General features: G+C 44.8%; 1 protein-coding gene across 1 annotated transcript; it reads right to left on the bottom strand.

The window, feature by feature from the left end:
- Positions 1-31,444: 31,444 nt before the first annotated feature.
- Positions 31,445-46,792, bottom strand: LOC123127207 (putative multidrug resistance protein). The gene is made up of 6 exons (XM_044546785.1): positions 46,405-46,792; positions 46,242-46,296; positions 45,524-46,160; positions 44,877-45,417; positions 33,188-34,075; positions 31,445-33,102 (listed from the first exon to the last, which is right to left on the bottom strand). The coding sequence occupies exons 1-6, from the start codon at positions 46,627-46,629 to the stop codon at positions 31,732-31,734; spliced, it is 3,717 nt and encodes a 1,238-aa protein (XP_044402720.1). The 5' UTR covers positions 46,630-46,792; the 3' UTR covers positions 31,445-31,731.
- Between the last annotated feature and the right edge of the window lie 25,297 nt (positions 46,793-72,089).

The raw sequence follows: 72,089 nt of genomic DNA, 5'->3' as shown, positions 1-72,089 counted from the left end.
GGATGAAGAGAACCATTTTCCTACTCGCAAGGCAAGGCGGACCAATAGGCAAAGTTCTCGTGCATCGGTGGTTACCGAAAAGTCACCAACAATAGTAACAGGGTTATAATGACGATGTTGTACATCGAGGTATTTACATAAGCAGGAGAGTATTACTGCTTAGATCATATAGATCACAAGAAAGGTTAAACCAAACAATGTAAAGAAAAAAATTATCAGATTAAACAAAACAATGGAAAGGAAAATGTGTTTAAACACATATTTCCGGGGCACATCCTTTCCAAGGACAAGCAGAGCATTATATCCATGACAGGATAGAAAGTAGAAAACCATTTAGGTAAGGGGAGAGGAATTTCATGATGTTACCCATACAATGGTCTTTGGATAAGTCATCAAGAAACAGTTAGCATTGCGCCTCCATTGTTCTTAATGATGTTCGGAGTAACAAAGTCATGCTTTTGGGTAGCGTTGACATGGTCATCAGGGAAAGGTTGGACCTTGGGAACACAAAGGATCCATCGGGAATTTTTAGAACATCTCTTGCAATTTTATCAGGGAAAAGATGAGGAGGTGGCCGATGGGTTCAGCAGCAATCTATCAACATGTCAAAAAGGATGTATTTCCAAAAGTTATATGAACAAGTTTTGTGTTTGAGGGGGTGACAAGAATGTTGTCAATGATAACACAAATCATCAAGGGGCAAGGTTGGTATTTCTCATCATGAATCCGATTGATATCCTAGAACAGCTTAGAATGTTGATGATGATCACGACACATTTGTTGAGAGATTTCATGAAGATGTAATTGATCGGCGATGACATCAAGTCAAAGGAATGATGAAGCGAAAGGTTATTGGAACCACGAGTACAACACAAACTCTAAATCAAGCTTGTTGTTCAAGGTGAAAAATGATAAGACGATGAAGATCGATGTAAGCTTAGCTCATTGTCGAAAATTATGCTCCGGGAAGAAGGACCAGGTAGCACAGTTAAAATTTGGCACGATAATGATATTGTCGATCAGTCTAGGGATGACTAGAAGGATTATTAAACTCGTAAGCAACAAAAAATACTTAAGACTTATTGAATCGGTGTGTGGAATCAATTCACCTATCAGTGTTCTCGGTTGACAAACAACCCAGAACCCATGAAGTGACTAAGAAAGGGTAAGATTGTACTTCATCAAAAGTTCATAAGATGTAGTGCAATGCATAATATCCTCGAGATACTAGAGGGTAATACTCGAAGATAGGGCATAATAGAGTTTGGACATGTGTATTCATCTCTAGAAGACCAGTACTTTAACTTGTCCAAGAAATGAGATCAAAGAAGAACTATATGGTCGGAACCACATTTGCGAAAGACCAAATCCCATATATAATAACTTATACCAAGGGGACAATTAATTTTAGGAGAACCTTCCATGATAAGATCTACATCGTTTCCATGGGCATGAACATAAAGTTCAAGGTCGACTCCCACTTCTCCAATACATAACCTTTCATTCACTTCTCACTTTGAAATTGGCATTGGTGTTGAAAGTTTTACCTGGTGAAATATCAGATGAGTATGACTCGTGAAATCTTTCGGTTTCACACAAATGGCAAAAGAATAGATTCAACCCATAGGGGCATCTTGGGAATATATGACATAAACTCCAAGAGTAAATGACACAAGCTCGGAAGGTAGAGCATGGTTGACAAAAACAGAGGATACAAATTGTCAAAGACATTATGTACCATGGGAATAACTCACAAGAATTTTGAAAGTGAAGAATACTATCGGATAATAACTCAGCAATGGCCCTGGTGGTCCACAATGGAGCAAATGTGAGTATCGATACTCAATCAGAGGAAGAAAGAATGCAAGGGCATCAGATTGTAGAACATCTGAATAATTTAATGCTTAGATAACAAAGGAATTATGATTTACAAAATGAAGGATCAGAAGCAGACGCCCTTATCAAGGATGGATAAGTTGAATAGACCTAGGGGTACAACTGAGGACAAATAGATTGGTTGAGAACCGGCTCATGTTCAAAATGACGTCTGAGCCGGAAAGATATTTTAAAAGGATCGACTGATGATTGCGTGCATGCGCACAACTGTTGAATCAATAGGATCAAAATGGGAATCACAAAGGATTTTAAGGAATATTGCTAGACATATGGAATTAACCATAATGCAAGCAGGCAAGAATTTCAAGAGCGGTACGCTACTAAGGATTTCAGAAGATCGAATAGTATTTCAAAGAATTTTATGAAACACATGAAAAATGGGGATGAGCGTATACTCGGTAAGTGCGAGGAATTATCCGTAGAGGTATTCATGTGACAAAGAACTGCAAGGCAGTAGGCACAAAGTATTCTTAGAACAAAAGAGAGAACTTTGGGGTATCTTGTGATAATAAGATCAACGGGGAATGACGGTATGAATGACAAATGTATGTGGTCATCCATAGGGGTTTATCGATGAGAGGGAATTGCAAAAGCGATGACACAAAGTCTTGAGAGAACATCGTAGAGTATCTTTGAAATCTTCTGGTGCAGTAGGCGATCATCTGTAATAAGGGGTTCTCCAGGTGGATGTGACCACGAGATCCTAATGTTAGAGTCAGTAAAACCTTTAACCCTAGGAGAAGAGAGATCAGAACCCCAGAGTAAGACAAGGAATAAAAGATCCTAATACCAACCAATCATGACGTGGGCCCGTAAGACACACAACCATGTTAGTAAAAGTTTTTCAGTGACTAGACTCAATTTCGGCCAAGGAGTTGGAAAGGGGGCTACCTACAGGCAGTCAGCTCTAATACCAACTTGTGAGACCCTTGATTCAATCATACACTAATCATACACGAAAATGTGTACGATCAAGATCAAGGACTCACGGGAAGATATCACAACACAACTCTAGAAACAAATTAAAATAATACAAGCTTTATATTACAAGCCAGGGGCCTCGAGGGCTCGAATACATAAGCTTGAAAACACAAGAGTCAGCGGAAGCAACAATATTTGAGTACAGACATAAGTTAGACAAGTTTGCCTTAAGAAGGCTAGCACAAAAGCATCTACGATCCAAAAGGTAAGGCCTCCTGCCTGGGAGCCTCCTAACTACTCTTGGTCGTCGGCGGTCTCCACATAGTAGTAAGCACCTCGTGGTAGTAGTAGTCGTCATCGAAGGTGGCATCTGGATCCTGGGCTCCACCATCTGGTTGCGACATCCGAGAAGAATGGAAAAGGGAAAAAAATGGGAGCAAAGCAACCGTTAGTACTCATCCAAAGTACTCGCAAGCAAGGATCTACACTACATTTGCATCGGTGTCAAAGGGGTAGTATCTGTGGACTGAACTGTAGAATGCTAGAAGGGAAGGGGAAAGCCAAGTCCTATCTAAGACTAGCATCTTCAGCGGTCTTGCACCATTAGAAGAGTGCAGACTAGCATAAAGTAAAGTAGTAGTAGTAGTGTCATCAACCTCACCCAGAGATCCTTCCTCGACCTCCTGCGAGAAAGCAATCCCAGAGCCATACTATCCATTTCTCATCTCAAGTATCCAGTTCTAGTTGTATCGATCGGAATACAACTCCAAGTGTTCGTTACCGTAGGACAGGCTATCGATAGATGTTTTCTTCCCTGTAGGGGTGCACCAAATTACCCACCATGTTCGCTTAACTCTGGCCATACACACTTTACTAGGTCATGCCCGGCCTCGGCCAAACTATACGCCGCAACCCGACCTAGGCTTAATAGAGAGGTCAGCACGACGGACTAAACCTATGCCCCCAGGGGTCTTGGGCCATCACCCCGGGAACTCCTACACATTGGGTGGGCAGCCGGTCAGCAGACCAACCCGGCGCGCGCCGCTCAGTCGCATGACGTCTATTTAAGCTTCAGCTGATGCATACGACGCAGAAGGCCTAAACTATGCCCACGTGATGGTTAGTGCTATCAGGCCAGAGGCCCCTCGGATCAAATATCCAAATCATAGTGGATTAGGAGCACGCGGTAACGAGCAGAGACTCACGATCGATGTGACCCCGTCGCCCTGTCTCGAGGACTTGCGGCAAGGGCTAAGAATGCCCGGCCACGCCTCGTAATTATCTCGCGGGCACCTTCCAGGTCAACCCGACTCCACATCACTCGCAATTAAGCTCGCGCGGGTACCCCTCAGGGCCAACCCGTCTTTAGTAACCTGGTTCAGGGTACCAAGTCATAGTAACCATAGTAATCGTGTGTCTAACACCAAGGGGAACCCTGAGGAACCACCCTCGATGGATTCCACTCGATGTAATCATCAAGGTGAACGTAAGAGGAACCACCCTCGAGGTTCACACTTGAGGGGTTGCACGACAGAGTTGTATCGGAAGTGGTTAAGGAGGAAATCACCCTTGATGACCACAACCAAATAGCTACACTACAAATATCTCATCAGGAGTGATGTATGAGGTTCCACCCTCGGCACTCGATGGTAACTCTGTGGAGTCGAGCAACAAAAGGAGCATGATGTGATGTGAGGTGTCAGGCTCTGGTCTCTTCACACACGAACACGTCACCGTGTACCTCCAACGCCGACGGTGATGCACCGCAGCTCACGTTGAAGGAGACCCATCCGGAAGCGCGGTACGCAAGCAATCCGGCGGGTGCTTTTCAGGACCCGAAACTCCACACGCCCGAGAGGGAACCCGTCTGGACGTGCGGTGGCTATGGGCTGCCCTAGGTCGGTTCGCCCGCCCCTAGAGCCTCGAGGATCGCTGCCCTTCAACACGAAGAACGAACGAAGAACGAGAGAGAAAGAACAAGGGAGGGATGTAAAACTAGGATAAAAGTAGATGTGTTTTGCGATTGTGTGTTGTTTCAATCGGCCGTCACCCCCAACATATATAAGAGACGACTGGACTTCCCGCTCAAGCAAAGGATTTATCTAGGCTTTCCTTACAAGAAAATTACATCAATTCCCGTCCAAAACCCTAGTCAAATTCGGACTGATTTTATCGGAACTTTCCAAAACTGTTCGGTTTAAACTGGCTGTACTTTGAGAGTCCTTTTTGTGGTGACAAACAACCTCGGATGGAAACGAGCCCAAAAGCAATTTTGACCGTTTCGATGAGACGAACAACTTTCATGTTGAACGTTTTTTCATCAGAGGTCATCTCGAGGGTCAAATCGCTCGTGCAAGACAGCTAATTATTCATGCAGCACATCAAACATACCCACATATGTGTCTGGTTCCGGGTGTCATATTTTTGCTCACTGGAGGGTCGCGCTGTGCGGGCTCTAACTTTTGCATATGACCTCGGATTGAGACGATCTTTATATCAAAATCGATCGTTTCGACGAGACGAAGACAACTCATGCAGATCAGTTTTCAATATGGGGCAGTCTTGGGGGTGTAATCAGCTGAATAGTGTTCTGAATACAAAATCTAAGTACTTCGAACACAACTTCGGCCTTAGAGATGAGACCGGATGACTATGGCCCAAATATCAAAGTTTTTCCTTTTGACGATGCAGAACTTTCTCACTTTTAGCACTTCTCCATTTGAGGCCATCTTAATTAAGTTCTTCGTCGTGCCAAAATCTGGTGTCAACACATGACCCTCTGTTTTTTGGCAAACTTGTGTGCCGAAAAATAACTTACACGATGATTTTCCTAAGGACAATGTCAACACTCCATCGGCTATTTTATGTGCTTCGGACGATAAGTATATATCGGCCATTTGGATTAGCAACAAAAAACATATGATGATTTGGTAATACCCTTTCATGATGTAAGAAATTATATTGCATCCATGGTTTAAAATAAGCCCATTGAGGGTAACCAATCATACCTGATGAGAAATTCCATGGCATAGGCATCAACGATATCGCTGAAGAAAATGGATAATGTGTGGACCGAAGATGTTGAAACCTTCGGCTTGGTCCTTCATAGTTTTCACTTTTTCCCTTCTTCACATTTGCCGCACTCCTTGTAAAGGAAGCTTGCACATAATTCTTATTTTGAATACTTCCTTTGGGAACCCATGCCATATTCCTTTATTCAAGTTCTTGTGCACTAAGTTTTTGTAATTTCTTATTTTGCCAATATGATAAGCCGAGTGGGCACCCTGGCTGTGATTTTGTTTGAAGCAATGGAAATTCTTGTTTTACCATGTGCACTCTCAACTTCTTCTCTTCGGATTTGGTACTTCATTGACTTGCCTCATCTCCATTAGTAGCCAATTTCAATAATTTAATTGGCTCCTTCTCATTTGAGATCAAATCTGAAGTAGCACTCTTATGACCATCTTTTTTAACACGATAAATTTGTTTGACCACCTCTTTCTTGTTCCTTGAGCTCTGGACCGATTCCTTATGATTGAAACGGTCTTTGACATGTGATTGTTCAAATGTTAGTCTTTTTGGAGCTGCATAATGTTTGTGAGATGGTCTAAAATAAGATGAAGAATGCGCCCTTGTATCATACTTGTCCCACGATGGATATGGATTTACATGATCATAGTAAGGTATCCATGGCATTGACATTGGCGGCACAAAATATGGATATGAATATACCGCATTAGAATTCTCATTTTGCCAATACCAATCCTCGGGTTTGCGCCTAGGGGGTGATCTTGATGCTTTTCCATTAGTTGGCCGATAAGCACTTTTCTCTTCACTCTTCTTTTGATATTTATCTAATAATTGTGCAAAAGTGACCTTGGATTTCTTGCACTTGTGCTTATTGCGGCCTTTATCTCCTTTGTCTTGACTTGCATCGATCTTTGGATTTTCTTGTTGCCCCCCAGTCCTTGGCGTCTTCATTGTATCTTCGATAGAACTCATGCCTTCAAGAATATTTTCATTGTGCTCTTGAACAACTTTTTTACTTGAAAGCTTGATACCATCACCTGTAGTTTTTACCTTCTCATCTTTAAAGGAATCATCTTGAAGCAGCCGATTCAAAAACCTTTTTCCATTAGGACCAATCAGAATAGACTGGTCATCCCTTGGTGTTTCAACAAATTTTAATCGTCCTTTATAAATGGCCGATTTAACTATTTGACGAAACATGTTGCAATCCTCAAAATTATGCTTGGACGAATCATGCAACTTGCAATACATTCGTCCTTGGATTGATGGCTTCACATGGTGATCAAGAACTTTAATGTAATTATTTTTTAGCAACAAATCAAATATTTGATCACACATGCTTGAATTGAAGGTATACTTCTTATTTTATAGCCGATCTTGGTGTGCAAACGGCTTTGGAGATGAGCAAATGAATGGTTCAGATTTGTAATCTCCCCATTTGGCTATGCATTGTGTTTTACACCCTATCTCCAATGTATTTGGATAAGATATTATATTAGCATCGGATTTTTCAAAAGAATTTGACCTTGGCTTTAAATTTCTGAAACGAAAATAGTTAGAATACACATGTCTCTATTGAGACCAATTGCAAGCCAAGTAAGAAACAAGCACAGCTACCCAATTAGATATGAAATTTTGATAAAGCAATGGGGAAAACTTTGGCTACAATAATAGGTCACTATCGGTCTTTATAAATGGCACAATAGACTGGCCGATATGTTCTATAACAGTTTTATTGCTAACAAGTAAATTTCCCTTCGTCATTGATCTTTCAAAATTACTTATGAGAATTTCTCTTATAGAAGCATCAACAATAAAGCTGCGACCAAATCGGAAGATAGGTAAATCACTTGCTAGATATACCTTTTCAAACACGTTGGGAGAGCATGATGGTTGCGTTACTTGAACGATAGCTTGTTCCTCTTTCAAATAGCTCCCCAACACCTTGTCATCCTGTTTTTCTAGAATAGATTTGCCATACGTAATATTTGATTCGGTCTTTTCAATAGCTGAATTAACTTTATTATCTGAATCACCATCTTTTTTGATAATTCTATCCACACCCAATGCTTTCTCTTTTTGGCATAATCTAGCTTGGATTGCAGTAGAATTAATAGGCTTTCCCTCTTTTATTAATTCATGTAGAACAACATTGCATTCATCCCAAAAAGACGTAAGATTTTTCTTAATGACCCAATCTGGATAGAATTGCCCCCGACACTTTTAGACTCTTTGGGTAATGATATGTCACCGAAATTCTGTAATTGTGTTGGGGGGACATGATATGCCACGGTAGTAGGTGAAGGCATTTGTGCTCCTGTAGAAGTTTCACTTATTCGGCCATGACCATGAAGGTGGGGAGCTGAATTATGGACATCAATAGTTGCGTATGGTGCCAGAAAATTAGTAGCATGAGGTGTAGCATATGATGTTTGAGGGTAATTGGCCGAATAACTAGTAGTAGCATGGCCAATTCCCTATCCACCGTCACGTTTGGATTAACAAACTGCAAGTTATTTGCCGATGAATAAAAAGTTGAAACACTTTGTTGCATCCTATTGGAAGTTCCTACATGGGGTATCTCAACTTGATTAACCGAACTCGTCATGTTGTTCATCGGCATATAGATTTGTGGGGTTGCCGATGCATGGGAGTTGGGATACATATGTTGCATGTTGCTGAAATTATATGAAGTTGAAGCATGAAGATTATTCTGAATCGGTTGTTGCACATAATTAGATACATTATTGATAAAACTAGGGCTAACTGATACATTATGCTCATTAGACGATCTAGCAACAACATATGCATTATTTACATCTACATAAGTGAAGTGGGTATTCATATTACCTTTGTAGATGTCAAACCCTAGATGACGATCTCTTCGTAGCAAGAACGGGCCGGAGACCGTTCAACGCTTCGTCCCCAGCGGAGTCACCAAAAAGTGTGTTCGCACATGAAAACGTCACCGTGTACCCTCGACGCCAGGGGTGATGCACCGCAGCTCACGTCGAAGGAGACCCGCCGGAAGCGCGGTACTCAAGACAATCCGGCGGGCGCTTTTGTACACCCGAAACCCCACACGCCCGGGAGGGACCCCGTCAGGGCGCGCGGCGGCTATGGGCTGCCCTAGGCCGGTTCGCCCGCCCCTAGAGCCTCGAGGATCGCTGCCCTTCAACATGAAGAACGAACGAAGAACGAGAGAGAAAGAACAAGGGAGGGATGTAAAACTAGGGTAAAAAGTAGATGTGTTTTGCGTTTGTGTGTTTTTGCAATCGGCCGTCACCCCCAACATATATAAGAGGCGGCTGGACTTCCCGTACAAGCAAAGGATTTGTCTAGGCTTTCCTTACAAGAAAATTATATCAATTCACGTCCAAAACCCTAGTCAAATTCAGACTGGTTTTATCCGAACTTTCCAAAACTGTTCGGTTTAAACTGGCTGTACTTTGAGGGTCCTTTTGTGGTGACAAATGATCTCAGATGGAAACGAGCCCAAAAGCAATCTTGACCGTTTCAATGAGACGAACAACTTTCATGCTGAACGTTTTTTCATCAGAGGTCATCTCGAGGGTCAAATCGCTCGTGCAAGACAGCTAATTATTCACGCAACACATCAGACATACCCACATATGTGTCTGGTTCCGGGCGTCATATTTTTGCTCACTGGAGAGTCGCGCTGTGCAGGCTCTAACTTTTGCATATGACCTCAGATTGAGACGATCTTTATATAAAAATTGATCGTTTCGACGAGACGAAGACAATTCATGTAGATCAGTTTTCAATATGGGGCAGTCTTGGGGGCGTAATCAGCCGAATAGTGTTCTGAATACAAAATCTAAGTACTTCGAACACAACTTCGGCCTTAGAGATGAGACCGGATGACTCTGGCCCAAATATCAAAGTCTTTCCTTTTGACGATACGGAACTTTCTCACTTTGAGCACTTCTCCATTTGAGGCCATCTTAATTAAGTTCTTCGCCGTGCCAAAATCTGGTGTCAACATGGTCATCGATCACGTTGATCGAGCCGTCGATGATGAAGCCGGGGCAACAAGGACCAGGTGGGTGTCACTGATAGATCACTAACCAACCTATACTAAGCAGTTTAGGATATGCAGGTAAGGTACAATGAGCAGGTTACAAAAGCAGGCTATGCATCAGAATAGGAGGAAACAATAACAGTGGCAAAATCTAATGCAAGCATGAGAGAATGGAATGTGCGATATCGGGATGATCAAAGTGGGGCTTGCCTGGAAGCTCTGCTGTAAAGGAAGAAGGGTCATCGGAGACGTAGTCGATCACAGGGGTAACATCGATCTCGAGGTCTACCGGAGAGAAAGGGGGGAAGAAACAATAAATATAAAGTAAACAAAGCATCACAAAGCATAACATGGCAATATGTTGTGCCGGGTGTGACCTAACGTATGGCTACACGATATAGGTGAAGGGAGAATTCAATCGGGAATTTTTTTCTCGGTGTTAGGCATTTACAGACAAACGAACCGGAGTGGGAAAGTTGCAGGTTTGATATGCTAGGGATGTGTGGCGGAGAAACGAGCTACGTATCTGAATATGTCTCGTCGTTCTGAGCAACTTTTATGTAGAAAACATTTACATTTGAGTTACGGATTAATTTCTATGATTTTTCAAAGTTTTAAACATATTCTGAAATGATTTTAATAACAGAAAAAAGAGTTATTGCGTCAGTATGACACCATCAATGCGTCAGCATTCGGCTGACCTGCTGACTGGTCAAACTTACAGGTGGGGCCCACCTGTCAGCCTCTCTGGGTTAAACAGTGGGTTAAAGTAATCTAACAGATTAATTAGAGGGGTGGGCCCCAAGTGTCAGTGAATAACTAACTACTAATTAAATAACAGATTTTGACTAATAGTTTTTTTATTTATAAAAACGTTTAAGCTAGTGGGGCCCGCATGTTAGTGGGTCAGAGTGCCCAGTCAGCAGTTGACCCAGTCAACAGGGTTAACTTGGGCCCATGGGGCCCAGCGGCAGTGTCACAGGGGGCCCACTTGTGAGGCCACGTCGGCGACGACCGGAGACGCGACGCTGGCGACCAAAACAGCGGCGGGGCTCGTAGACTTTGCTGGAAATCACGCACAGGGGGGTCTTTTGGCGCGGGACTTGGCGCGTTCGAACGAGCGCATGAAGTCGCGTCGACTGGGGGCGGTGGCATCGCCGGAGTTGGCCAGAGCGGCGCCGAAGAGCGGCGAGGGCGACGATCGCGCTTGGGCGATGATGAGGATGGTGCTACGGGCACGTCATGGAATGTGGTCCATGGCGCTGGGTTGCGGGGAGCGAGCTGAGCACAAGGCCGTGTTCGGCTGAGCTCGTCGGTGGGTGTGGCCACGGCGACTATGAAGCAGGGCGGCGACGAGCTACGGCGACGTTGCATGCTAGCAGAAGGGGGGCCGAGACGCGCTAGGAGAAGCAATGGAAGGAGGGAGGCGAAGCTCACCTCGGGGGCACACAGGGGCCCGATGAAAGATTAGGAGCAGCAGGCGACGACGGGGTCGGAAGAGACGGCGGGGCTCGTCGGGGCAGCTGTCGAAGACGACAGGTAGGGGTCGATGTCGGGGCCCTCGACTTGGTCTGGTCGGCGATGATGAAGCAAGGGACGGCGGCGGTCCTCCTGGGCACGGAGGAAGGGCGCGGGGAGGCCGGTGATCATGGCAGGGCGAGGTGGCCGACGATGGCGGAGCGCGGCCGTGCGAGGAGGGCGAGGGGAGAGAGAAGGTGGATCTGGGGGTGGGTGGAGGTAGGTGGGGGGAGGACTTGAGGAGCCGGAGGGGCGCTCTTATCCCCTCCCTTGTCGTCGACGGTGAGGTGGTTCGGTGGCGACCGACGAGCGCGGTCGCTGGGTCGGGTGAACAGAGAGGAGGGAGGCGACCGGGGGAGGTGGGCTGCTGGGTTGGGCCGCCCAGATGACTAAGGCCCAGGGGGTCAGGGTTTTTTTTCTCCTTTCTTTGATTTCTGTTTTTTTTATATAAACAAAGGTGGGTAAGAAAATATTGGGCATGTTATTTACTTAGAAAAAAATATGGGAAGCACCCCTTTTTATTCCCTGGTGATCTTAGACAGTGCCACAATTATTTTGGAGACCAGAAGAATTCATTTGGTAATTTTCATAAATAGGATAGCATTTAAAAATGCTAAATTGGTGCTGTTATAATTGCTAATGCTCGTCTTTGCACAAAAGTGATGTTGTGTTCCTTAACAAATAGTTGTTATGGAATTTTTGACAAATGATGAACATTTTTCCAGCAACTTTTGAACAACTTCAAACTTCACTTGAATTTGAATTGACTGGAATTTCAAGTGGGATATTGAACAAAGGTGATTAAGCACTGTTTGGAAAAATGATTAGTTTAATCACAGAGGGTTACTGTAGCATGACACTCGGGGTGTTACACTGGGCCAACTCTTGGTTGATGAACGAGGTGGAGCTCCCGCTATCCACCATCAACAGGACCTCGCACCCTTGAATGGATGCCAGCAGCTAGAAAGCCTTTGGTGAAACAGTGACGTCGAGAGTCGACCGGGATATGGCCATCACCGTGTCGCTCGGCGCCATGCCACCGCTCGATGGTGATGAAGAGTCGATGCCGAACATCTCGAGCATCTCCTTGACGACGTGCAGCTGAACCAATGCGGGGCAGATGTGGTCATGGCCCCATCGCTCACAACACTTGAAGCACAGCCCGTGAGCGTGCCGGTAGTCGCATAGCGCCTTGACCTTGCTGTTGTCGGTGTGCGCGGCGTCAGTACCGTGACGATCTGTTGCTGTCGAGGAAGAGGGTGTCGCCTCCGCCCGCGTCGGTGGTGGTGGTAGTGGTAGCGCCACTCCCGCTCGCACAGGAGGGTCGTGTGTGTGCAGCGGGTGGTGGATCCCGCGCCATCGGCCACCTCTTCTTGCAGGAGTGCCAGGGCACATGATGTGTCCAGGTTCGGCGGTCTCTGAACCAGGACCACGACGCGGATGTCCTTCCGGAGTCCCTCGACAAAACGAGTGAGAAAATAGAAGGAATGAATTGTGTCAGAATAAGAACTAAGATGGTTAATAATGGACTCGAATTGCTCAATGTAATCTGCGACCGTTGTTGTTTGCCGTACAGTATAAAACTGACGGATCAATGTTTGGTGGCGATCGCGGCCAAATCGCGTACACAACAGAGCAGTAAAGGATTCCCAATCGAATTCTGCGAGCCGTTTTTGGATGGGCTGTAACTAGATGGATGAGAAATCCGAAAATTTTAACGCGGCCATGGGTACCCAGAATGAAGGAAGAATTCCAACCATGGTAAAGTACTGCTCGCAGAGGGTTTTCCACAGCTTGGGGTTGTCGCCCGTGGACTGCAGAAACTGGATGGATGGGTGCGCCTGACCCAGGCCACTGAGCAGTTGGCTCGCGTGGGCGAACGGAGAGAGAGCGGGGGGTGACGAGGGGGCGTCGGACTGACCATTTGCCCGGAGCGGCGGCGGCGTCTGGAACGACGCCGCAGGCGGCCCCCTTGGGATGTTGAAGACGCCGTGGCCAACGGGCCCTTGGAGAGGTGATGCCGCGCCGGACACAGTCCCGATGTGGGCACCGGTCGTCGCATGTAGGGAGGTGCTCGGAGGGAGCGCCTAGTTCGTCGTGGCCTCTGATCGTGGTGGTGGAGGAGCGATCTGCAGAGCCGCCACCGCATCGGACAGATCGGCGACGCGTCGCTCGAGATCGTGGCACCATGCCACTAGGTCGTCGATCTTGGAGGTGGAGGCGTGGATCGCGACAGTGTGCTCCTTGAGGGTCGTCTCTAGCCGCTCTAGGAAGGACTGGACGGATGGATCCATGGCCGTGAGTTGAGCTCGTCCTTGGCGTAGGGATCGGGTCTCAATGAACTGGGCCAGATCGACGTTGTGGAAGGAGGTGGGGATGGTCTCCGATACCATATGTAAGGAGCTTGATATGGATTGCTCACAATCGCGGTGGCTACAAGTGTTGATCGAGGGGAATTGTCTCTATTACATGAACTAGGGTTACAAGAATGGGAAATCGGGAGTAGGTAGCCGCCGGTTCCGTTTCTGCCTGATCCACTAGATGCTTCTCTTGCTGCCGAGACTGCCTTAAGTAGCTGATGGGACGGGCTGGAGTCACCGCGTTGGTTGGGTCGCTCGCTTGGTGGCGAGCTAGTCGAGCCACCTGTGTCTGGGCCCATTGGCGGATCCAGGATTGGAGCAAGCCCCGGGCCCAAATTTTTTTTGTCGCGAGAGAAAAACTTAAAATCCATCAAGCTACATCTACCTCAAAAGAATACCTCAAATATGGCTCAATTGCACCAAAAATTTAGAATTTAAACTCAATGCTTAAAGATACAACAAAATAGATAAAAAGATGACAAGAACTACGAACAGTACACGCAGTAAATAGAGTACCAAATCAATTGTTTGCTTCATCAGTGTCTTCCATAACTTGATCAACGGTGGAAGAAGAGCCAACACCTTAGAGAAATCAGAAGCAAGATTTCATGAGAGAAGACATAAAGATTAAGTGAAACAATTAACATTGTACAAAGTTGAAAACTTACTACTACGATGAGATAAAGTTCCTTTGCTAAATCTATAGCCTTGAAAGCGATATATAATAGCATCATCATCAACCTTTGCAAATATCTCGCTCAATATTGCACACCATGGAATAATTCAACCAATCATCACCCATCTTATTCCTCAACTCAGTCTTGATAATACTCATAGTTGAGAAAGCTCTTTCCACGGTTGCAACAGGCAAAATCAATGCCAACTCAATAAGACGATATACCAAAGGAAAGACTATGTGTCTATCAGTTTGAACCATCTTCACAGCAAGACTACCAAGGTCATTACAACTAACAAAACTTGAATCAGCCCTCACATCAGCAATGAAGTTTTCAAGTTGGTTTCTAAGTACAAAAGAAACCACACATATGGAGAAGTCATCAGCACACATCTGAGCAAGTTGAACAAGTTTGTCTTCATCAAAATTAGCAAATGAGTTCCTTGGATCAAGACAAGCAATGCATCTCAACAATTGAGTAGATCTTTTAGCAAAGCGGTTATTTAACTTATAATTATTTGGTCAAGCAGAACATTCAATATTTCATATCTGAAGCGTTGATAGAAAGTTACCATTTGACCACCACGCCCCCTTGAACGACCCCGAGCGGGTATTGTATCATCCATGTTAGGCAATATAATGTTATGTTTGACACAAAAGTCAGTTGTGTCCTTCAAGAGTTGATCCCATCCATTATCTCTTATATTTTGAAGTTTCCGCAATGTGATCGCAATCAAACTCACTGCTAGAACTATGTTTTGATCTTTCCTTTGCAACATTGTGACAACTCATTAATCTTGCCCAATAGTTTGATCATAACATGCAATATGAAAACAAATTCTTAAGTTTCCATCTGAGATATCAAGCCACCTGTTGTGGTTCTTTGTGTTAAATTTTTTGCATCATCATGGATGTTCTCTAATACATGCAAAACAGATGTCCACATCTCAATAAACCGACACAAAGTTTTATGATGTGTGCCCCACCGTGTATCCCCAGGTCTTACAAGGTTGGTTGCTTGGTTTTTCCCTCTTCCAGAAAAAATTTCCCCAGACTCCAATTGACTCACAATATTATCATGTTGTTCTTGGGCTAGTTCATCATGTCTCTTACGAGAAGCATTGACGGTGTTGACAATCAAAGTTATGTGGTTAAAGAAATCCAATACAGAGGAACAATACTTGGCAATTGCAACAACCACTAACTGCAACTGATGGGCAAAGCAATGAATATAAAATGCATCAGGATTTTCATCTAGTATCAACCTTTGCAACCCACGAAATTGTCCTCTCATGTTAGAAGCTCCATCGTACCCTTGCCCTCTCAATTTAGACATAGACAAGCCATGTTCAAGAAACATACCATCCAAAGCTGCTTTCAGAGAAGCTGCCCTTGTGTCACCAACATGCTTAATCCCAATGAACCTCTCAATCGCATACCCATGTTTATCAACATACCTACATAACACAAAGAAGCACGAGAAACCAACAATTAGATACTACAATACTACTATTAGTAAGGAACAAAACAACAACTAACATAAAAGATACAAAGTTACTGACCTTAAAACCATAGCCATTTGCTCCTTTATTGATGCATCTCTGGACTCATCAACAAGTAAAGAAAAATTTCTATCTCCAATATCATCAATAGTTGCTTTGGTGGTCTCTTCTGCATAAGCTTGACACAGTTGCAATTGTATCCCATGTGAAGTCATCAAATGGTTCCCGCCCGCACTATCAAGCAAAGTCTTAGCATTTGAATCCTTCTCCCTGTACCAACTCATCATCTCCAAAAAATTCCCCCTATTCTTTGAGCTCGAGCTCTCATCATGACCACGAAAAGCAAGAGCTTGTAATAGAAGAAATCTGATAACACCCAAAATAATGACAAGACGAGCTCTATATTCTTCCTCGCTCTTTTTGGTGCCACGATCGAGCACATTTACCATGGATTGCCTTTGATTTTTGAATGCCACATATTGTTGTCTAGCTTTATTGTGAGCACTATCATGTTTACCAACAAGTGTATCAATAATACTAAGTCCATCCTTCCAATTTTTAAATCCTACTGTTGTGGATGCCTCAAGAAACAAAAGGCCACCTCCTTAGCAACATTATATTCCAACCAATCAGAATGCTTCCCGAACCATTTAGCTTGAAAGGATCTCTTTTTCAAAGATGTTCCTCTAGTTTCTTTTTTAAATTTATGTCCAGTTGGTTGGCATGGACCCATATTTACATACATCCTTCTAGCGACATCTCTAATGTCCGGATATAAGCTTTCAATAGGTTTCCTAAGACCAGGATCAGGTTGAATATCACCTTCCCTCAGTTGACCACGAGCAAAATCTGGAATATTACTTTCTCGAGTTGAGATTGAAGGCGGGTTGTTTGAAGTCAAAGGTGGTGGTCCCATTTCTGCATTGGTTCCATTTTCTAGAGTTGCTTCAGTCCTCTCAGCCCCTTCATTGCCTCCAGCTAAAACCCCGGGTGTAGACACTTCTGTTGCTGCCACGGATGAAAAATATCTCTTCATCTTTTATTCTATAAAATGAAATGAAATTGATATTCAATTAATATTAACAGTAACAACAGCAACATTCACAAAGAACTGGCTATGAAATTGATATTAACAGTAGCAACACCATCATTCACATTCAAATACAGCAGGCAGCAGATAAAAAATGTTCAATCTTTAAAATTTCTATCAACATTCAACAACAGTCAACTGTCAACAGGCATCAGCCATTACCAATCCAGCAGACGGAGAAAAGGAGTCAGGAGAGGCCGGAGCAGAGCGGGCGAGCCGACGAGCAGCGAAGCAGCAGGGCCAACAAGGCAGCAAGGGGACGGCGGCGGCGCGAGCCGGCGAGCACCGGAGGCACGGAGCAGCAAGCCGCCAGCGGCTACCGAGCAAGGGACGGGCGAGCGGTGGAGGTCGGAGGGCGGAGGGCGCGGGCGAGTGGCGGAGCCACGGAGGGACCTGGGATGACCGGGGCCAGGGAGGCGCCGGAGCGGAGAGGAGTCACGGGCGGGCGGCGGCTCCTTGCTCAGCGTGGCTAGGTCTGGGGCTCTGGCCTTTGTGCGTCGGACGAGCTAGGGTGTGAAATTGGGCTGGGCCCTGGCTGTGTGTTGGGCTAAGGCGCTAAGCCCCGAGCCCGATTCAAAAATATGCCTAGGTAATAACTAAAAAAGCACGCCCCGGGCCTGGGCCCAAATCCGTCCTTGTCTGGGCCCTCCTTGACAGCGCGCGTGTTGGACGCTACTAGTGTAGGGGCGCTGACAGATTGGATGCTTTGTTTCCTGCAAAAGTACAGGCATACCAAACTTCCCGAATGATTGAAAAGCAGCGATTCCCCGAACGCAGCTACAGTGAGAAAACCTGCAGGAAGCAATCTCTTTGAGCTTTCTTTGCTTTTCCGGTGAAGCGAATGGGCCCTTAGCACAAGACTACATGACCGGGGCCAGGGAGGCGCCGGAGCGGAGCGGAGTCACGGGCGGCGGCGGCTCCTTGCTCAGCGTGGCTAGGTCTGGGGCTCTGGCCTCTGTGCGTCGGACGAGCTGGGGTGTGAAATTGGGCTGGGCCCTGGCTGTGTGTTGGGCTAAGGTGCTAAGCCCCGGGCCGATTCAAAAATATGCCTAGGTAATAACTAAAAAAAAGCACGCCCCGGGCCTGGGCCCAAATCCGTCCCTGTTTGGGCCCTCCTTGACAGCGCGCATGTTGGACGCTACTAGTGTAGGGGCGCTGACAGATTGGATGCTTTGTTTCCTGCAAAAGTACAGGCACACCAAACTTTCCGAATGATTGAAAAGCAGCGATTCCCCGAACGCAGCTATAGTGAGAAAACCTGCAGGAAGCAATCTCTTTGAGGTTTCTTTGCTTTTCCGGTGAAGCGAATGGGCGCTTAGCACAAGACTACATGACCAGGGCCGGGAGGCGCCGGAGCGGAGAGGAGTCACGGGCGGCGGCGACTCCTTGCTCAGCGTGGCTAGGTCTGGGGCTCTGGCCTCTGTGCGTCGGACGAGCTAGGATGTGAAATTGGGCTGGGCCCTGGCTGTGTGTTGGGCTAAGGCGCTAAGCCCCGGGCCCGATTCAAAAATATGCCTACGTAATAACTAAAAAAAGCACGCCCCGGGCCTGGGCCCAAATCCGTCCCCGTCTGGGCCGTCCTTGATAGCGCGCGTGTTGGACGCTGCTAGTGTAAAGGCGCTGACAGATTGGATGCTTTGTTTCCTGCAAAAATACAAGCATACCAAACTTTCCGAATGATTGAAAAGCAGCGATTCCCCAAACACAGCTACAGTGAGAAAACCTGCAGGAAGCAATCTCTTTAAGGTTTTTTTGCTTTTCCCGTGAAGCGAATGGACCCTTAGTACAAGACTACAAGAGCCAGTTGGCCACAGCGGCTAGCATAGCATTGCTTTTTGGGGGGTTTTGTCATCTCGGGAAAGCCATATGGGCCAGCCCAGGTTTGCCACGCCTGTGGGAAATGTCGACACTTCGACGCAATTACTCCCTTTGCATTACTTTTTTTAGAATTACCTTTGCATTACTGGGGTAGCCACCAGACGCCGAAATTATTAATTAAGGAGTAGTTGTTGCAAAGAACACTCCACTTTTTTAGGTCGTGACAAGTGACACACATGCAGCGCGTCACTTGTCGCAATCTGGGAGTTTTCCCTTTTTTCGTAGATTCCTTTATTCAAAACGTTTTATCTTTTAAACCGTGCGTCCAAATTTTGAACCGTTTTCATCATTGGATTCCTCGCATCGAGATTTTTAAAACTAGATCCCATCTTGATAGGTTTTGACGAACTTTTTTTTACGAAAAAACCGATCGAAAAAACAGAACCGGAAGCACGGTTTTTTTCCCTTTCCAAAGGAGGCACGCCCATGCCTCTCATGGAAGCAAAACCGTGACTCTCGTGAAAGGAAAAAGAAAACAAAGAATGTGTTTTTTTCATTTCCAAGAGGCACGGCCGTGACTCTCGCAAAAGTACAACCGTGCCTCTCGCGAAAGCAAAACCGTGACTCTCGTGAAAAAAAAATAGAAACACGTATTTTTTCCCTTTCCGAGAGGCACGGCCGTGACTTTCGCGTAAGCACAACTGTGCCTCTCGCGGAAGCAAAACCGTGACTCTCACGAAAGAAAAAAAACAAAAAACGCGTTTTGTTTTTCCCTTTCCGAGAGGCACGGCCGTGACTCTCGTGAAAGCACAACCGTGCCTCTCGCGGAAGCAAAACCGTGATTCGCGAAATAAAAAAAAAAAGAAAACGCGTTTTTTTTCGTTTTCGAAAGGCACGGCCGTGACTCTCGATAAAGCACAGCCATGCCTCTCGCGAAAGAAAAACCGTAACTTTCGCCAAAGGAAAAAAACACGTTTTTTCGCACAAAATATTTTTTTTTGAATTTTTTTTATCAAAAAGCTAAGAAAGACCGGGAGAAAACTAAAACGTCGAAAAAACCCGTTTAAAAAGCCAAAAACGCGTGCGGAAAAATTTAAAAAATAAAATCCGAAGGAAGCGTTCAGAACGCGACACGTGGCGAATGGCTGAGAGCGCACCAAGTGACGCTAATCGTTGCGAGGCTCGCGAAGGAGCGCTCGTTAACTAGTTGCTCCCACGAGACGCTCTGCGGTAACATCGCGGGTGCGCATTACTACAGGCCCAAACCAAGTTTGATGGAAATTGACCCCCTGCACCATCTCCTAAACAAGGCTACATCTCAAGGGCACCTCCATCCTCTCTGTGGTAGGACAACGATCATTCGTGCCTCTCTTTATGCTGATGATGCAGCTATCTTTGTCAAGCCCATCAAGGAGGACATCCAGTATTTTGCTTCTGTCCTGGCTTCCTTTGGAGAGGTTACCGGTTTAGTCACTAACTGTGCTAAAAGCCTTGTCGCCCCGATTCGTTGTGAAAGTGTCGATCTTCAAGACATTCTTCATGCTTTTCCGGCTGTTCGCACGTCCTTTCCAATGAGATATCTTGGACTACCATTATCAGTCAAGCGCCTCAAGAGGATCCACTTTCAGCACCTTGAGGATAAGGTGGCTGGCAAACTCCCTCCGTGGCAAGGAAGACATGTCGCTACCGCCGGTCGGGCCATCCTTGTCAAAGCTATTCTCACTGCCATTGCCATTTACCACCTCACGCCGCTCAACATCCCAGCTAAGGTCCTCAGAAAGATTGATTCTATTCGTCGCGCCTATCTTTGGGCGGCCATCGACAAGGTTTCTGGTGGGAAATGCAAAGTCAATTGGGACCTTGTTTGCAAGCCTAAGAAGCACGGTGCCTTAGGTGTGCTCAACTTGGACAAGTTTGCTAAGGCTCTTAGGCTTCGATGTCTCTGGTTCGAGTGGCAAGAGCCCACAAGACCGTGGATTGGTATGGGTACGCCATGCACTGATGAAGACAGGGACTTTTTTGCAGCTGCCACTTCCGTCACGGTTGGCAATGGGCATGTGGCTAAGTTCTGGAACTCCTCCTGGCTTGATGGCATGCGCCCACAGGACCTAGCGCCTGGCATTTTTGACCTCTCCCGAAGGAAAAACTGCTCGGTCAAACAGGCTTTAACAAACAACACTTGGATCTCTCATATTGACTTCTCCGACGGTCTCACAGTAGACCATGTCCACCAGTTCGTCGCACTCTGGGAGAAGATTGACTCGGTCACTCTGGATGAGGACGTGGAGGATTCCATTATTTGGAAGTTCACCAAGGACGGATCGTACTCAGCTTCCTCGGCTTACAAGGCGCAGTTTGAGGGCCTAACTACGTCAACCATGGTCCTATCGGTGTGGAAGGTGTGGGCTCCTCCGCGGTGCAAATTTTTCGCATGGCTTGTACTTCAAGATAGAATCTGGACATCGGACCGCCTTGCTCGACGTGGGTGGCCCAACTGCGGGCTATGCCCGCTTTGCAAGCAAAGCCCAGAGACGGCAGCCCACTTACTGTTCCAATGTCGCTACACCCTTCGTGTGTGGAACGATATTCTTCGTTGGCTTGGCATGGATCACACTCAGGCTACTACTTGGTCAGCGAGGGGCTCGGTGTGGGAATGGTGGAATGGAAACGTATATCTTCGTTCTGAATCCCCCAAGACGCTCGCCTCACTAATGATGCTAATCTCCTGAGAAATTTGGACGGAGCGCAATGCTAGAGTTTTCCGCAACACCGCCGCACCTACGACGGTCGTCATTAGTAAGATAAAAGAGGGGTTGTCGCTTTGGGCGTTGGCGGGCGCCAAGCATTTGAGTGTTGTAATGCCGCGAGAGTAGATTTTATTTCTTGCCACTTCGTGGCCTGTCTAAACCTTCTTCTTAATCAATGAAATGGCAAATCTTTTGCCTTGTTTCAAAAAAAAAAAAGTTTGATGAAAGGCCTCTGGACCTGGAGCCCTGGACACATTAGCCTGGCAGCTCCTATCTGCCGCTTACTGCAGCAGACAGTCGAGCAAACGCACAGGTGGCCCCGACTGGGCCGGCCCACTACTGAGAATGAGCGATGCGACCGGAACTGTAGCAACTGTAAGTTCGCGAGAAAAAGGAGCATTACAGAGGATCGAACTCAAGACCTCCAGCAAACTAGATTTTCAGGCTAGCCACTGTACATAGCTAGTAAGCTTGTACGTGCAACACACGACAATACAATATAAAAAAAATCTCATCCATCTAGTTAGACTTATGAACCAACAAGAAAAACATCCTACATAAATTCCCAGACGCAAGATTTAACCGAATAATTGCAGAGAAAATATTTTGATAAGATGTCCGAACCTCTGTAGTTGCAAATTCAATGCACAGATAAACATTTTTTGTTGTAATAAGTGCTTGGTCATCCAAAAAATCTAATACACTTTGGATCCTTGTTAATCATCTCAAGCATCAGATAAAGTTATATTCATGTGAAGCAAATTGATTATATAAGAATGTTTTGTTTCGTCGCACAAAAGTACAATATTCCATTCAAGAAATCCTTAAATATGCACGTGCGAGCGCGCACACACACACAAAAAATCAAGTATATCCATATTACATCACAAAAACAAGTATTTTTGTATTGCATCTTAAAGAAAGTACACTCATATTCCAAACAAGCATATTATTTTTGAAAAGTTGACATGAGCAATGTCGTACCTATTGGTAGGATTAGATAGTTTTACAATCGGATCCATACAGCCAAGCTCCCCAAACCGTTTTAGCATAAAGGATGAGAAACATGGGACATACCTTATTTCTTACTAAAATATCCATAGAAATAGTAACGGCCAAATTTACATCCCAGAGACGTGTCCATTGCTAAAACTAAAACATGTGGTACTTTGGAACAGATGTAGCAAGTACAACTACAACTAAGACGAAATTTGCACACACCTGTGTGTGTATGCATGGTACAATTCATAACTGATTTGCAAACCAAAAAATGATAAATCGCTACCGGAAAGCACTATCCGAAACTATTACAGCAATATACTACAGGATGTACAAACCACTTATAAGCTGCATTAAACTGAGACTGGAGAAAATTTTGTAGTGGAAATGGCACTACACTATTCAGTTAACTCAAAAGAAAATCACAATGAGGATGTGTGCACCTAGAACATTGCTCATCAACCAATTGAGCAGACTCTATGTGGCTTTTAGTGGAAATCCCACCTTTTTTCTTCAGAAAACACATACCCAAAGAAGAGAAGAATTCAACAGGTTTGTCGTATGAAAGCAATCATCTATTCATCCACAAATGTTTTCTTGGAATGGCCCGCCATCACGGCTGCATTTGCCAATACATGTCAGAGGTGCATGCTTATTGATAGCCAATCAAAGCAATTCCAGAGCAGAGCTCGAACTTACAGTAAGCAGAGGTCGATGATTATAGGCTGAGTTCAACAGTTGTATTGTTCTGATAAAAAATAATACTGTAACAGGGAGGCCCGTGAGGAAGAATGTCCAAAAAAACTGTTAAAAATGATTCTGAGTCTGAATAGTACATGAACATATGCCCAAAATGTATTCACCTCTTTGTAATGGTTACAGGAGAAATAAAGCTCAGTAGTTTTTCTTCTTGACCTCCAGTTCCTATGGATCAAGCAAGTAAATGAACGCCACTTAACAAAGCGTATGCGCTCGTCTTCATTCTCACTGAAAAGTAAAAAAGGAAAAGTGAGATAGTACTTAGTGTGGCGGCAGGTGTCCAGAAAAGAGCAATCTCCTAGATTTGTATTAGTATGTGGAGCAATAATAAGGCGAAAGTGAACCTGCTCCAAATGAAAGAAAAAGTTGGACCTAATTATCATTAATAGCTAAAAAATATCTACTGAAACCAGTACTGTTTCAAGCATAGTATGAAGAAAATTTATATAAAGACCTAAAATAGAAAAAAAACTAAACTGGTATTATATTTGCATCTCTGAACTGAATAAACATTTAACAACTATATTATTTTTCAGTTCAAAGCATGTGTTGAATAATGTCCATCAGTAGTCAGAACAGGTCACTGAGAACACCTCAGTTTTGCATCATCGAGAAGAGTAGGGAGATCTTCTTGTTCAGGAAGCTCGTCCTCGTGCACCATCATTTCCTCACTGGACAGAACAAATTAATCCAGCAAGTTAGTGATCCTAAAAGATTAACACCACAATCTTTGAGGCAATAACACAAGCACCTGGTGCAGCGAAGAGTGGTGTGCGCGTGGGTCGCCTGCTCGTGGAGGTGTCGAAAAGCCAACGGGGAGCGCGCCGGTGCTGTGTGGTGGCAACGGGGAGGTCCGGCGAGGGGAGCAGGGAGGAAAGCGATGAGGCCCGGCGATGTCGGCATCTATGAGGCTGTTGGCGATGTTGGTTGGGAAGGGACACGACGTGCGGGCAGCAATGGGGTGCCGGACGGCTGTTGGAGGTGGATGGCGAGGCTCCGGCCGCCGTCCTTCGGGGACCCTTGGTCGGCCAGCGACGGATCTGGCAGCCTGGTCTCCCGCATCCATGGAGGCCACCAAGCAGAGGAGGACGGCATCGATGGGCCACTCACTAGACCTCTAGGCGCCCGAAGCAGCCGTCGGCATGGGAGTGGCGGCGCCCTGAGCAGCCGTCGGCATGGGAGTGGCGGCGCCCGGCGAGGGAGGGGAGGCGTGCGTCCGGCGCGGGAGGAAGGAGGAGCGGAGAGGTCCTGCGGGCGTGGGCGTAATGCGCAGCAGGTTTTTTTTCTGAAAGGGTGGGTGGGTTAACGATCGTGGCTTACGCGTAAAACACGGAGATATTTTAGACCCTTGGATTCAGTAAATAGACGGTCCGTGTTATTTGAATTTGCCCCTCTCTTCCTTCTATCTACTACTCCTATAAAAGCACGAAAGAGCGGAGAACCAAATTATCTCAACCATCAAACTATGTTGATCCGATGGTCCAAATCGTCTTATAGATCAAATGTGTTTGACATTGTAATTACCCACCACTGACATTGGTCATAAACTCATAACCATGTTTAGCACCTACGAGAGAAAAAAGGCCTGCAGAACATCTCCCCCACCGTCACGACTGCCCACGATCTCCCGTTCCTCTCCCACCAGCCCCTTCCGGCACCTTCTCTTCCGCTTGTGTGCTCTTGCCCCGCCCAAATCTTCCACATGGTCTTCATGGCCGCCGCGGCCAGATCTTCGGCTCCATCCCCTTGCATCACTGCCTTGGTTGACGGCTTTCGCGACACCCTCAATCACACAACCCTCTCCCCAACGGCCCCCGTGCCACCCTCACATGAGGCGCTCCCCCTGCCGCCATCATGACGCACTCATCGGCGCGCTCTTCGCCGGAGCGGCGTGCGCTGGATGCCGGAGCCGGGAAGGAGTGTGGCCATCAGTGGGGGAGAAAACAAGGGGAGGCATGGTCGTGCTCTCTCTGGTCGTCGGAGGGAAAGAGCAAGGGAAGAGGCGGTCTACGAGATGTAGTGTCTGGCCGGATAGGACGCGCGGCAGGGAAGGCAGCGGCCAGATCACGGTGGGGTGAGGCCTGGTTGCCATGCAGGGCCCATGGCGGTTACATCCGGGCCACGCTGGGAGCAGTTCTTTTCCTTTCGCTGACATGCTTCTGCCAAATGATGATTGTTTCAGGTGCTTGATCGAAAGAACATACGGGTGCATTATGCAAATAGTGGAGCGATGCGCTGATGTTTCTGCTGCTTCTCCTGCTGCTATAGACGTGTAAGGCACTTATTCGGAATATGTAATGTTAGATGTAGGCATGGAGCCCTGAACATGTACTCTGTATACCTGCAGAGAGATTTATGGTTTGCAGACATATAAAAACCCCTTGATACAATTTCGTTCTGTGTGCCATCTGCGAGTTCCTGTAACAATAGAGTAATTTATTTGGAAGCAATTGTTATTGAGGTAGAGTCTTTCTGGGTAGTTTGCCGCAAGTATTTTTTTTGCGGGTGAGTTTGCCGCAAGTATTAAACTTATTATTTCAGTTTGAGATACAACTGGAAATCTGAAATCAATACTTCTTCTCAGACAATCTAGATGGTTTATAAAATTTATTTCGCAAAGCTTGTACAGAAGCTTAACAATATGCCTTTTACTTTGAGATATTGTGGTGTTAAATGACCGCTTCATAAATCATAATCTGTGGTGGTGTTTGTTCAACCAAAGGTGAAGAATATTACTACAAAAAACTATGCGAGCAAGCAAATTCACTTCATATCAAAACTTGATAAGGCACGTGGCGACACTAGGAGGTGTTGTACTGCTCGGTAGCCTGCCACAGTCGAGAGGCATAGAGCCAAAGTTGTGAGTGGGCAGTCTTTGGTCTAAGGTTTTTTAAATGCATCAAAATTTATGTTTGATTTTAACCTGAATCTTGCAGATGGTTTCTGGGCTGTAGCTACAATTTATTTTGCATCATACGACGGTCACAGAATGAGGTTCAGTTGTGCGTTCATAGTAATTTAAAAAAATGTACATATGTACCGACTGCGTCAGTTGTTTTGCTTCTCCTATTCCCTTGAAAGGATTGCTTGATGGAAAGATGTTTTTGCTTTTGCAGCCTTATTTCTTATGTAATTTTTGCAGTGGTGCTTATGTATAGTTGATTAATGAAAGGTATGACCAAGTAGGCTGATGTCAAAAGCTTTATAGATCACGGCATAATTGATGCTGATTTCATATCTTGAAGTTTTTTATTCCTGTAACGAAAATATTGCTAATATTTCGAGTACCCCCCTGGTTGTAGAGCAAGGGCTCGCTTCCTTATATTTTCAATGCATAGTTTGAATTTTTATCTTTTCCTTTTTGGGTTGCCCTTAATGACCACCGCTAAGTTTGCTTTGCATTTTGTGGAAGCACATGGAAATGCAGGTTCTGCTTGATGAATTGGTTGACTTAGCACCCATGGACTCGAGCTGAAAGGAAGTAGCCTTGTAAGGACCGAAGCCATGCAAGATACAAATAATTGCTGCCTTGGCATTATCTCTTTCTTCATGGTGTTTAGATTGTAGTGATATGATAGATGATAGTGAAATCCAGAATTTTGAGAGCTCATGTGTGTGTGTAAGACCAGTAAGGGGTGGATTGCCTTTGATGTTGATCTTGTATCCACCTATGAGCATATGAAATTAAATAGGTATGCATTGACTCATCAGGAAAGAAATTTACGTCAATGGGTTTAATTTCAATATAAGCTTTAGGCAAGTTCGCAATTTGCGAAGTCTGGATCTTACCTTGATTTAAACTGGCATAATATATGCAAGGAATTTAAATTAGATATATGTGGATTGAAGTTTAAACATGTTCATATTCAAATTTTAAACTCGAAAAAGACATGCATTGCACGTGCAAGCTTACTAGTAGGGGTAGTAGATGAGAACTAGTGATTACTTGCCAGCGCAAAGACTATAAGAACAATAAAACGTAGATCCAGAAATTCTTCCTTTTCTATTTTTGTTTTTTGACTTTTTTGTTCGAAATTCCAAAAAATGTTCTTGAACCTAAAATTTGTTAAAAAATCCAGAAAAATGGTCTATATTTCGAAAAAGTGCAATTCATTTTTAGAATTTCTGAACATTTTCATAGTCAAGAACATTTTTTTTCATATGTGAACAAAAAATGAGACTGCAGAAAATATTTTTGAAAAACGTGAAGCATTTTTTGAAGTTGTGAACAAAATTTTAAACCACGAACATTTTTTGAATATTTGAACAAATATTTGAAAATGAAACATTTCATGAAATTACGAAAAAAGTTTGAAACTGCAAATTTTTATAAAAAACGTGAAACATCTTCTGAAGTTCTGAACAAATTATGAAATTCCGAACAGATTTTTAAACCACAAACATTTGTTGAATTTTGGAATACATATTTGAAATGGAACATTTCATGAAATTACGAACAAAAATTGAAACGGCTAATATTTTTTGAATTTGTGATTTTTTTGAAAACGGAACTTTAGGAAATATCTAACAAAAATTTGAAAGCACAAACATTTTTTGAAATTCCTGAACACTTTTTCAAACTCAAACATTTTTTAATTTCAGACCAAAATTTGCAACCGCGAACATTTTTTGCAATTCCGGAAGTTTTTTGAAAAAATGAACGTTTTTAAGTTTCTGAACAAAATTTTGAGATACATGAACATTATTTCAAATTCCTATACATTTTTTGGAATTCAATTTTTTTTGAATTTGTGAACATATTTTAAACATTGGAACATATTTTTAAAACCCGAACAAAATTTAAATGGTTGGAACAAAGGAAATATTGACTTGAGAAAGGAAAAAAAGTTGAAAATAAAAAAAAGAAAAAAACAGAAAAATTAAAATAAAAGAAGAAAGAAATAAAAAACAGAAAAACGAAAAACCAAAGAGAAACAGAAAAAACCGTTGCAGGGAACCTTCTAGAAGGTTTCCAAAACCAGAAAACCCGGCTGGGAAGCTCTAGAAGGTTCCCACAACCGGATATGCTGCAACACGTTAAATGGGCCGGCCCAAGTCATTGCTCGATCGGCAGTGTGTGCGAAAGGCCGACAATTTGACACAACGTGCGTCAAATAGGGGTATTCCCATTAGCCTCCGCCGTAATTCTAAAGAAAAAAAAGAGCCTCCGTCGTCCTCGCCGCGCAGCAACACGCCTTGCCGGCGCCCGCTCCCCGCCGGCACCGTCCACTATCACCCCGAGCGGCACGACATTGCAAGCTTCCCAACACCTCCCCCAAGAATTTCTCCAAAAAAAAAAGAACACCTCCCCCAAAACTGTGTGCCGCGCGCCAATCCCGACCCCGCTTGCTCGGCCCCGCCGCCGCAGCGCATCGCCCGCGCTCCGCTCCTTCAGACGGGATGACGCCCGAAGGCCTCTCCGGCGCCACCACGAGAGACCTATCCACCTCGCCCCCACTGCCACAAGGTGAATCAAACCGATGCCACCACCAATTCTACTCGCACCTGCTGATGTTGCCTGGTAGAGTTATCAAATGCTCGTCGTAGGGTTCGGACTGTGGGCTAAAACTGCCTTGATTAGTCATGGCTCAAGAGGGTTTCACTCCTTGGTTTGAATGGCGGATTTAGGATTTTACTTAGTACACAGGGGCCATTTTTCACACGCACATGTTTTTTTGTTTGGAAAACGTTGGCTAGCACAATTCAGCGGGTTTACGGAGTCTGTAAAGTCAAAGGTACATTCTGAGTCGAAGCACCAAATTCAGCCAAGGGACCGTGAATGCCTTTTGCGCTCACAAAATAGTTCAGACGCGTGTTATAAAACTCCGAATAGTTCAGATATGTATGTGTTAAATGATAATGGTTTGAAATAGGTGCCAGTGCTGAAGTGATATCGAAGCCAAATTGTATATGGCTTGACAATTAACATTTTGGAAGTTAACTCTATAATCTCCATAAGTTTAATAGAAAGATCACAAGATTTTTTCTTAAAATTTTGAGCCTATCATCTCTTCTACTCCTATGTCATTAATAATGTTACCTGGTTGGAAACTAATCTTGTTGAATCTGCAATGACATTACTGGTGTGTTGTTTGTTGAGGTGTTGGTGGGCTAGGCTAAATTTGACGTACAATATGCATATGAACCAATGTAAAAAATAGAGTTCTACCAAAAATAGCGTAGCCCTTCTCCAAATGCTATACAAGTTATAGCGTGCTATATTCAAAATAGCGTTTTGAAAATAAAATGTCACATGTATCCCAAAATAGAGAGAAAGCGAGCATGTCTGCTCTAGTTTATTATTTATTCCATCAGCAAAACCTAAGCAGTGGTGAAAGATAGTGGTGGCCGCAGTTTGACCGAACCTTAGCTTAGCTGCTAATAGCTCACTTGTTCGTGAAACTTTGGGCCTGCTTAACTTCAGGGAATTTGCAAGCTTTCCACGAGTTAGACTTTCTAGACGAAACTGCAGATGTTGTGCCCACCCATAACTACTATCCTAGAGCAGACAGAATACAAATACAGAAAGCTACTACTATCTTGGTGACCTAGGCCCTCCATAAAAAAGCCAAGACCCAAAGTTAGCCATTACAAGATGGGAACTGGGGATACTAAATAGCATCAAACCAAAATAACATGGTTGCTCACAAGACCAAATTAGTAATCTTTACTTCTATTTTGATATTTGATATTTCTGCTAAATGGTCTTAGAGCATCTTCTAATTAAGACAAGCAAGACGTAATTTACCTAGATAAAAACCGTCAAACAAACTCATAATACCTTTACTAATCAAAGGCCAATAGTGCTGATAAAACTCTATTGTGAAACCATCTAGGCCAGGAGTCTTATTACGTTTCATTTGAAAAGTAGCATTGTTAACCTCCTCTACAGTAAAAGGTGCATGTAATTTAGCTCTATCACAATCCTCTAGAACATTTTCCAAAGGAACCTGTATAGATATATGCACACTATCTTCTACAAGGCCAAACAATTTTTCAAGAAATTAGTAGCATATCAAAATCTCCTCACCGCCCTGTACAACCACCTCTTCCTGATGCAAAGAAATATACATGTGATGCTCAATTATATAATGCAATGTGATGCTCAATTATATATGCAATCTGATGTTCAGTGATTATATAAGTTTTGGAGGTTTGTAGTAAATCTTGTTTTTCCTTTTCTTACCACTAGCTTTAGAAATAAAATAGGAAGTGAGAGAATCCCCTTTAAGAAACTCAGTCATCTTAGCCCTCTGAAACCACTTGACCCGCTCCTCTTTCCTGATGCACTGTTCACTCAACTGCTTTCTCAGATTAAAATTAGTCAAATCTAGACCATTTACCTCACTGTATCTATGGATACTGTTTTTTTTAAGAAACACTCATAATTAAATTCCAGCCCTTCAAAGTACTCCTCAAAGTTCTTGCTCTATTCTGCCCACCTGTCCAACAATGGTCTTAGAATTGGATGATTGCAATACTTAAAGCAAGATCCAAGAGAAGTAACTGGCTCTAATGTATCTGATATAACCCCAACTAGCTAGGTACAACAGAGTAGCAGATAAACAAGTGTTGATACAAGAAGTGGCAGGGTTATGTTAGTAAAAGTGACATTAATAATCTATTTAAAATTAACAATAGTGTTGTATTTCATCAAGTCAATTGTCCAAATAAAGCTGGTATTTGTGTGCTGTGAAATCGTCAATGACATTAGTGGTTTGTACTCTAAATTTGACATACAACATGTATATGAACTAGTGAGTTTTGCAAATTATTTGGGGGAGGGAGTGGGGATACCTCCCATAGACTACGCACTAGATCTGCTCATGCTCACATCTCATAAAAATTGCTGGTCTTTTAACATTTTGATACTAACATAGAAAAATTGCAACCACATACTTTGTCTCTTATCTGTTCTTATGACTTTGTCGTATTATTACCGCTCTATGGATTGTAGACCTCATTTATTTGTTTCCTTGTGTTCGTTGTCAATCCACATCTGGGTCAAAGATATAAAACTTTAATTAATGTTTGTTCCTACTTTTGAATTGTGAAACTTAGCTCATGCCGTTACAAATCCGTGTTGTGAATAAGTATAGTGGTTTTGAATAATTATTAGGAGACAGAAAAATAAATACAGATACAACCTAGAAACCTACTATACTGCTTATCTAAGATTTCTTGACCTTTGCATCACTGCAATACATATCCAGCAGTTATATGAATAAACTACAAGCTTGGCACACTTCTATATACTGATAGTGCAACAGGAGGAAAAATAGCCCATTGTCGCCGAAAGTTTAAATGATCTGATCGCCATCCTTGCTTACAGTTCTAATTCAAATACGAGTGCTCTATTGTCATGGAAATACTTTAGTTCTGGTTGCCTCCTTGTTGCAAACTAACCAAGCTATAATATGTTCCAGAGGGACCCTTTGACATGAGGGATGAGTGTGTGCCCTTCTCCACAACAATTCCTTTGTCGAGCACAGTGATCAGGTCACAGTTTTGGATTGTGCTGAGCCTGTGTGCCACCACCACACTTGTCCTGCCAACCATCACTCTCTCCAGTGCCTCCTGTACCACCTTTTCGGACTGGCTGTCCAGTGCACTGGTAGCCTCATCTAGTAGCAAGATGGCCGGGTTCTTCAGGATGGCACGGGCAATTGCAATGCGCTGCTTCTGCCCTCCTGACAGCTGAACACCTCTCTCGCCACACCATGTGTCATATCCATCCTTGAGGTTGCTGATGAAGTCATGTGCATTGGCGGACCTTGCTGCATTCTCAATTTCTGCCTCACTTGCTGTTTCTGTGCCATACACAATGTTTTCTCTGATTGTGCCGGCAAATAGCGTTGGCTCCTGGCTGACCAGTCCAATGTGCCGCCGCAGGGCTCGAAGATTATATGTTTTGATGTCTCTGCCATCAATTTTTACCATTCCCCTCACCGGGTCATAGAATCGCTCTATAAGCCCAATGATGGTCGACTTGCCAGAGCCACTTTGCCCAACCAGGGCTGTTGACTTGCCTGATTGGATGCTTAATGAGAATCCTTTGAAGATGATCACATCTGGCCTTGACGGGTATGCAAAGTCGACTCCTCTGATGTCCACTTCGCCTTTGAGCTTCTCTGGCTTGTATCCTTCAGGGTTGTCAGGGTCGATTTCTGTTACCCGGTCGAGAACAGCAAACACCGAGGCGATTGCATCAGCACCCTTAGCTAGGTCTGTTGTCATGCTACCTGCATCAGCAATCACACGCCCTGTGCTTACTAGAATCATGAAGGTCTGGAAGAGTGCCTTGGCAGTAATGTGGTGCTGAGCTATGAGCCGGCCACCAAACCAGAAGTCCAGGGCCCATGTGCATGTCATCAAGCTCATGGAAGTGCCAAGGCCAAGGCCTGCAATCCACGACTGCCGGATGCTTTCCTTCCGTGGGCCGTTCTGTGCTTGGTTGAAGAGGCCTAAGATGCGGTCCTGGGATGAGAAGGCCGTGATGGTACGGAGATTGGAGACAGCCTCAGCAGCTAGCTTGCTACTTTCAGATTGTGCCTGTATTGATTTCTTGGACATGCTCTTGAGTAAGACACGGCGAGCATAGAAGCAGACAATGATGAGAGGCTGCACTGCTATCATGACAAGGGCCAGGCGCCAGGCAATGACCAGACCCATGGTGCAAGCAATAAGCACCGCAGAAACTGTTTGGATCACCAGCGCCATTCGGTCACCCACTAGAGACCTCACCTGTAACAAAACACAAAATCATTATGCAAGGTTAGATGAATTTCCATTGAAGTATCAACATGCTTAATTTCTGTCTAGTACTTACCACGTTAGCGTCCTTGGCAAGCTGTGAGCATATGGCACCGCTGGAGTTCTCATCGCGGTCAAACCATCCGATCTCGAAAGTGAGGATTTTTGTTAGCATCTGTTCCCTGATCCTCTTGGTGAGGTATTCTCCCATGGCACCGAAGTTGTAATGCTGTCCAATGTTGATCAAGAACGAGAGCACTGCAAGGGCAACAAAGATGAGAGCGTAGGTCCTTGTTTTGTCCCTGATCTCGCCGTGATCGGTCAAGAAGTAGACTGAGATCATGCTTCCCATCGCGTATGCATAAGCAGGCTGGATGCCTCCAAACACAATTGCACTGAAGCCTCCCATAAGCGCCTGCCTCCACTCTGGCGCATTGAGCATAAGCAGCCTTCTGAAGGACGGCAGAGGAAGCTTTGGATCCTCAGTGTTGTCGGCATCGCCTGCATCACCCAGTGACCGGGCTGAGCTTGACCTGCTAGCCGCGGAGAATCTCCTGCTCATGCTGTGGCTGCTGGACTGCCCCAGGGCGGAAGTGCTGCCGGCTCCACTGACCTCATCAACCTCATTCGATTCTCTAGTCTGCTGAAGGCGAACTAGAGATGAGTAGAGGCCATTCTCATCGGCGATGAGCTCTTCATGGGAGCCCAGCTCCTTGACCTCGCCGTACTGCATGACAGCAATCATGTCAGCATTGCGGATAGTGGAGAGGCGATGTGCAACGACGATAGTCGTCCGGCCCACGGAGGCCAGGTCGAGTGCCTCCTGTACGACACGCTCTGACTCAGTATCCAGTGCACTGGTGGCTTCATCAAGGAGGAGGATCTTGGGTGACTTCAGGATTGCTCTGGCAATAGCAATCCTCTGCTTCTGCCCTCCAGACATCTGGACACCACGCTCACCCACCTGTTTTTATTTCAAGTGCGGTTAATATCAGACTGTCAGAGTATGAACCACAACTTCAGTTCACAACTTCACATAAGAAGGAAAAATTGGAAAGTATCAATAGCTTAAGATGAACTAGTTTCTTGATGAGCTAACAATTGTAATCCTTAAATGGGTTATCATATTCATCCATATATGTAAATTTACCCTCCCTGCATACCGTGCCCAGAAAATTGAACACATAAGCTGTCAATGGTAGTCAAACGCGTTGCAGGGAATAAAACAGCAACTTTAGTTGATAAATAAATTATAGGCAGGAAATCTTTGTTCTGGAGACCTAGAAACGCTTGGAAGCATCAGCATCAGAGGAATATAGCAGTGTCATTTCAAGTATGAGATCCTGCTTGTTCCATCAATATTTCGGCTCATTATTTAACCGTATGGCGTCAATTCATCATGGACAATGATAGTCCCTGAAAGTTGATCCAAGTATGTGTTTATACAATATCTGATTCATTTTTTCATTCTCAGAACTAATTCATCTTATCCTTCCATGTTAGTTGATCGATCCATTGCCGGAATAGTGGTTCCGAATCAAACTGATAAACACCCTGAAGGCAGTACAGTGGAAAGATTAAGGTGCCTATTATTTTCATAGGACACTTTACTGTGTGTGATCTTTTCATAGTACTTGAACAATGGGAATGGAAGTTCAGTAGGTGGATACGAACTGGCAGATACTCAACAGGGACAGGGAGGGTAGTATTTTTAGTGCCTATCAGGTCATTGTGTTAGCTGGTTCGCCCACATCAAAATCTAGTGCGTCCTAATTTTATGCGCCCCGCGGCAGGTTTGCACACAGTAGAAATGGTAGTGGTGGGGTTTCTGGCCATGAATGAACTTTTGAGGTTTACATGCATGCCACTTGGAGTTCGAATCATCAGGGGATCTCTCATTATTAGCTGGGGGCTGCATCTTGAAGAATACCTATGTTGGAACAGCACAGCGGCTGGAAAAAGACACACCCTTTTCCCTTTAACGCTGAGTGAGAGTTTGCAGTGACCGGCCGCAGCGGACCAGATCAGTGATGCTTTTTCTGAATCGTTTTTGATTTTTTGGTCGATTAAAGTTGCCTTTCGGAACCAGCCATGGCACGACACGTACGCACGCACGGCGCACAGGCACTTCCTTCTGTCAGATCTCTGCCTAACATATTGCTGTCAAAAATATTCAGTGCATGACAGGACCAGGGTGAAAATCCTGTTTGCTGGGAAAGTTGGAACACCATAACTGTTGGCTGGCAAGCCTTTTCTGGTTACTAGATTTGCAAAAAGGCCTCCTAGCTGCTTGCCAGTGCCCACCGACCATGGACATGGAGGCCTCCCTTTTCCACTTGGGTTTCACCACTCTATGATTCCTAGCCCCCGCCATTGGCCATATTCGAAACTGCCAAGCGAGTGCTTTGAATTTCCATGCCATCTCCACTCGAACTGAATTACCGTGAAGTGGTGTTGTAGCAGCCTTAGAAGTAATAGTACCGACACTTTGAGCTAACAGGGAAAAAAAGATGAAATTTATAGGGCAATTTATGCTGGATCCTAATATTTGACCTTAGCTTATAATTAAGCTTATGCTGCCATCTAGAACTCATGCTGCCATGCAGTACGGGTATTTTGGAAGACATCTGGTACAATATTCTTTCGGTAATGAAAACGATGGAGATATCATAATGCACTGATTTGTTGTTGCCCAGAAGTGGACGCATGATGTGTGGCAGGTCAGGTCTGCTGGAGAAGAACTAAGTGGAGAAGAACTGTATGCTGAAGCGAAACTGAACTGGTGGCAAGGGTGGCTGAACTGTATGCTGAAGTTGAACTGGTGACGGATAATGCACTTTACGCCCACGCACCACGAGGCGGCCACTCTCGGCGGCCACTCTCCTTCATCCCAGAGCAATGTGCCGCAGTGTGATGTTTTGTGCTCCCTCCATCCCAAAATAAATGTCGTGGTTTTACTTCAAATTTGTTCGATTTAAACTAAAACAACGACACTGATTTTGGGACGGAGGGAGTAAATCGTTGCTTAGAGCTTTTTGTTTCTGTTTTTGTTTTGTCTGATGATGCACCTTAGTTTGCGGGATTTCTTGTTCATTAGCTTGCAGACTTCCAGCGCCTGACTGTGTCCTCAGGTGTTCATATGTTTATCAGCTTTAATTTTAAATAACTTCAGTATGTAATGAACTCTTTTGTTGCAGGATGATTTGGTGGCTTCCGGTGCCTGACTTGGTGTTAAAATTTTGTGCATATGCGCATGCATCTCCAGTCTTGGGATCCTTGAGGGCGCTCCAAGGGTACACTTGTCACACTGCAAGTCTCCATCCATACACCTACATTTGTACCCAATATTATGGCATCGCTTCCATTCTGCTGACTTGGTTCAACTGAGTCCCCCATTTGGAACTTGGTGCAGGAAGGGCAACATTTATGGAGACTGGATACTGAGAGGATCACTTTCTATGTGATGGCATATAATGATACTTATTGCGCGCTTGCTTATTCTTTAGGCGTCCGAAAAACATTCAGGCGCCAGTGAATCCGCGGAGCTCCGAGGGTGAGACGGGGATGCGGCGCCGAAGAGTAGCGGGAGCCGACAGTTCATCCGGCGTCGAAGGGTGAGTCTACGGGCAGACGCAGGAGGAGGAAGAACATGACTCTGGCCTGTGGGATATTGATCGGACGGTTGAGGGAAATTTGATTGAACTGGTTTCTTTTTCAGACGACTTTAGTGCTCCCTCTGTCTCAAAATGTAAGACGTATCAACGTAAGGGCAGTCTAACATGCCCCCCCCCCCCCCTGTGCGAACCCGCTCCGGCGACCACAGCCACCCACCTGCGTCCGTCCGCTCCGGCGGCCACAGCCACCAAAATCCAGGCAGTGTCGGTCCAGGTGGACCCCGCCTCCACTCCCTCCCTGTGGCGCCCTCTCGGGTTCCCCACGCCCCCTCCCCCTCCACCGCGGGATCCAGCGTGGGATCCAGATCTGTCACCGCGTCGGGTGCTTCGCTCGGGCTCATCGGTCGTCCCGGAGTCGCCTGAGCACGGGGCCGCGGCTATGGGCGGAGCGCGGGGCGTCTCGGGGCCCAAGCGCGTGAGCTTCGAGATCTCCTCCAGCTGCATTGATGCGGGCCGGGGATGTGCAACTGCGCCACCATTCAATGAAGCTTCTGATGCGTATCCGTCTGCTGGGTGCATTCATGCTGCTGATCCTCGGCCAGCTGCGCCCGCGCCTGTGCAGTCATGGGCATCCCTCGCCGGTCGCCCTTCCAACTCCTATTCAGACAACAACGCACACCAGTGGCAGGTGGTGTGCCCGGCGCATTGGTGGCGCCATCAAGGCATCTGTGGTCAGAGGGGGCAGCCGCACCGCGCGGCCGTCTCGTCATCTGGCACCGGGAATCGAGCGACTTCATGGAGAGACAGAAGGGCGGTGAAGCCTCATAAACGCAAGTGCCATCGTTGCAAGCAACGCGGGCATATATCCGTGGACTGCAGGGATCCCATTGTCTGCGACTATTGCAACAGGCAAGGCCACCGGCTCCGAGAGTGTTCCACCAGGCTGCAGCAGCTTCGCGCTCGACGCGCTCCCACTGTGCCCTTTCCACCTCGCCCGCGCCCCCTGGTGCCGGCTGCCATGCCACGACTGGGTGAGTCGGCCTCGCGTCCCGCGGAGGGGGTTTGTCGTCATGGCGTCCACGCCAGACATGGACGCGCAGGCGGCGGCGCTCGCCAACGTTGCTGCTCTGGTCTGGCTCGGCGGCAACCGCCCGCGGATCAACGCGGCCACCATGGAGGAGGCGATCCACCGCTACACCAGGGTGCCAAAGGCGGACATCACGGTCGTCCCCCACCACCCGGAGGATTTTTTCGTCAAGTTCACCTTCCCGCATCACCGGGATTTGCTGACGGCGGCACCAGGCAGGTTCTCTCATGGGGACCTTGACATCCATGCGGCCAACTGGAGGCCGCTGACCAGGGCAGATGCTGCGTCCTTCCACCACCATGTCCACTTGTGCCTTGAGGAGGTGCCGTTGCAGGCATGGTCGGAGGAGGCGGTCGGCAAGATCATCGGCAGCTCGTGCATCCTCCACTACTTCGACATTGCCACACTGCAGAAGGTGGACGCGACCACTTTGGACCTCTGGGCATGGTGCGTCAACCCCTCCACTATCCCTAAGGTCATGTGGGTGACCATCGTCGGCAGCGAGGTCGTTGTGTCTACATCGTCCATGGGCAGGCGCAAAGGGCTCACCTACAGGGTCATAGTCCATCTGGACAGGCTAGAAGACTTCACCCCGTACGAGGACGGGTCCATCCCGTCGAGGCCACGCAGCTCCGACCGCTATGACTAGGTGCACGGGATCGTCGACGGCGAGGCCGCGCTGCGCGACCGGGGGCATCGGCCGCCCAGCAATGGAGGTGGTGGTCGGCGGCGTGATGATGATGGCAGAGACCGCCGCGGCGACGAGGACCGGAGCCGAGAGGAAGATCGCCGCGGGCGCCGAGACGACCGTCCTGCCTCCTGGCGCGGTCGCGGGCTGCGGATAGGCGGGCGGAGGATGGGCGCCACGAGGACCGGCGGGACTACCGCCGCGATGGGCGTCGGCATGAGGAGGGCGGCCGAAGGATCGACCTATCCAAGGTGCAGCTGTTGCCCGAAGGTGCAGTCATCCCTGCCTCGGGACGCCGTCGTCGGGCCATGTCACCAGTCTCCACAAGACGTTGCAGTTCCAGAACCGTGGCGAGGACACCTGACAAGCGCCGCTCACTTGTTGCTGCCCTCGCCTGGCGCCTTAAGAGGGCGGTTGCGGGATGCCTGGGTGTCCACTCCACGGCCGTGGTCACCCCGTCGTCGTATACCGTCGGCGCTCCCGGCTACGCCGTCCAGGACTACTTCGGTTGGGGCACGAGCTGCTGCTGAACCGGAGGTGGCCCAGCTGAGAGCTGCTCACGCGCGAGGCTTCTCTGCAAGGGGGAGCCAGGTGTGCAGCAGCGCTAGAGGCTGCTGCTAGGTCGCCCAGGACGTCGCTGCATGTGCCAAACACTTTTCCAGGCCAGGCCAACTGCTCTACTATGCCTTTTACGGCGAACGAGCCTTCAGAGACATCACCAATCCTTGCCACCCCATTGGGGTCACCGAGCCCTGAAGATGCCATCTCCACACCCTTGTTTGTGCAGAGGGAGGCCCCCTTGCTCCCTACGCCGCAACCCACCAAGACGGCGGACCACGCAGCTAGGCGCAAGACTTTGGCGCTGGGGTTCTCGCTGAGCAGGCGCAGCGCCCGGCTAAAGGCAAAAAACAGAGGAACACCAGTGGCTCAAATGGCTCAAAAGATTCTGTGCCAACGTGTGGGGATCACGCACGAAGGAAACCAGATCACTGAAGAGGCCATCTCCAAGTTCCCTGAGCTGTTTTGAGGACAGCTACCTCCCATTGCTGTCGGGGCACTCCGTGCACTATTTCGTCTGGATTGTGATCTTGCAACAACCGTAGAAGACGCCCTTTCTGGAGCATGGTGGAGCAGAGGGGCTGGACCACGAGGAGGCTGTGCAGCTAGACGACACTGCTACTGTTTGATTGTCCGCCTGGTAGTAGTCATGTTTGAATCCTTTTAGTTCGAGATGTTAGTCCAGTCCAAGTTCTCTTTTCTGTGTGAAGCCAATCCCTGTTCGATGGCTGTTGTTCCTCATGTATGGTTGTGTCCGTTCCTGTACTTGCAACCGGCTGTATGCCTTGATGTAATGAAGTGGTTCTTTGCCACGGTCTCTCTGATGTCAAAATTGTCTAGATGAGTGAACACAACCTAAGCATTATCAGTTGGAATGTGCAAGGACTAAATTGTCCGGATCGCAGAACTACCGTGCATGAGGCCATCTTCGCATCCCGCTGCAACCTGCTGTGCATTCAGGAGTCCAAGTTAGCTGCCCTGGACGCGGCCACATCGGCCTATCTTGGTGGATATAGGCTGAAAGGCTTCGCTTTTTTGCCAGCTTTGGGTACTAGGGGAGGAATAATCTTGCTTTGGAACGAAGATACCATCAGCGCCTCTGACATCGCCGTGGGGGAGTTCTACCTATCGGCCATGATCACGCTCCTCAACTCCGACATCTCTTTCAAGCTGACCAAAGTGTATGGCCCGACGGACAGTAGAAGAAAAGATGATTTTTTCGCGGAGTTGCTAGCCCAGAAACCTGCAACTGGCACCTTATGGCTTGCAAACGGGGATTTCAACCAGATATATAAGGCGTGGGACAAAAACAAGAGGAACGCAAATATCTCACGCATAAATCGCTTCCGCAACGCCCTGAATGCCTGTGAGCTAAAGGAGATACATTTGCAAAATCGTAAATTTACGTGGAGCAACGAGAGGCTTGATCCTACGTTGTGCAAGCTCGATACTTTTTTCTGCAACTCCGACTGGGATATCCAGTTCAGTTCCCACGCCCTCTCCGCCATGGCAACTTCTCTCTCTGATCATTGCCCACTCATCCTAGCTAGCGAATATGGGCCAAAGAAGCTCCAGATTTTCAGATTTGAGAATTTCTGGATTAAGTTGCCGGGCTTTGGTCAGGTTGTTGCGGAGGTGTGGGGAAAGCCTACCAAGCACACTGAGCCTTGCCGAATACTTGCCGAAAAGCTTCGTCGGCTCGGCGTCGCGCTGCGAAGATGGAGCAATAGTTTCTTTTCTAGTGCAAAGCTACAGCTCACGATGGCTTTGGAGGTTATCCTCGGGCTTGACATGGCCATGGATCTAAGGCCTCTTTCTCCGGAGGAATGGGATTTGAGGATGAGGCTCAAGAGGAGAGTCATTGGCTATGCGATTCTGGAGAGGGCAAGGAAGAGGCAAGCCTCGAGGATCAGGAACCTGAAGGAGGGTGACGCCAACACAAAGTTCTTCCACATTAAAGTGAACGCACGGAGGAGGAAGAATTTCATCCGCAGGCTGCGGGTGGGGGCTCTTTGGGCTTGCACGCACAAGGAGAAGGAGAAGGTGGTTCATGACCACTTCTCCACTATGCTGCAAAAGAAGCCTCGACCGCATAGCGACCTTAATTGGAACAACATAAACTTCAATCAGTGTGATATGTCCAGCCTGGATGAACCGTTCAGCGAGCATGAGGCCCTTGACGCCATAGGAGACATGCCCAAGGATAAAGCCCCGGGGCCGGATGGCTTTACGGGGGCCTTTTTCAAGGCTTCTTGGGAGGTCATTAAGGCGGACATCATGGCTGTGGTCAATAGTTTTGCCGACCTACGTTCTGAGCACTTCCAATGGGTGAATACGGCTAACGTAGTTCTCCTTCCCAAGAAAGATGGGGCGGAGAGCATCTCTGACTTCAGACCAATCAGCCTCATCCATGCGGTGGCTAAGATTGTGGCCAAGATGATGGCAACTCGGTTAGCACCATTCATGCACACTCTGATATCCATAGCCAGAGCGCCTTCATCAAGTCCAGAAGCATCCACGATAATTTTATGTATGTGCAACCTTGCTCGGCGGATGCACCGGTTAAAGAAGCCTACCCTCCTCTTCAAGCTAGACATAAAAAAGGCTTTTGATTTTGTCAGATGGGACTACTTGCTCAGCCTTCTCAGTCGGCGTGGTTTCCCGACACGGTTCAGAGATATGCTCACCGCCCTGCTGCAGTCGTCCTCATCCAGAGTCCTTCTCAATGGGATTCCGGGTGAGCCTATGTGGCACGGTGTGGGCCTCTGGCAGGGAGAGCCGCTCTCCCCCCTTCTATTTGTCCTGGCCATTGACCCTATCCAGAGCATTCTCGACACCGCCACAAGACAGGGCAAGCTACACCGGATAGGGGGCAGGGCCACCTGCATGTGCTCCTCGCTATATGCCGATGATGCCGCCATATTTGTGGCGCCTTTCAAGGAGGACATCCAGCAATTAACCTCCATCCTGGCTGGGTTTGGCGAAGTCACCGGTTTCACAACGAACCTCGAAAAGAGCTCGGTGGTTCCTATTAGTTGCAGCGGCATTGACCTGGATGCCGTTCTTGAGTGCTTTCCGGCCAAGCGTGCTACTTTCCCAATGCGCTACCTCGGCCTCCCGCTGTCCATTCACCGGCTCAGGAAAATTGATCTTCAACACTTGGTAGACAAAGCTGCAGGGAGCTTGGTTCCTTGGCAGGGCCGGTTCATCACGGCGGCTAGGCGAACCGAGTTGGTTAGATCGGTGACCACCTCCCAGGCCACTTTCCATGCCACAGCGATTAAACTTCCTGAGAGTACTCTGAGCAATCTTAATAAGCTCGAGAGGGCCTTCCTTTGGGCGGGAGCAGAGACGGTCTCTGGCGGGCAATGCAAGGTCAACTGGAAGGCCGTGTGCAGACCAAAGAGCCTTGGCGGCTTGGGAGTCCTCGACCTTCACTTATATGCGAGAGCTTTGCGCCTAAGATGGCTATGGTACGAATGGAAGGAACCCGATAGACCATGGGTCGGCTTGGGAAACCCATGCGACTCCATGGACAGAGAGCTCTTCTATGTGGCGACTACTATCACCGTGGGGGATGGTCGGATGGCGCATTTCTGGCACTCACCGTGGCTGGAAGGAAAGAAACCCAAGGACATCGCCCCGCTCGTGTTCGCGAGCTCATCCAACAAGAATAAATCTGTAAAGGAGGCCATGCAGGATCAAAATTGGGTGCACTGGATTAAAATGGAGGATGGGCTTTCAGTTGACCATATTGCACAGTTCTGCACACTTTGGGAGAAGCTCAGCCAAGTTGAACTTCGAGATGACCTGGCCGATGACATAAAGTGGAACCTCACGACCAATGGCACATATTCGTCCGCCTCGGCCTACAAGGTGCAATTCGAAGGGGCGGTGGCAACCAACATGAAGAAAGTGATATGAGGAAACTGGGCACCCCCCAAGTGCAAGTTTTTCGCGTGGCTCATCAACAAGAACAGGGTTTGGACGGCAGACCGGCTACAACGGCGAGGGTGGCCAAATTGCAATTTATGCCAACTATGCAAAAGGGAGCCGGAGACGGCGGCACACATTATGTTCCAGTGTAGGTTCTCCATGCGCATTTGGAATGCGGTGAGATGTTGGCTTGACACGCCGGAGCTCGACACCGCCGATTGGGTTGGAATCTCTTCGGTCCATGAGTGGTGGACTAGAACGATCCTTGGCCGCGGACACCGGAGGAAGACGATCTCTTCGCTTGTAATGCTAGTCTCTTGGGAGGTTTGGAAAGAGAGAAACGCGAGGGTGTTCCAAAAGAAATCCTCAATGCCAACCACGGTGCTAGAGGGCATCAAGGTGGAGGCCAGGAATTGGGTTCTGGCCGGGGCTAAACACTTGGGATCCTTGATGCCGTGAGAGTAGTCCGTTTTGTTTTCGCATTTGTTGAGGAGTAATGACCCTCATTGAGACTTTGTTCTATACTCCTTCTTTATTAATGAGATGAGGCAAAGCTTTTGCCTCCGTTTTAAAAAAAATGTAAGACGTTTTTTGATTTTGAGACATAAGAGAGTATTTCCTTTACACTTGGTCAAGATAACTGAGGTGTTTTATTTTGGTGGGATTGGGAACTCGACAGGATGATCAGCTCCCCCGAATCCCAGATTGCGTAAGGGCTTTTCTTCTTCTTCTTTTTTTTTGCGGGGGCGTAAGGGCTTTTCTTCAGAGGCAATTAAGGGCCATGTTCTCTGCCCGCGGCTGGAGTTCTTAAAAAAGGTGACCACACTAGAAACAAAGGGTGCTTCTTCCATACGCTCAAAAAAAAAAGGGTGCTTCTTCCAGAAAACAATCAATAAATGCCTTATTAAGAACCCCCCCTATAAAAGGAAGGCACAACTCGCAACGCACAAAGGGAGGAGTTGGGATTCCAGGGCCACACGCCGCGGCTGCCTACCAGTACTAGTCCTGTTCAATTAAACAAGGAGGAGAATTTCGCTGTGGCATGTTTAGTTATTCTGTTGGTTAGTTTGGGCCAGTTTGAGCAAAATATCAAGGTGAATATGGTTCCACACGCACCATTGGGATCTTACTATTCATCAAGCAATGTATTTTTTTCTGGATTATCATGGATGTCATTTCTTAGCGAAACTTCACAATCGACTATCTATGTTACAACAAAATTCAGTACTACTATTTTGTAAAACTTTTTTTACTGTTCATGGGTGCACGTGGAGCCATGCTCCAAAAATTCCCGCCCCGTTTGTGGTTGCTACTATGCTGCAGGGGTATGAAAATGGAAGCACCTTTATGGTTGCTACTATATTCCTTCTTATTCTTATCTTTTCCAGTTCCAGTAAGATTTTTCTTGCATACACATACTCCATAACTAAGCATGTCCATGTCAGTGCAAAGTAGAGCTTCCATTTTTTGGGATGGTGCTCTATGATTTGTATATTGTTGATCTCTCTTTAGAATCTAGCCTTTAATAGTACGTTTTAAAACTATCTGAATCGTATTCCTTTCACTAGTAGTAATCGATTGGCTCTCGCTCTTGACTTTTGGGAGAAAAATACACATGGAGAGAGCAAACAGAGAAGGAAAAGGAAACAACAACATGATGAAAATTCTCGCCTTTTTACCGCATTTTGTGTGACTCCGTACTCCAATCCACCGAACATGTTAGCAGAAAGTTCGCAGAGAAAACAACTCAGACGAATCGCATAAGGAGAATTTCGCAACGGGAACAAAAGTTGACGAAAATGAAATTGACAGCGACTCGCCATGGATTGCGAATCACGGTACTACTAGAGTAAGAAAAAAGTTTGTAGTAATTGATTGTTACCTGTGTGTCGTAGCCCTGCGGCAGCTGGGAGATGAAGTTGTGCGCGTTGGCGGCCTTGGCGGCGGCCGTGACCTCCTCCGGCGTCGCGTCCTCCTTGCCGAACAGGATGTTCTCCATGATGGACGTGGCGAACAGCGCCGGCTCCTGGCTCACCAGCCCCATCTGCGTGCGCAGCCACTTGAGCCGCAGCCGCCGGATGTCCACGCCGTCCAGCGCCACCTCCCCGCCCGACGGGTCGTAGAACCGCTCCAGGAGCGCCACCACCGTCGACTTGCCGGACCCGCTGCTGCCCACCAGCGCCGCCGTGCGACCCGCCGGCACGCGCAGGCAGAAGCTGGCGAAGATGGGGCTCTCCGGCCGCGACGGGTAGCAGAACTCCACGTTCTTGAACTCCACCTCGCCGGCCACGTTCGCCAGCTCCTCCCCGGTGTCGCTGCCCGAGTCGATCTTGGGCACCCGCCGGATCACCGCCAGCACCCGCTCCCCCGCCGCGCTCGCCTCCGAGAAGTACTTGACGTTCGACAGCCCCGACCCCAGTGCCCTGCATGCACGCGTTTTTCAAGGATCGTCGTTAATGGCGGCGCGCGCGCGGCTATGTGTCGTGCATGGACAATGGACCGGAAACTAGATAGATTATTGCCACTTACAGGCCGCCGAGGATGATGGAGGCGGAGGCGGCGAAGACGGTGCCGCCCTGGTAGCCGTGGTACATGACGAGGCGGCTGCCGTACCAGACGTTGAAGGCCCAGATGGCGAAGGTGATGCCGTTGCTGCCGACGGCGATGCCCTTGGCGAGCCCCTGCTTGATCCCTAGCCGCGTCGACTCCTCGAGCGCCGCCGAGAAGTGCGCCATGGTGGTGCGCTCCGCCGCGAAGGAGTAGACGGTGCGCACCGAGGAGATGGCCTGCTCGGCGACGGCGCCCGGGCGCGTGTACTGCTCCCTGATCCGGCGCGCGAGGCCGATGAGGATGCGGCCGTACATGAAGCCGGGGATGATGAGCAGCAGGACCGACGGCAGCGCCACCAGGGTGAGCCGCCACAGCAGCGCCAAGGCCACGGCGTAGCTGCCGAAGAACATGGCGGCGTTCATGACGAAGTTGGGCACCTTCTCGCTCAGCACGTCCTGCACCACCAGGCTGTCGTTGGAGACGCTGGCGATCACCTCCGCCGTCGACCCCACCTTTAGGTCGAAGTACTCCACGTCCTGCCGGAGCACCGCCGCCAGGTACCGCGCGCGCATCCGCGACGCCTGCCGCTCCGCCGTCCGCGACCAGCAGTACCCCTCTGCACACGCATCGATCACATTGAGAACTGCATGGCTGCATGTACGCCATTGGCACGGCATCCAAATGTATTCTCACTCACCTAGGAACGCCATGACCCAGCAACCCAGCGCCAAGAAGACGAGGTTCCGCGCGTTCTGGCCGATCGAGTGGATTCATTCCAACACGGGAATTGCATGTCAATATCTCGTCATGGCTGCCACGGCCGGCTGAACAATGGCCAGAAAGAAATGCTGAAGTCGTACCTCGTCGATCTTGGAGCTGAACTCCTGGAGGAGGTCGGGGCCGCTGCCGAGGTCGTTGAAGATGCGGCTGGTGATGAGCAGCATCGCCGGCGTGGAGATGCCGTCGCCGATGGCGCCCACCAGGCCCAGCACCATGAGCGCCACGTCCGCCGCGTCGGCGTGCATGAACACCGACACGAGCGACGAGCCGAAGGGCGCCTTCTTGGCGTCTGCCGCGCCACCCATGCCCGGCGAACCCGCGAGCTCGCTCGTTGGTTGCTTCCGATGGAGAGTTTTACTCGATATGTTGGCTGACTCTAGGTTGGAGTATGGAAGTATAACCCGGCCTCCTTTTTAGGTCGTTTGATTAGGTGGTAGACTCTGACTTGTCTAGCCAAGCTCGTCCGCCGGAGGAAGAGAGGGATGGCCCCGGCTGGCTTATATATAGGGCGCCGGGCAGCAGGTGCAGGTGCATGCGCGAGCTATCCTGCTTTTCTCTTGATTCCCGCCTGGTCCTGGGAAATTCTGTTGCGTCGACGCAAGAACTAACTGCGGCGCTAAAAATTTGTCCAAAAAGAAAAAAACTGCGGCGCTAAAAGGATGGCCCTGAAAAATCTCCAGCACGAGGCTTTGCCTCAACCCACTTGAGACATTCAAGCCTTGGAGGCAGCAGGCGCTAGCGTTTCTGTGTACCGCTCTTAAATTCGCGATGTTAAGAGTATCTATAGCCAGAATTTGCAAATCCGGCCCATCAAACACGCATCTGGGACCGATCACATCTTAAATTAGTCATTCTGTATCTGATTTTTCATATTTTAGCTCCTAGATTCATACAAAGCATGCAAAAGAAATTCTACGTACTACATACTACGTGCTAACCTAGGTCATCGGAGATGTCCATGATAACGGTGCCTTGCGCCGGTTGGACGGGCGGGTAGGAGGGCTCCGGCTCATCCTCCTCCTACTTGACCTCATCCATGTAGACGAGCATCTCCGCCTCCTCCGCGGCCTGCTGCGCCTCCATCTCCTGCCGGCAACGACGTCTGGCCTCTGCAGCCGAGTCCGAGCGGAGGGAATCGAGGATAGCCTACAGATCCGCGTCGCCAACGTCCCCCATATCCTCCTCCTCCTTCCCTGGATCCACTGCATCTGGAGGTAGCCCCGCCACGTTCCGGGCTTCGTGCCTTGCCCGGATCTGCTCAAGGAGCTCGAGTCGGCGCTCCGGCGTTACAAATGGCTCGTTTCTCACCCGGCGGCGCGGGGGCATGGCTACTAGACGGACGGGAGGGGGGGAGTGGAAAGTGGCGGCGGCGGCAAACATGCATAGGGAAATGTGGATGGTAGGGTTTTGGTGCCGCCGGTCGACTTAAATAGCTGGGCTAGGCACTACGCGGCCTGCCGGAGCGGCGACACCGGTCCGACGAAGGAGACGAGATTCGGACCGCCAGGTTTCTGAATGTTTCCGCGTGGGACCCGGCCGTTAGTCCGACGTGGCGGTCGTGCTCGAGCGGCCCCATATCCGTTCCATATTTGGGTTGGATATGAGGGGTGCCGGTTAGCATGAGCGTTTGAGACCCGTTTGAGGGGTCGTCTGGGTCAAAAAATCGTGACCGGTCAGTGACCGGATGGGCCGTCCGGACGTTTGAGGAGTGTTTGGGATGCCTGGTTATAGATGCTCTAACAGCAACGCTAACTTAAACTAGCAAAACAAATAATCAAATCCGTTCGCTGCTACAAGATATAATGCATATATAAATAATTAAACAAATAATTGAGGCCATCTAGAAAAGCTCGTTTCTTCCTTAGATGTCCGGGTGTGTTCTAACATCAAGCAAGCGGTAAGTACGTTCCACAAAATTAAACGTCTAGACAATTCAGCCTCCCCCAAATACAGACCATATGTCGAGGAGAAATCTGGATGTCTCGACTAACTGCCATGTTATCTCCAACACGTAGGCCCAACATAAAAATCCCATTCCATAATGCACCATTCCTTTTTCCCGTCGAACCCTCGCCTTCCCGCTCGGTTTTCCACCGTAGCGGGACATTCTCGTTGGAGCCTCCTTCTTAAAACCAGATGACGCATACCTTACCTTTGTCGTGCATTGAAACAGAGTTGAAAATTTTCATGTTTACAATGTAATAGTGGGTTAAACTAACACATACTATTGACACAAAACAATAATAACTATGGAGACCATTTTCAAAGGTCCATTCTACTTTGCAAATGCACCCTTGCGTGGGAGGCGAGGAGCAACCTGAACGTATTTCTAGTCACCAATAAGCTCCACCTCTCGCCCATATACAATTCATTGCTAGAAGGGATAATTGTTGTCTTCTCTTCCTCGTCCTTCCCTACATCTTCTACTCCTAGCCTTTTCGCCAATTCATTTCGTTGGCGCCAATCAGTATCAAGCAACACAACATAAACAGCCCCTGCACACAGATAACAAATTCGCGCAACCCGACGTGTTAAAGGAGTTGTCAATCCCTTTCGGGTAACGGTGTCAGAAATTGGTGTGTGGCGGGAGAAAGTTGTAATAGATTGAATAAATAGATCGCAAATAAAATAAAGTGCAGCAAAGTATTTCTAGGTTTTTAGATTAATAGATCTGAAAATAAAAGCAAAAGAATATAGATCGCAAAGGCAAATATATGAGAAAGAAGACCCGGGGGCCGTAGGTTTCACTAGTGGCTTCTCTCGAGAAAAATAGCAAACGGTGGGTGAACAAATTACTGTTGGGCAATTGATAGAACTTCAAATAATTATGACGATATCTAGGAAATGATCATTATATAGGCATCACGTTCAAGATTAGTAGACCGACTCCTGCCTGCATCTACTACTGTTACTCCACACATCGACCACTATCCAGCATGCATCTAGTGTATTAAGTTCATGGAGAAACGGAGTAATGCAATAATAACGATGACATGATGTAGACAAGATCTATCTATGTAGAGATAGACCCCATCGTTTTATCCTTAGTAGCAATGATACATACGTGTCGTTTCCCTTTCTGTCACTGGGATCAAGCACCGTAAGATCGAACCCACTACAAAGCACATCTTCCCATTGCAAGATAAATAGATCAAGTTGGCCAAACAAAACCCAAATATCGGAGAAGAAATACGAGGCTATAAGCAATCATGCATATAAGAGATCAAAGAAACTCAAATAACTTTCATGGATATAAAAAGATAGATCTGATCATAAACTCAAAGTTCATCGGATCCCAACAAACACACCGCAAAAGAGTTACATCATATGGATCTCCAAGAGACCATTGTATTGAGAATCAAGAGAGAGAAATGAAGCCATCTAACTACTAACTACGGACCCGAAGGTCTACAAAGAACTACTCACGCATCATCGGAGAGGCACCAATGAAGGTGGTGAACCCCATCCGAGATGTTGTCTAGATTGGATCTGGTGGTTCTGGACTCTGCGGCGGCTGGATGAATATTTCGTCGACTCCCCTAGGGTTCTGGGATTTTTGGAGTATTCATAGAGCAAAGAGGCGGTCCGGGGGGCACCCGAGGTGGGCACAACCCACCAGGGCGCGCCTGGGCCTCCTGACGTGCCCTGGTGGGTTGTGCCCCCCTTGGGGCACCCCCAGGCACAGTCAGGGCCAGTTGTGTTCCTTCTGGCCCATAAAAATTCTCCGTAATGTTTCGTAGCATTTGGACTCCGTCTGATATTGATTTTCTGCGATGTAAAAAACACGGAAAAAACAGGAACTGGCACTTGGCACTATGTCAATAGATTAGTACCAAAATGATATAAAATGACTATAAAATGATTATAAAACATCCAAGATTGATAATATAATAGCATGGAACAATCAAAAATTATAGATACGTTGGAGACGTATCAGCATCCCCAGGCTTAACTCTTTCTCGTCCTCGAGTAGGTAAGTGATAAAAACAGAATTTTTGATGTGGAATGCTGCCTATCTTGTCATATCATATTATTTTCTTTATAGCATGGATATTTGGACTTTTAGTCGTTTAAAGCAATAGTCTAGTTTTGACATGATAATTTAGATACTCAAGCATATCAACTAGCAACCATGTCTTTCAAAATATCAACGCGAAAATGAGTTATCCCTAGCTCGTCATACTCAAACATTGATCCATTCATGAAACACACTCGAATATTAGCTATACCCAATACTTAAGTATGGTCATATTGCCTCCTAGTTGGTGCTTTTATAAGACAAGATGGAGACTCAAAAATAAAAATTGCATAAAGTAAAAGAAAGGCCCTTCGCAGAGGGAAGTAGGGATTTGTAGAGGTGCCAGAGCTCAAAGCGAAAAGCTTATAGATAAAAACATTTTGGGAGGTGTATCCATCCCACCAACGAAAACGACTTAGAATTCCCAATACTTTCCATGCATAGATATATCATAGGCGGTTCCCAAATAGAAAATAAAGTTTATTCCTTTTTCCACCATACTTTCACTTTTCATGGCTAGCCGTATCCACGGGTGCCCTTCATACCAACACTTTCCAAGGAATTTATTATTTGACAACATCAAGTAAATTCATTTTTTTGCATTTAGGGACTGGGCATCCCTAATACCTTTTCCTTACTCTCATGCAATGGCAAGTGAATAAACACTCATCTTGAGAATAACACACCTAGCATGGAAAATATTAGCCACCCCTCACCGCCCCGCGAGCGAAAAACACACAAAAGAGAAGTTTATTTTGAAAATTAGAGATGGCACACGCAAATTTGCTTAGAACGGCAAAAGAATACCGCATATAGGTAGATATAGTGGACTCATGTGGCAAACCTGGGTTAAAGGTTTTTGGATGCACAAGTAGTGATCATACTTAGTGCAAAATGAAGGCTAGCAAAGGATTAGGAAGCGACCAACTAAGAAACAAATAATCTCATAAGCAAGCATTAAGCATAAATAACACCGAATAATGCATCATAAGTAGGATATAATTTCATTGCATGACTATTGACTTTCGTACTTGCACAGGGAATCACAAACCTTAACACCAATATTCTTACTAAAGCATAATTACTCACCAACATAACTCACATATCACATCATCATATGTCAAAACTATTACTAAGAATCAAGTTTATTTTGTCCAATAATCTTCATGATTTTTTATTATATCCTTCTTGGATATCTATCGCTTTGGGACTAATTTTCATGTATTGCTTTTGACAAGCTCCAACAATTATAAGTGAAGATCATGAGCATAATAATTTTTTTCTCTCAAATTAATTTAAGTGAAGCAAGAGAGAATTTCTTGAAAATTTTACTAACTCTCAAACAAATTTAAGTGAAGCAAGAGAGCATTTCTTCAAAAATACTAAAGCACACTGTGCTAAAAAATATATAAGAGAAGCACTAGAGCAAGTCCATAGCTCATAAAAATTTAAGCGAAGCATAGAGAGCAATTCTAATGAGTCATGACATAATTTTGGCTCTCTCAAATAGGTGTGTCCAGAAAGGATTGATGACTTAAAACACAAAAAAAAATAAGCAAAGACTCATATCATACAAGACACTCCAAGCAAAACACATATCATGTGACAAACAAAAATATAGTTTTGAGTAAAATACCGATGGTTGTTGGAAGAAAGTGGGGATGCCACTCGGGGGCATCCCCAAGCTTAGTTGGTTGCTCATTTTTGGATAATATCTTGGGATGCCGGGGCATCCCCAAGCTTAGGCTCTTCCATCCTTCCTTCATCCATTGTAAGATAACCCAAAGCTTGAAAACTTCAATCACACAAAACTCAACAAAATCTTCGTGAGATCCGTTAGTATAAGAATAATAAATCACTACTATAAGTATTGTATAAAACCAATTCATATTTTGTTTTTGTATTATATCTATTGTATTCCAACTTTTCTATGGGAAAAACTCATCAAAGAAAACCATAGAGCCATCAAAATAAGCACACAACACAAAGGAAACAGAATCTATCAAAACAGAACAGTGTGTAGCAATCTAACTATTCCGAATACTTCTGTAACCCCCAAAATTCTGAAAAAATTAGGACGACCTGAGAAATTTGTATGTTGATCTAATGCAAGTTGAATGGGTATTTTATCGCTCTCTGGTAAAAAATGAAAATTAATTTCGTGAGCGTAAAAGTTTCTGTTTTTTCAGCAAGATCAAACAACTATCACCCAAGAAAATTCTAAAGGCTTTACTTGGCACAAACACTAATTAAAACACAAAAAACACAAATCATAACAGTAGCATAATTTTGCTAACACACAAAAACAGGAAGCAAAAAGCAAAAATAAAATTTATTCATTGGGTTGCCTCCCAACAAGCGCTATAGTTTTACGCCCTTAGCTAGGCATAAAGCAAGGATCTAAGTTTTGTCATCTTTGTCAAATTCTTCAATCAAACACTTAGGATCCTTCAGAGATTTAGCATAAAGATCTTCAATAACAATACTCCTAGGAATAAATTGAAAGATTTCATTCTTGCAGAAAGGATCTCTTATCACTTCAACAAAATCCGGGTGAACACTAATCATCTTAAGATCTCCATTATTACTATTACTAGAAGTTGCACCCTTGTTCTTGGATCTACCCCTCCTTACGGGAGTTTTCTTGATAGTTTTAGCAGAAGCAAAAGCCGTGCTTAGATTACTAAAGATTTCTTCTAATTTGTCAATCTGAGATGGACTTTCTTCTATTCTTTCATGGATTAACGTACCCTTCTCTTTTAACAACTTAAGAATATCTCCCACTTTTGACCCAATATTGGTACAAAAATTATGAATCTTTTTATCTATAATTTCCATATGATCTTCGGTGAGCATTTTCTTTTCAATAGCATCTAGTTTTTCCATAACATGCTCAAGAGTCAAAGTTGTTTCATTAACCATAAGTGGTGGTGAGCCCACTAAATTTCCGGTAGCATTAAAGGCATCAAGAGAAGGACACATCAAGAAATTTCCACCGGTAATCGTATCAAGGATGAATCTATACCAAGTGGTGATGCCAACATAAAAACAACGAAGAAGAACAATGGTGGATTGCTTACGGGTAGATCTATTATGAGCATTGCAAATCCTATACCAAGCATCTTTTAAATTTTCTCCTCCCCTTTGTTTAAAGTTGATAACCTTGTTCTCGGGGGTGCAGGCAATAAAGGAAGAACTATCCATAATGATAATAACGGCAAATAAAATTGCACACAAAAACAGATCTGGCAAGAAAACGGCGAACGGGAAAAAAAGAGGCAAATAAAACAACAAATTTTTGTGAAGTGGGGGAGAGGACAACGAGAGGCAAATAATGTAAACTGCGAGGAGATGAGATTTGTGATTAAGAACCTATTATATGTTGAAGATCCTCCTCGGCAACGATGCTAGAAATTCCTTTTGATGTCGCTTGAAGCTACATCGGTATTTCCCCAAAGAGGAAGGGATGATGCAACACAGCAGCGGTAGGTATTCCCCTCAGATATGAAAACAAGGTTATCAAACCAGTAGGAGAAGCAAGCAACACAATGTAAACAGCCCCTGCACATAGATAACAAATCCTCGCAACCCGACGTGCTAAAGGGGTTGTCAATCCCTTTCGGGTAACGGTGCCAGAAATTGGTTCGTGACGGGAGGAAGTTGTAATAGATTGAATAAATAGATCGCAAATAAAATAAAGTGCATCAAAGTATTTTGGGTTTTTGGATTAATAGATCTAAAAATAAAAGAAAAAGAAAATAGACCACAAAGGCAAATATATGAGAAAGAAGACCCGGGGACGTAGGTTTCACTAGTGGCTTCTCTCGAGAAAAATAGCAAACGGTGGGTGAACAAATTACTGTTGGGCAATTAATAGAACTTCAAATAATTATGATGATATCCATGCAATGATCATTATGTACGCATCACGTCCAAGATTAGTAAATCGACTCCTGCTTGCATCCACTACTATTACTCCACACATCGACCGCTATCCAGCATGCATCTAGTGTATTAAGTTCATGGAGAAACGGAATAATGCAATAAGAATGATGACATGATGTATACAAGATCTATCTATGTAGAGATAGACCCCATCGTTTTATCCTTAGTAGCAACGATACATACGTGGTGTTTCCCTTTCTGTCACTGGGATCAAGCACCGTAAGATTGAACCCACTACAAAGCACCTCTTCCCATTGCAAGATAAATAGATCAAGTTGGCCAAAGAAAACCCAAATATTGGAGAATAAATACAAGGCTATAAGCACTCATGCATATAGGAGATCAAAGAAACTCAAATAACTTTCATGGATATAAAAAGATAGATCTGATCATAATCTCAAAGTTCATCGGATCCCAACAAACACACCGCAAAAGAGTTACATCATATGGATCTCTAAGAGACCATTGTGTTGAGAATCAAGAGAGAGAGAGATGAAGCCATCTAGCTACTAACTACGGACCCGAAGGTCTACAAAGAACTACTCACGCATCATCAGAGAGGCACCAATGGAGGTGGTGAACCCCATCCGAGATGGTGTCTAGATTGGATCTGGTGGTTCTGAACTCTACGGTGGCTGGATGAATATTTCGTTGACTCCCCTAGGTTTTGGGATTTTTGGGGTATTTATAGAGTGAAGAGGCGGTCCGGGGGCACCCGAGGTGGGCACAACCCACCAGGGCACGCCTGGGCCTCCTGGCGCGCCCTGGTGGGTTGTGCCCCCCTCAGGGCACCCCCAGGCGCAGTCAGGGCCCATTGTGTTCCTTCTGGCCCATAAAAATTGTCCGTAAAGTTTCGTGGCATTTGGACTCCGTCTGATATTGATTTTCTGCGATGTAAAAATAACATGGAAAAAACAAAAACTGGCACCTAGCACTATGTCAATAGGTTAGTACCAAAAAATGATATAAAATGATTATAAAACATCCAAGATTGATAATATAACAGCATGGTACAATCAAAAATTATAGATACATTGGAGACGTATCACCTCACTGTATTCTCCTTGAGCTAAGATCACACAGACCTCGCCCAATCACACGTGGTAAGTCTTCAGGTGACTTTCAAACCTTCACAGACTCGGTCACTGGGTGATCCACAATTCCTCTTGGATGCTCTAGACCATGATGCATAACCGTCTGGAGGATGCACAGTCATCAAAGGTAACAAGCGTCGTTCCCACACAGGAACAATCTCTTCAGTGATGCTTAATCACTTTGGGTTTGTAGGTGTTTGGGTTTGGGTTTTCCTCACTTGATGATTTCGCTCAAAGTTCTCAGAGGATGGGATGCTCTCAATGACAAGTGTTAGTTTCTTTCGGAGCAGCCAACCAGCTAGTGGTTGTAGGGGGCGGCTATTTATAGCCTAGGGAGCAGCCCGACATGATAAGACATAAATGCCCTTCAATGATATGACCGTGAGGTGGGTAGATATTTTGGGACAGATGGCACATAGCACATCAACAGTCGGAAATTTTATTAGCAAATTCCTCAGGGCTATCATGTTCTTCACTTGTAGGCAATCCACGCTGGCGAATTCCTAACTCCTTAGTCAGAACAAATTCCCCAGAGACCAGAAGATCTTCGTATCTGTTACTGAAGAAATTCATTGAACTATATGAGATTTCCAATGGCTTCACTCGAAAATGATTGAGTATGTGTAGGATTTTGAGATGAGCATCACTTGGAAACTTTTCCTTGGTTTTACCTCGACCCCCTTTAATAGTACGGGGTTTCCTATGACTCAAGAATGAGAAAATGAAACTATGAAAACAAAAGTCTTCACGCTTCATAATCCTCGCATGAATATCAAAGTCTTCAAGGTCACACCAATTTCCTCACTTTCGAAGTCTTCAAGAAAACCAAAGTCTTCAACTAAAGACATTCATTTTTAGGGGTCGACTTTCATCGTAAATATCAAACTCCTTATAGACTTATAGAACCCGTGTACACTCACATACACCTTAGTCCCTTAACCTATAAGTTTTCAATACACCAAAATCACTAAGGGGCACTAGATGCACTTACAATCTCCCCCTTTTGGGTGATTGATGACAAATAGGTTAAGTTTTCAACGGGGATAAACATATGAAATGTAAATACTGGTACTGAGGAATTTGATTCCAAGATATAGAAGAACTCCCCCTGAAGATGTGCACATTTGAGTATTTTGCTTTGATTAGCAAATGCACATTGTAGAGCAACATCATGGAGATCTCCCCCAATATCTTGTAATTCATACAAGCATTTGTCATATAATATGAAGAATTTGAAATGCATGATGAAATATGGACTCCGACGAAATCAGCATGCGTGCATTAAGGTACTTGAGGAAATAAGCATGCATAAAGTAGTTCAAAAGAGTTAGAGCACCATAGGACTTAAGTTTACAACTCATCAGAGTAAACACCTCAGAAGAGCAAGAGTTGTAACGTAACAAAAAACCACATATAAGAGACCCGCTTGAAGACTAACTCAAATTTCTCCCCTTTGTCATCGAATGACCAAAAGGGACAAAAAATGAGGACCAATGCTCCTGAATAATATAATCATGATGTCGATGGATGAGCGCCAACGTTGTTGGGGTCGTTCGTTGGAGTAGGGCCAGCCGTAGTGTCGGTCAAGTCTTCAGCTTCATCCATCTCGCACGATGAAGAATATGAACTGGCGACCAGCTGAGGTACTTTGACCTTCTTGAATTTCTTCGAAGGTGGCTGTGCCCAGTCAAAGTCATGTTGAAATTCCATCTCCTTGAGATCTTAAGCACTATAAAGATTAGACAGAATAGCCCAAGTGCGGTCAAAGACTTCATGCAAATAGTAGTGGTTCTTCTTCACAGTATTTTGTGTGACTATCATGTTCTAATGAAGACTGAGGAGAAGTTCACGATCAATCTTCACATGTAGAGCAGTGGCTTGATGATTTTGCTTTGAGGCTTTGGTGGCAGAATCTTGTGTTGTAGAGTCATCATTGGTGGAATAGGATGCAGCTTTGCGAAACTGTCCATCCAATGGACGAGTGCCTTCATCTATAACAGCAGCCTTGCCCTTCTCATCAGTCGAGGAATTAGTCATTTTGAGGACTTCAATAGGTGGCAAATAGCTGAGATGATTTTGACAGTCTGCCTGGTATTGAATTAAAGACCTTGATCTAATGAATTTCATGATCTAGGGAGCATAAGGCTTCAACTCAAAAGGTGACAGAGCAACATTGGCCAAAGTCCTCATGAAGAAATTGTGGTAGTTGATAGGAATACCATGTATGATATTGAATAGCAAATTCTTCATGATGCCAACAACCTCTTCTTCATCAGAGTTGTGGCCCTTGATTGGACTGATGGTTTTGGTCAATATGAGATAAACTATCCTTGGCACATATAGAAATTCCTTGACGAGGAATGTTGTCCTAGGAGCTTGGCCAGGCTTCAATGGCTTCATCGGCACTTGCATCAAGTGATTTGAAAGTTCAGGTTCCTAATAAATGAGTCTTGCGCCTTTAGTGGGAGGACTGACTGGGTTGGCATGAAGCAATTCAGAGGCTGGTGCTTTGTGATGATTATTCTCAGTCATCCATTCTAGCACCCATGAATTCACGCCTTCAACATTTCTGGTGAGATGCAGTGTGGCGTGGAATTGAAGAACGAGTTCTACATTCCAGTTGTAGATGTCAGCGCAGAAGTTCAGAAGCCCATCATCATGAAGAACATCGAGGATAGGTTGAAAGCACGAGAGAGACTCCATATTCACGTAAGGAATTTGTTGGTGCTCAAATACCTTGTCCTTATCAAATAGCAGTGAGGAATAAAAGTTCATCTGGCTGGCTATCCAGAAGCGCTTGCGTCAAAGTCTTGCAGAGTCATAGGGATTGTAATCCATGAAGAAATGATGCTCGGCGAAGAAATCATTAGCCTTGAATTTCTGCTTCTTGGTATGAGGATTTTGTGGCTTGGGCTGAAGATTTATAGTTGAAGGTTTCACAACCTCTTGGAGCACAACATTTGGCTTGAGGGTCTTGGTCAGCTTGACAAATCTGACTTTGGCACCTAGCCAATCAACATAGTATCTGTCAAATTCATCATTGAGGCCCTTGATTTCTGTTCGTAGAGCAACAAGTTCATCAGGGGATAAGTTCAGAACATTTTTCTTTAGAAAACACTCCTTTTTGTACTGAGCTTTCTTGACTTTCCTCCCCTATTCAAATTTCCATTTTTCTTCATTTATGAAGGCCGTCAACATATGAATTTGGCCAGGCATGAGGTTTAAGTCGGGCAGAGGAGTGTTAGGATCCTTGTGCCATAGATCAATAAAATCGACGATCTTCTTCGGATCCAGTAAGAGAGGCACAACATTGCCTTTGGCTCTAGCGGCCATTTGTTGCTTGTCTCTGATGATCTCAGCGAGTTCTTCATCATCACTAGCTTGACGGAACTTGAAAGGCAACTTGCTTCTTGTCAGGACTTAGCCTCGAGCTGCGTCCACCAGCGACCTTTTTCTTTAGTAAGGTCGGGCCTGTTGAGGACTGTGGCGGAGCTGAGGAACTTGCAGAGGCTCCTGAAATAATTGAGATTTCTGGGGTCCTTTGGCACGATGCTAGATGCACATGTGCTGAGGACTTTGCAGCTGCAGCTGAGGATTTTGCAACTGAGGGAGTTGGAGTTGCCTTTGAAGATGTTGCCTGAGGAATTGGCCTTGAGGACTTTGAAGAACTTAGCTGTGAGGGCATTGTAGTGGAGGAACTCGGCTTTACAGCTGACTTCTTCGGCAAAGCCTTCTTGGGTTTGCTAGCAGAGGCCCCAGTAGCAGCAGCAGAATCTTCGTTGAATTTCTTCACTGCTTCCTTTGCCATTTTAGCCAACTTGGCTTAGCGCTTCGCCCATTCCTTGGGAAAATACTCACCTCTTCTTATGCTTGAGGAATCAGCAACTTGGCCTAGAGCCAATGGAGGTCTTGGGCATGGAGGGTGTAAAACGAATTTCTTCATGTACTTTGGAGTCACATATCTATACTCCCTCCATTCTCTTGCCCATCTCCTCTCAATCCTCTGAATGCGCACTTTGTGCTGATTTTTGTTCTCCTTTCCATGCTTGGCTTCATCAGGAGTGCAATATTCATCATATATGTCTTCAGGGATTTCAAAAGTTGTGTTTGTCTCTGGCCTCTTTCCTCCCTTCTGAGGTCTTTTACCTTCAGCCATTTTCTTCACTTGAGGATTTTGAACAATTGAGGTTTTTGAGGAGTTATGCAATTTATCTTCGAGGAACACTGCAAATGAGTTAAGTTGATGACAACCTAAAGATTCAGCAGTGGACATGTGTACCTGTGTATAGAGTATAGGTGCGAAGAATTTGGAGAGGTCATATGCGTTCTCAGAAATTTTTCGAAAGGATCAAGTTTGAGGAATTTGACCATGGTTGTCTTGAGGTTCTTGACTTAGGTTCCAGAGTTGTATAGATTTGAAAATCTACACAACTGAGGAATATTGAAGATTTTGTGGAAATTATGAGAATCAAACTAGGGCAGTAAAGTCAGATTTTATTTACCCTAGATGAAGAACACGACGAACTAAGAGTAGTAGTGGAGAAGCTTGTCCGTTCAGATCTTCCACACCCTAACTTGGCTGTGGAAGATAGCTACAACGGCGGTGGAGTGAGGATTTCCGCGGCCGGCGCGAGTACGACAACGACAAGGTCGAAGCAGTGAAGCTCTTCCTCACCAGTGACGATGGAGAGTATCAGCGACGCTAGGTCTGAGAGCTCGAGCGAGGAGAAGTCGAGCAGAGTAAATGAGTTCTGAGGACAAGAGGGGGTATTTATAGGCACGATGAAAACAGCACGTCTGAAGAAATTGGACGAACGTGCCCCTGACCATTGCCATCCTAGCGACATGTGTCACCCACATACTGAGATTTGGAGATCGTGGGTGAATAGTTTATCTTATCATGGGATGCAGAACGGTTTGAGCGGCAAAAGCCAAAAATTCAGATATGAAAATTTTAACGTTTTGTTCACAAGTTCTTCAGCTGACAAGGACACAATGAAGATTTTGAACGGGTTCCAAATAGAACGCATATGAAGAATTTGTGAACAAACTGGGTTGAATTTAGCATAGAGAGGGACTGGGTTGAGTTCAGTAGAGAGTGATATATAGTTCAGCTTCTTTGAGGACCAACATACTAAGGATCGTCCGAGGAAATGGCATGTGCCTAATGTTGACTTGTGATCCACACGATCACCAGCATAGTCAGAGTCAGAATATCCAATGAGATCAAAAGCCGAGCCCTTGGGATACCATAATCCAAGTGTTGGAGTGTGAGCTAGATATCGAAGAATATGCTTCACAGCCTTATGGTGTGATTCCTTTGGTGTAGCTTGAAAACGGGCACACATGCAAACACTAAGCATAATATCTGGCCTAGATGCACATAGATACAATAAAGGTCCAATCATGGAGTGGTATACCTTTTGATCGAAGTCTATACCATTTTCATTAGTGCATAGATGGCCATTTGTGGGCATAGGGATTTTGACGCCTTTGCAATCTTGCATGCCGATTTTGACGCCTCGAGGTATTTCTCTTGGGAAATGAAGATGTCATTGCGCTGTTGAAAAATTTGAAGACCTAAGAAGAATTTCAGTTCTCCCATCATAGACATTTGATATTCTTCACTCATCATATAGCCAAATTCATCACTATAACGTTGGTTAGTACAACCAAAGATAATATCATCAACATATATTTGGCACACAAATAATTCATCATCATAGGTTTTGGTGAAAAGAGTTGGGTCAAGTGAACCGGGTTTGAAGCCTTTCTTCACGAGGAATTCCTTCAAAGTATCATGCCACGCCCGAGGGGCCTGCTTGAGGCCATAGAGGGCCTTATTGAGTCTGAAGACTTTGTCAGGATGCTTAGGATCTTCAAAACCTGGGGGTTGAGCAACATATACTTCTTCCTCAAGCTTACCATTGAGGAACGCGCTTTTCACATCCATTTGATATAAGATGATATTATGATGGTTAGCATAAGCAAACAATATGCGAATAGGATCAAGTCTAGCAACATGTGCAAAAGTTTCATCGAAATTTATTCCTTCAACCTGTGTGCAGCCTTGAGCTACAAGACGAGCATTATTCCTCACCACAAGGCCATTTTCATCTTGCTTGTTGCGGTAGATCCATTTGGTACCGATGATATTGTGCTTGCGTGGGTCTGGTTGCTTGACAAGTTCCCAGACATTGTTGAGCTCGAATTGATGTAATTCCTCTTGCATCGCTTGTATCCACTCAGGCTCTAGAAATGCCTCATCAACTTTGGTGGGCTCTATGATAGAGACAAAATCAAAGTTCCCACAAAAGTTAGACAAATGTGAAGTTTTTGAGCGTGTGAGATGACCTGGTGCGTTGATGTCGTCGATGATTTTCTCGATCTGCACTTCATTTGCCACGTGAGGATGAGCAGGTTGACGACGTAGATTGCACTTAGCATTTTCTTGAGAGACATTTTCCTCAGTTGTACCAGCATGATTTTCTTCACGTTCTAGAATGACTTCTTCAGCAGATTCTTTAGTAGGTATGACATCCTCAGTAGCCTTGAACTTGATGGATTCCTCAGATGACATTTCATCTCGCACAGGAAGTAGGTGCTCTCTTTGCGAGCCATTAGTTTCATCGAACCGCACATCTACAGTTTCAACAACCTTGTGGTGATAGGTGTTCAAGACTCTATAGGTGTGCGAGTCCTTTCCGTAACCAAGCATAAAACCTTCATGTGCTTTAAGTGCAAATTTAGAATTGTGATGAAGATCTCTAATCCAACATTTAGCACCGAAGATTTTGAAATAACTCACATTGGGTTTCTTGTCAGTGAGGAGTTCATATGAGGTCTTTTTGAAGAATTTATGAAGATATACCCTGTTGATGATGTGGCACGCAGTATCAATAGCCCCAGGCAAGAAGCGAGGAGGCGTCTTGTATTCATCAAAGCATAGTGCGAGCCATCTCAACAAGAGTCCTATTCTTGCACTCCATGACACCATTTTTCTGAGGAGTATAAGGGGCAGATAACTCATGAGTAATACCAAGTTCATCAAGATAGTCATCAAGACCTGTATTCTTGAACTCGGTCCCATTGTCACTCCTAATGTGCTTGATCTTCACACCGAAGTTCGTTGATGCCATTGAGGAAAATCGTTTGAAGACTTCCTACACTTCAGTTTTGTAAGTGATGATATGCACCCAAGTGTAAGGAGAATAGTCATCAACAATAACAAAGCCATATAGAGATGCTGCATTTGTGAATGTGGCATAATGAGTAGGGCCAAAGAGATCGATGTGAAGAAATTCAAAAGGACGAGTGGTAGTCATGATAGTTTTTGAGGGATGCTTGGACTTGGTCATCTTTCCAGCTTCACAAGCTCCACACAGATGGTCCTTCAGGAATTTGATACCCTCGATGCCAATGACATGCTTCTTCTTCGTGAGTGTGTGTAAGTTCCTCATGCCAGCATGACCTAGGCGTCAATGCCATAACCAGCCTTCTGAAGCTTTTGCAAGTAGACATGTGGCAGGCTATGGTCCTGCAGAGAAATCAACAATATACAAGTATCCTTTCCTAAATCCTTCGAAGACTTTGGAATTGTTAGATTCCATGATCACAACGAAACGATATTTGCCATATACAACTACCATATCAAGATCACAAAGCATTGAGATAGGCATGAGGTTGAATCCTAAGGACTTGACAAGCATGACTTTGTCCATGTGTCGATCCTTTGAGATTGCAACCCTACCTAGACCCAATACCTTGCTTTCGCCTTTGTTAGCGTAGATGATACGCTTCAGATGCGACGAAGATAAAGCAGTGTCCATCAATAAGCTCTTGTCACCGATCATGTGATTTGTACATCCACTGTCGATGACCCACTCAGTAGCTTTGGGTTGATCATCCTGTAGATGAATTAGTGCATCTTACGAACTCATATACTTCATCAGTGAAGAATATGACATCAAATTCATCAGATTGAATTTCATGAAGCAGTATAAGGACATAAGAAATGAGTAATCATTTATTCATGATTAGCTTGTGTCCTATTGATACGTCTCCAACGTATCTATAATTTTTAATTGTTCCATGTTGTTATATTATCAATCCTGGATGTTTTATAATCATTTTATAGTCATTTGATATCATTTTCTGGTACTAACCTATTGACATAGTGCCAAGTGCCAGTTCTATTTTTTCCGTGTTTTTTACATCGCAGAAAATCAATATCAGACGGAGTCCAAATGCCATGAAACTTTACGGATAATTTTTATGGGCCAGAAGGAACACAACGGGCCTTGGCTGCGCCTGTGGGTTGTGCCTACCTCGGGTGCCCCCCGGACCGCCTATTTGCTCTATAAATACCCCCGAAATCCCAGAACCCTAGGAGGGTCGACGAAATATTCATCCAGCCGCCGCAGAGTCCAGAACCACCAGATCCAATCTAGACACCATCTCGGATGGGGTTCACCACCTCCATTGGTGCCTCTCCGATGATGCGTGAGTAGTTCTTTATAGACCTTCGGGTCCGTAGTTAGTAGCTAGATGGCTTCATATCTCTCTCTTGATTCTCAATACAATGGTCTCTTGGAGATCGATCCATATGATGTAACTCTTTTGCGGTGTGTTTGTTGGGATCCGATGAACTTTGAGTTTATGACCAGATCTATCTTTTTATATCCATGAAAGTTATTTGAGTTTCTTTGATCTCTTATATGCATGATTGCTTATAGCCTCATATTTCTTCTCCGATATTTGGGTTTTGTTTTGCCAACTTGATCTATTTGTCTTGCAATGGGAAGAGGTGCTTTGTAGTGGGTTCGATCTTACGGTGCTTGATCCCAGCGACAGAAAGGGAAACACCACGTATGTATCGTTGCTACTAAGGATAAAACGATGGGCTCTGTCTCTACATAGATAGATCTTGTCTACATCATGTCATCGTTCTTATTGCATTACTCCGTTTCTCCATGAACTTAATACACTAGATGGATGCTGGATAGCGGTCGATGTGTGGAGTAATAGTAGTAGATGCAGGCATGAGTTGGTCTACTAATCTTGGACGTGATGCCTATATAATGATCATTGCCTGGATATCGTCATAATTATTTGAAGTTCTATCAATTGCCCAATAACAATTATTTCACCAACCGTTTGCTATTTTTCTCGAGAGAAGCCACTAGTGAAACCTACGGCCCCCGGGTTTTCTTTCTCATATATTTGCCTCTGCGATCTATTTTCTCTTGCTTTTATTTTCAGATCTATTAATCCAAAAAACCCAAAATACTTTGCTTCACTTTATTTATTTGTGATCTATTTATTCAATCTATTACAACTTTTTCCCATCACGCAACAATTTATGGCACCGTTACCCGACCCCTTTAACACGTCGGGTTGCGAGGATTTGTTATCTATGTGCAAGGGCTGTTTACGTTGTGTTGCTTGGTTCTCCTACTGGATCGATAACCTTGGTTTCATATCTGAGGAAAATACCTACCGCCACTGTGATGCATCATCCCTTCCTCTTTGGGGAAATACCGACGTAGCTTCAAGCAACATCAAAAGGAATTTCTGGCGCCGTTGCCGGGGAGGATCTTCAACATATACCAGGTTTCTAATCATAAATCTCATCTCCTCGCAATTTACATTATTTGCCTCTCATTTTGCTCTCCCCCACTTCACAAAAATCTATCGTTTTATTCGCCTCTCTGTTTCGTTCACCATTTTCTTGCCGGATCTGTTTTTGAGTGCAATCTTGTTGTATGGTCATCATGAGTCAAGAGAACACCAAGTTATGTGATTTCTCAAATATGAACAACAATGATTTTATTGGCACTCCGATTGCTCCTCCAGCTGCTAGTGCAGAGTCTTGTGATATTAATACTGCTTTGCTGAATCTTGTTATGAAAGACCAACTTTCCGGTACTCCCAATGAGGATGTCGCGTCCCATCTTAATACCTTCGTGGAATTATGCGATATGCAAAATAAAAAAATATGTGGACAATGATGTGGTCAAGATGAAATTATTTCTGTTTTCTTTGTGTGATTCTACAAAAAATTGGTTCTCTTCTTTGCCTCGCAATAGTAATGGTCCTTGGAATAAGTGCAAAGATGCTTTTATCACTAAGTATTTTCCTCCCACAAAAATTATTTCCCTTAGAACCCAGATCATGAATTTCAAGCAACTTGAAGATGAGCATGTTGCACAACCTTGGGAAAGGATGAAAATGATGCTAAGGAATTTCCCAACTCATGGGTTAAATCTTTGGATGATCATACAAAATATTTATGCGGGTTTGAATTTTGTTTCTCGTAATCTTTTAGATTCCGCCGCGAGTGGTACTTTTATGGAAATTACTTTGGGTGAAGCCACCAAATTGCTTGATAATATTATGGCAAATTATTCGCAATGACATACCGAAAAGGCTCCTACTAGTAAAAAAGTCAATTCAGTTGAAGAAATGTCTTCTTTGAGTGAAAAAGTTGATGCTCTTGTGAAATTGGTTGCTAGTAGAAGTGATCCTATTGATCTTAATGATATGCCTTTGTCTACTTTGATTGAGCAAAATAGTGATGCCATAGATGTGAATTTTATCTATCGAAATAATTTCAACAACAATGCTTATAGAGGTAATTTTAATCCTAGGCCTTTCCTAGTAATTCCTCTCATAATTATGGTAATTCCTATGGAAATCAATCTTATAATAATAATAGGAACACCTCTAATCTTGAGAATAATATTAAACAATTTATCAACACTCAAAAAGTTTTCAACACTTCCATAGAAGAAAAGTTCAGTAAGATTGATGATTTGTCTAGAAGTGTTGATAGAATTGCTCATGATGTGGAAAATCTCAAGATGAATTTTTTTGTGCCTAAAGTAGATGAGTCAGTTAAAGTTCTTTATGTTTCTATGTATGAAAGTAAGAAAATAACCGCAATGCTTAGAGCTAAAAGAGAATTTTTAGAAAAAGCGTTTTCTAGTGATTTCTTTCGCAAAAGTGATGAAGATCTTAAAATGATTGGTGTTTCTTGTATTGACTCCTTGTTTAGTAAAGTTAATATTGATGAAAAAGGGACCGGAGAAGAGTCAACTTTATGTAGAAGGCATCCCAATATTTCGGAGGGTGAAAATCTTGTTGAGAAAATTGATGAAAGTGGGTTTGGAGAGGTCAAAACTTTAGCTAGTGATGTGCCCACTCTTTTGGATTACAAAGACTTTAATTATGATAGTTTCTATTTGAATGATTGTATTTCTTTGTTGCAATCCATGATAAATTCACCCCATGCTTATGAACAAAATAAAGCTTTTACTAAACATATTGTTGATGCTATGATGAAAGCTCTTGAAGAAAAATTGGAATTAGAAGTTTCAATTCCCAGAAAATTGCATGATGAATGGAACCTACTATCAAAGTCAAGATTAAAATTCTGAGTGTTTTGCTTTGTGTGACTTGGGTGCTAGTGTTTCTACAATTTTGAAATCCTTATGTGATGTGCTTGGTCTTACTAATCTTGAAGAATGTTCTTTGAATTTGCACTTGGGGGATTCTACTGTTAAAAAGCCTATGGGAGGAATTAATGATGTTCTTATTCTTGCAAATAGGAATTATGTGCCCATAGATTTTATTGTTCTTGACATTGATTGCAATCCGTCTTGTCCAATTATTCTTGGTAGACCATTTTTACGCACTATCGGTGTCGTGATTGATATGAAAGATGGCAATATTAAGTTCCAATTCCCTTTGAGGAAGGGTATGGAACACTTTCCTAGAACTAGAGTTAAGCCACCTTATGAATCAATCATGAGGGCATCTTATGTATCTCGAACCAAAGATGACAAAACTTAGATCCTTGCTTTATGCCTAGCTAAGGGCGTAAAACTATAGCGCTTGTTGGGAGGCATCCCAATGAATAAATTTTATTTTTGCCTTTTGCTTCCTATTTTTGTGTGTTAGAACAATTATTCTACTGTTATGATTGTGTTTTTTGTGTTTTAGTTAGTGTTTGTGCCAAGTAAGTCCTTTAGGATCTTCTTGGGTGATAGTTGTTTAATCTTGCTGAAAAAACAAAAAAATTTACGCTCACAAAATTAATTTTCATTTTTTACCAGAGAGCGAAATACCCATTCCACTTGAAGTAGATCAATATAGAAATTTCTCAGGCCGTCCTATTTTTCAAGAATTTTTGGAGTTATAGAAGTATTCTAAATTGTCAGATTGCTACAGACAGTTCTGTTTTGACAGATTCTGTTTTATTTGTGTTGTGTGCTTATTTTGATGGCTCTATGGTTTTCTTTGATGAGTTTTTTGCCATAGAAAAGTTGGAATACAATAGATATAATATAGAAACAAAATATTAATTGGTTTGATACAATACTTATAGTAGTGATTTATTATTCTTATACTAATGGATCTCATGAAGGTTTAGTTTAGTTTTGTGTGATTGAAGTTTTCAAGCTTTGGGTTATCTTTTGATGGATGAAGGAAGGATGGAAGAGTCTAAGCTTGGGGATGCCCCGACATCCCAAGATATTATCCAAAAATGTGCAACCAACTAAGCTTGGGGATGCCCCCGAGTGGCTTCCCCACTTTCTTCCAACAACCATCGGTATTTTACTCGAAACTATATTTTTATTTGTCACATGATATGTGTTTTGCTTGGAGCGTCTTGTATGATATGAGTCTTTTCTTATTTTATTTTGTGTTTTAAGTCATCAATCCTTGTTGGACACACCTATTTGAGAGAGCCAAAATTATGTCATGACTTGTTAGAATTGCTCTCTATGCTTCACTTAAATTTTTATGAGCTATGGACTTGCTCTAGTGCTTCACTTATATCTTTTTGAGCACGGTGTGCTTTAGTATTTTTGAAGAAATGCTCTCTTGATTCACTTAGATTTGTTTGAGAGTTCGTAAAATTTTCAAGAAATTCTCTCTTGCTTCACTTAAATTAATTTGAGAGAAAGAAAAATTTATTATGCTCATGATCTTCACTTATATTTGTTGGAGCTTGTCAAAAGCAATACAAGAAAATTATTCCCAAAGTGATAGATATCCAAGAAGGATATAATAAAAAAAATTCATGAAGATCATTGGACAAAATAAACTTGATTCTTAGTAATAGTTTTGAGATATGATGATGTGATATGTGAGTTATGTTGGTGAGTAATTATGCTTTAGTAAGAATATTGGTGTTAAGGTTTGTGATTCCCTGTGCAAGTACGAAAGTCAATAGTCATGCAATGAAATTATATCCTACTTATGGTGCATTATTCGGTGTTATTTATGCTTAATGCTTGCTTATGAGATTATCTGTTTCTTAGTTGATCGCTTCCCAATCTTTTGCTAGCCTTCATTTTGCACTAAGTATGATCACTACTTGTGCATCCAAAAACCTTTAACCCAGTTTTGCCACATGAGTCCACTATATCTAGCTATATGCGGTATTCTTTTGCCGTTCTAAGAAAATTTGCATGTGCCATCTCTAATTGTCAAAATAAACTTCTCTTTTGTGTGTTTGTTTCGCTCGCGGGGCGGTGAGGGGTGGCTAATATTTTCCATGCTAGGTGTGTTATTCTTAAGATGAGTGTTTATTCACTTATCATTGCACGAGAGTAAAGCAAAGGTATTAGGGATGCCCAGTCCCAAAATGCAAAAGAATGAATTTACTTTATGTTGTCAAATAATAAATTCCATGGAAAGTGTTGGTATGGAGGGCACCCGTGGATACGGTTAGCCATGGAAAGTGAAAGTATGGTGGAAACAGGAATAAACTTTATTTTCTGATTCGGAACCGCCTATGATATATCTATGCATGGAAAGTATTGGGAACTCTAGGTTGTTTTCGTTGGTGGGATGGATACACCTCCCAAAATGTTTTTATCTATAAGTTTTTCGCTTAGAGCTCTGGCACCTCTACAAATCCCTACTTCCCTCTATGAAGGGCCTTTCTTTTACTTTACGTAATTTTTATTTTTGAGTCTCCATCTTCTCTTATAAAAACACCAACTATGAGGCAATATGATCGTACTTAAGTATTGGGTATAGCTAATATTCGAGTGTGTTTCATGAATTGGTCAATGTTTGAGTATGAAGGGCTAGGGATAACTTATTTTAGCGTTGATAGTTTGAAAGACATGATTGCTTATTGATATGCTTGAGTATCTAAATTATCATGTCAAAACTAGACTATTGCTTTGAACAACTAAAAGTCCAAATGTCCATGCCATAAACAAAAGAATATGATATGACATGATAGGCAGCATTCCACATCAAAAATTCTATTTTTATCACTTACCTACTCGAGGACGAGTAGGAGTTAAGCTTGGGGATGCTAATACGTATCTATAATTTTTTATTGTTCCATGTTGTTATATTATCAATCTTGAATGTTTTATAATCATTTTATAGTCATTTTATATCATTTTCTGGTAATAACCTATTGACATAGTGCCAAGTGCCAGTTCCCGTTTTTTCCGTGTTTTTACGTCGCAGAAAATTAATATCAGACGGAGTCCAAATCCCACGAAACTTTACGGGGAATTTTTATGGGCCAGAAGGAACACAACAGGCCCTGGCTACGCCTGTGGGTTGTGCCCACCCCGGGTGCCCCCGGGACCGCCTCTTTGCTCTATGAATACCCCCAAAATCCCAGAACCCTAAGGGAGTCGACGAAATATTCATCCAGCCGCCGCAGAGTCCAGAACTACCACATCCAATCTAGGCACCATCTCAGATGGGGTTCACCACCTCCATTACTGCCTCTCCAATGATGCATGAGTAGTTCTTTGTAGACCTTCGGGTCCGTAGTTAGTAGCTAGATGGCTTCATCTCTCTCTCTCTCTCTCTCTCTCTTGATTCTCAATACAATGATCTCTTGGAGATCCATATGATGTAACGCTTTTGCGGTGTGTTTGTTGGGATCCGATGAACTTTGAGTTTATGATCAGATCTATCTTTTTATGTCCATGAAAGTTATTTGAGTTTCTTTGATCTCCTATATGCATGAGTGCTTATAGCCTCGTATTTCTTCTCCAATATTTGGGTTTTCTTTGGCCAACTTGATCTATTTATCTTGCAATGGGAAGAGGTGCTTTGTAGTGGGTTCGTACTTACGGTGCTTGATCCCATTGACAGAAAGGGAAACGTCACATATGTATCGTTGCTACTAAGGATAAAACGGTGGGGTCTATCTCTACATAGATAGATCTTGTCTACGTCATGTCATCGTTCTTATTGCATTACTCCGTTTATCCATGAACTTAATACATTAGATGCATGCTGGATAGCGGTCGATGTTTGTTGTAATAGTAGTAGATGCAGGCAGGAGTCGGTCTACTAATCTTGGACGTGATGCCTATATAATGATCATTGACTGGATATTGTCATAATTATTTTAAGTTCTATCAATTTCCCAACAGTAATTTGTTCACCCACCGTTTGCTATTTTTCTCGAGAGAAGCCACTTGTGAATCCTACGGCCCCCGGGTCTTCTCTCTCATATATTTTCCTTTGCGATCTATTTTCTCTTGCTTTTATTTTCAGATCTATTAATCCAAAACCCAAAAATACTTTGTTGCACTTTATTTTATTTGCGATCTATTTATTCAATCTATTACAACTTTCTCCCATCACACACCAATTTCTGGCACCATTACCCGAAAGGGATTGACAACCCCTTTAACATGTCGGGTTGCGAGGATTTGTTATCTATGTGCAAGGGCTCCTTACGTTGTGTTGCTTGGTTCTCCTACTGGTTCGGTAACCTTGGTTTGATATCTGAGGGAAATACCTACCGCCACTATGATGCATCATCCCTTCCTCTTCGGGGAAATACCGATGTAGCTTCAAGCGACATCATGCACATATTCATAGCTCTTAGATTTTCCCTGCGAAACAGAAGTGTTAGCACGATGATGACCATATGAGGATTTTGATTCGAGGAATTTGATCCATGTGAGGAATTTGGTCCATATGAGGACTTGGATCCATATGTAGACTTTGGTCCATATGAAGAATTTGATCGGGGGTTCCTATTCTTCACAGGTGGTGTCATGGTTCCAATATATCTAGCAAATACATCACCATTCTGATTTTTGAACAGTTTATAGTTGGAGTCAAATGGCTCATTAGATGAATATGAAGATTCACATGTAAAGCCAGATAAAGTGGATGGATCTACGGGAGGTCCTTCCACAGCAACCCATGAGGTTTAGGGATACTGCTCAGGTTTCTAGTAGGTCCCATCAGCATTGAGTTTCCTCTCAAAGGCAATACCCTCTTTCCTAGGGTTCCTGTTGAGGATCTCCTTTTTAAGCACATCAGAAAGAGCCTGATGCCCTTTGAGGCTTTTGTACATGCCTGTCATATACAATTCCTTCAACCCTGCATTATTGTTAGTGATACTTGTGGTATCCTCGAATGGGGAATTTGTGACCACAGAGATAGTTGAAGAATTTGTAGCAATAGAAGCATTTGAACTTTCAGATGAAGAATTAGCAGATTCACGTTCAATGCATCTCAAACATGGTGGAATGAATTCATCCTGAGTGAAACTGATCTTTTGAGCAAGCAATGAATCATTTTCCTTCTGAAGATCTTCATAACTCACCCTTAGCTTTTCAAGATCTTGCTTTCTTTGAAGAAATTCATAAGAAAGCTTCTCATGATCAGCTAAGAGAGTGTTATGATGACATTGAAGGTT

Source organism: Triticum aestivum, chromosome 6A, assembly GCF_018294505.1.
Source record: "Triticum aestivum cultivar Chinese Spring chromosome 6A, IWGSC CS RefSeq v2.1, whole genome shotgun sequence".
Taxonomy (NCBI): domain Eukaryota; kingdom Viridiplantae; phylum Streptophyta; class Magnoliopsida; order Poales; family Poaceae; genus Triticum; species Triticum aestivum.
Note: the sequence above shows the minus strand (reverse complement) of the source record. Positions and strands in the feature narration are given on the sequence as shown.

What these genes read in the sequence shown, in the direction of transcription:
- LOC123127207 (XM_044546785.1), bottom strand. Translation starts at nt 46,629, where the DNA reads ATGGGTGGCGCGGCAGACGCCAAGAAGGCGCCCTTCGGCTCGTCGCTC. An exon ending in CTGGGTCATGGCGTTCCTAG is followed by an intron (nt 46,161 to 46,241) that starts GTGAGTGAGAAT and finishes ATGCGTGTGCAG; the next exon opens with AGGGGTACTGCTGGTCGCGG. An exon ending in CGCAGGGCTACGACACACAG is followed by an intron (nt 34,076 to 44,876) that starts GTAACAATCAAT and finishes AAATAAAAACAG; the next exon opens with GTGGGTGAGCGTGGTGTCCA.